Here is a 72089-nt window from a genome sequence, read left to right as displayed (position 1 = left end):
CCCCCCCACCCCCTTTGCTGCTCCTACCCCTACCCCGCCTCGCCTGGGTTTGTGAGCCACCATAAGAGGTGTTAGAGTAAAAGAACTCCCCTCCACTGCCCCTCCCCCTCCCCAGGTAAATAAGCCAGCATGACTGTAGCCTCGCGTGCTGATCTGTCAGGCTCCTAAACTTACAGCGTTATGCACCGGACCAGGCTGATGCCAGGCAGGTTCAGCCTACATCCAGGGATGCACTTTGTAGGTGAACCAATGTGAAACCGACCAGACTCCGCAAGTCTTTAGTGGAAACCAATCAGATTGCAGGGTTTTCCACAATCTCACACATTGGAACTTCCCTTTACAGATGCTCTGTAGCAATACAGACTTATTAAAAGCCAATTACCACCAATTAAAAGCAAGAGTGTTTTTTTTTTCCTTTGCAGAGATCAGCAACTACTAAACCTAGCTTGGCACACAGAATCTGTGAGAAGTGTAACACTTTTTTTTTAAAGGTAAGGAAACTTGCTGATGATTAAATATGGGTGGCAGTATAGCATTATGGTTAGAGAACTAGGCCTACAACTACATACTTGTATTTAATTTCTTCAGTAAATATACAGAAGTACATCTGCTCTGCATAACTGAACTATGTTCAATCAGCTAAATGCCAAAAAAGCAAATGTAAAATGAATACAGGCTTAAAGCTCATCATAGGATGTTCGGAGGCCAGAAAATGTAATCATTAATTCAATTAAGGTTTGTGAGTAAAGGAAAAAACATCATACTTAAATGTTCCTGTTAGTTAAATGTTACTAAAAAGAATGCAATAGGATCCAAGCCATAGCTTTTAAAGACCACAAACTGTGATTTGTGGCTATGAAGTATATGTGGGGGATGGGGGGGTGGGGGTGGGGTGGGGGATCAAGGCAAGAACAGGGTCAATGTGATACACTCATTACTTAACAATCTTGAAGGTTAGGGTGCCATGTTGTTCTTCTTTAAGAGTCCTTTTATACTTGATAAGCCTTTATAATTATCTAGGTCTTACTCTGCTCTGGATATTAGCATAGAGCGTCTCTGCGTTAGCCTTGTGGTGAAATCATACAGAGCGGAGTGCTTAAGAAACTTTATCACTCCTGTAATATTAGCCTCCATTGAAGAAATAATGAAACAGAAATGATGGTATCATATGAGTGCGAGAAAGGTTTTGCTTGGGTTTGCACGGAGATTACAGGCTTGGCAAAAATCAAAGCACCTTCATCCACAGTTACTGGCTCCAGATCCATCAACTCTAAAATCCCGACGTCACGGTCAAAGCCTCTTTCTAACCGCCGTCTGATATTTGGCACGGGCGCGAGATGAAACCCCGCCCAGGATTTCAGTGCACACACACGCGCCCCAGCCGTGCGGGCAGCACCCCAGACCACGCCTCAGCGGGCGTCATCGCTCTGAGAACTTTCTTAATTCTTATTTACTTTCTGATGCCCTGGGTCTTATTTACAGATTTTCCTGTACGTTTCTACCAGAGGTAAAGCGTTCCAAATGGCGGCTGCTTTTGAAACGCTCTCCTCCCCCAGCCCACGTTCACTTCCTGTGCGGCTGACCGTCCGCTAGCTCCCGGTGACGTGGCGGCTCCCTGAGTCAGCGCTACACGAGAGACCGCGCGGCGCACAGACGCGACGCTCGCTGTTCCCGTGCTTGCGTTCCGTGCGCCATGGGAACACAGAACACGCGCGCGCGCATCGAGGACAGACTGATCCCTGCTCTCTCCCTGAGCTGCATTCTTAAAACTTTAAGGTGTGACATCACAACGACATGTGATTAGAATGTTCTGAGCTGAACATTCTAACGCTGATGTAACAATCGCAACTGGTAATTAAAAGCAGTAAGAGTTCTAGAACGCTGGCTTAGAACTTAGAAAAAAAGCATTCCACTCTGAAAAAACAAAACCTACTCTCCAGAGGATTAATAAGGCTACAGGAGCAAAATAGGAAGGGAAAAGTCTTAAAAGGCGTTGAATATCGTTGAATCCGTACCCAATCTACTCGTATCCTGCGCCGTGCAACGTTATCGCCGCGGCCTGTTGTGTCCCCTGGCGGGGGACGCGTTCCTGGCCACCGCCACCGCGGCGAAGTGCGAACAATTATAGCAGAGGGCCCAGCAACAGGCGGAGTGATTGTTCCTTGGGTAAAGTGATTCTTTTGTTCCAGATGATTCATGTTAAGAGAGAGCGGTTGGGAGCTCGGCGGGAGGGAGCCGCCACTCCTCGCCCGCCTCAGGTCTCAGTAGGGAGGGATGCGGCCGCCGTCGTTTCCGAGGACGACCGAGGCCCGCTAATCATTACAATCACTTAGAGAGAGAGAGAGAGAGAGAGAGAGAGGAAGGGGGGGTGGAGAGAAAATGAAATCTGCTGATCACTAATAAAAAAGAGATGAGTTACATTTTAACTGATCCTCATCTTTCTTTTTTCGTCTAAATAGGTCAGAGCAGAAACTCTGTCAGAATCCCGGAGCTGGAGTTTCAAAAATCATTATGCAGAAGAGAGGACCGAGAATGCAGTGTCGCAATAATGCAGCGATGGTTAGCTCCATTCATAATCACACATTTCCTTTCCTTTTTTTGTGAGATTTAAATTCGTTATGAAGGCTGAATACAAAGTCAAAGACAAAAGTACAAAAACCAGGTTGTGTTAGTTTAAAATGTACATCTGCATCCACATCTATCTAGCTTATGATATAAATGGTTTCACACATTCATTCCAGTATCATTAAGGATTTTTGACTGCATGGAAAATCCCATCGCAGACTCCACTGTATTTATCTGGGACATAGCCTCTTCCTCCATGATGCAGCGAAGGGAACACACATCGACACGATTAAACAAGTCGCTTTAGGGGCTGCCAGTATACACCATACGACGATACTTAATATTAACTGCTTCTCCAGCAAAAAAAAAAATAAAAAAATAAAAAAAAGAGTTCAAATGAACTCTCAGATACAATTTCCTTGGCTCTCGGTAGCCTAAAGAGCAGCAAACATTCGTTGCATTTTTAAAAAGACACGCTCTAAACACTCGGAAGGAGATATTTCTGAAGCGGCTCGTCTCCGTGTGGAATTCCGTGCTCTCCGTGTCTTGTTTAGAGTGCATTAGCAGCCGGTGACATCACTTTGTCGGTCTATTTTTCTTGTTGTCGGTGGAATGTCCCGAGGCTATGACAGCCCGATTCGGCGGCAATCCCCTATTCATTTACTAATACACAGGGGCCCAATTTTCCATCAGCATAGCATGAAATCAAGAGAACGCCGCACAACAATACGAGCGTTCATACGAGGGGCGCTCCTCGTTTCATAACTGCCCGCGTTTCTAAATAAAAAAATTTAACCCTTGCGGTGGAAGTCAAGCGTCTGTTCGTGATTGCATCCGGGAGATCGTTTCTTGAAAGACACATCCCGGCATGAGCAATGTCAGAGACGTCTTTCAGTCAGTTAATCACACTTTCCTGCTTCATGCTCCATCATCCAAAACAGGCAATAAGGCCTATGTTTTAGGTACCCCTTTAGCAGACTAAACAGTAGTTTAGTCATTCTCCTTGCTTCTATGAAAGAGCAAAGAAAAACATTCTTAAATGTACATTTGAGAAGACACATAATTTGTTTATTTCTCATAAAACCGCTCCGAGGAGGCAGGACTGCATCCAAAGAAGTCCTGCACTTCCAGCCAGCAGCGAGCCTGACATACTCCCTTCAAACCACGCGAAACAGAGCTTTTCTGAAGTTGAACCTGCTTCAACAAACACTGTTGCTAAGCGCTGCTGTGGCAAAACTTGGGAAAAAGTTGTTTCCCTATTCAGTCTGAGCTGACTGGCAAAGTAACGCTGCGATATGCATGATGGGAACAAAGACCGCATAATAATCCCTAGCAGTAGTAAGATGATTTCTTTAATAATGACTCTCCATCAGTGCAACATCAACATTCTGAGAAATAACAGCACAATCTCAAAGAGAACAAAACTTCCATTATCTAATCTGTGTAAATGGCATTGCAGGCTATGTAGTTATAAAAAAGTACCCACAATTCCATGCCACATTTATAAGATTTCCAAAAAAAAAAAAACATCAACAAAAACATTTATTATTCTTTCACTTGTAGGTTATATTTATTGATGACTGGGCAAACCAGTAACGAGTGGCTTATTTGGAAAAAGGTGAGAGTAAATTGTGCTTGGTTGGGTCCCATTTGGAGCAGACACTGGTCCTCGGAGTACTCAAACCTGTCTTTTGCACAGTGACATGACTCACTGGTTTAAGAGCAAATCTAGAGCTGTATACTTGAGAAGTTTCCCCTGTGATGGCATTTCTGCAGGTTAGACACTGCAGCCACTAAAAGGCTCTCCGCTCACATTTGATGGGTGGTGACAGTTTGTGGACGATGCCGACAGGGTCTTGGAAACCTTCTTCAGAACCAGGAGAAATCAGCCATGTTTTGAAATCCAGACAGATTACACACACACACACACACACATACATGCTCATGCACACACACACACACATGCACATGCGCACATACATACACACCTGCGCATGCACACACATACACACACACACGCACACACACACGTGCGCGCATATTGTACACATGCACACACACGCACACACGCGCACACACACACACACACACACATACACACGCCTGTGATGGGGGAAGGACACACAGAACGCTCTTTGTGCCTTTGTTTAGGTCCTGGATGTGCAGGAGAAGCCGCAGATCTGGCTACCTGGATACCAGGTGTCAGGAGACAAGCAATCGGCAAAAACATCCGACATCGACACAATGGTTTCCAGCACCGACCCTGCTTTTCTCTCCTTTTTTCCTCACCGTTTTTTTTTTCTTTCTTTCTTTTTCGTTTCACTTGCAAACGCAGAGCTGTGGATTTCTGAAATAATAAGCGCTGCTCCTCTGAAGGACTGTAAAGCAGAGGAATTTGGACATGACTACAATGGCTTCATTATCCGCCAGCGTTTCAGGCAGGAAGCCATGCAGGCAAGCAGCCAGCCGGTCTCTGGAGCCCTGCCTTCAGCGGGGCTGTCTAGTTACACCGCCAGAGCACAGTCCGACAGAGGCAACCCACACAGACAGGCCTGAGAGCTGGGGTAAACACAGGAGGAGCAGGGAGATGACAGACACATGCACACGCACACACACGCACGCACGCACGCACACACACATGCAAGCAGCCACACACACGCACACGCACACACACCCACACACGAACACACTCACGCAACCATTCATCCACACACACACCCAAACACACACACATCTCTTTGCTCAGACGAGGAAATGTCACCAACGACAGAGGCCTTGGCGCTCTCCGTTCCTGAGATCGACATCAACAAAATGTCACCCTTAATGGTTATTAAGATTCCCTTCCTCTAAAGTACCGTGACTGGACACAGCATTTCCAACTATCAGCATGATCCTTTCTCTGTGGATTGTGGACCCCCTACACACAATATTGTCATAAATATACATTCACATATATATTAATATATATATATACATATATATATATACACACACACACACACATAGTGAATTTGAAATTACTGTTGTTCAGATCATTTATCACCCACCACTATCTTCAAATGGAGCAAAAAAAAAAAAAACACACTGCATACTGGACTGCATACACCTCTCTGGGCCCTAAACCTGACCACGAAAAGAAATGCAAATCTTAGTATCACTTTTAAAACAACGGTCTCTTTGACTCCTCATTGTGGAAAACAAAAAGATTAAAACAGGCACTGTTTTGTGCTGGGCGTTGCCTGGAAGCGGTAGGCCTGGTGGAGACATTCCTGAGCGCACCTCGGCTCCGCAGATCAAATCGCATTCCGAGCGGATTCCCGTCGCATCCCGGCACTACTAAATATGGATTGTAATTTCACATCTGAAAATCACAAGCTACCAAATCATATGCTATGTAAATATAATACATGGATTTTTTTTTCTCACATGCTACATGCAATCCCACAGAGTATTTGAATTTAAAGCAAGCGTGAAATATAAACCCTTCACACAGATTAAATTCTGAATCAAGTAGGCCATGTAAATGACGTGGCAGCGGGGAGGCGCAGCACAATTACCATACCGGGTCCCGTTAGCAAAATTAGAATACAGGCTCCTGTTAGCACAATTAGCATACAGGCTCCTGTTAGCGCAATTAGCATACAGGCTCCTGTTAGCGCAATTAGGTGAAGCAGATGGCTAGATTCAAAGAGTGAGAACGCAGGGGGAAAAATAGGAGTCGGACTCCCTTGTTAGAGCCTTCCAGGAAAGGATGTAGATGCACTTGTGTACGTAGGCAGCTGATGGATAAAGGCCTCACGCTGTCGACTGTACACTGTGTCTCTGTGTGTTTAAAACTCCCCACCTGCAGTAAGAGGACGCTAGTCTTTAACAAATGTTGACTGTTCAAACAAATCCTCCACACTGCTTAGGGAAAACATTAAGGGAATGAGGGGAAAATCATACTTCCTTCAGGGAAAGAGACTGTCGTGGACCCCTTCTGGGGATAAACGCACAATTGGGCAAATCTCTCAGGTCTACATTTCAAAGCAAGCCTTAGTTAACACCGGCACGGCACACTGAAAGAACACCTGGGTAGCAAACACAGAAGGATGCTGGAAGGTGAATTGGCACCACTTACATCGCAAGTCGATGAATGCTATGTCCTATGTCCACTGGTGTGGATGAACATGAATGGCCAACTTAATCCGAAGAAGACGATCAGTAAACACAAACACAACTGTGAGATGAACCCTTAAGCATCCATCCCAGTGGGTGTAGGAACAGAAAAACGAGGTGCTCCCGCATACATCCAGCGCTCTTTGACTTATTTCATGGCCTGCTGAAATGCATTCTTCTGGCAATATATCAATTACTCAGAAAGGTTGTGTCCAGGGCTGTTGGGAGGCTCATCCTGTTAAGGCACTGTTCTAATGCATGGATGAGCTCCATGGTCTGGTATCTGTTAAGGCACTGTTCAAGTGCATGGAAGAAAGCTGTGTCCTGGTCAAATCCATATCTAATTAATATGGCAGGTGTGTACGTCCCAAATAAGTTAAGTCAACTGTTCATAAAAGTACTGGCCTGTAAAAGTGTCTTAGTTTATTTTCTGTTGTACGTTTACATAACAGCACATGTGCTCTTGAGTCCTGGGGCCCTCGAGCACATAGCGTGACACATTGATCCGGACACAAGCGTGCACTAACAGCTGCTAATGTACCGCACCATGCTAACTGGGCACAAGCATTACTCCGGTCCAGCGATCTCACAGCCTCAGGCTGCAGGGTCTGCAGGTTTTCCTTTCAATCAACGACCGGTTCAGGCCACGGAAACGAGGCCTGCGAACGCTTTCGCCAATCAATGACTTAAGCGGAGCTGAAAGACACCGAAGCACCGGCAGAAGCTGCGGCTCGCTGAGATTCAGAATAAGAGAACCCTGTTGGAGACTCAAAGGGAGAACAGCCAGCACGCTGACGGTGGGACTACAGAGAAAACGGGCCCGCTCAGATGTGAGATCTGAAGGCCGCAATATGGCACCGGGTGAATGACAATGGTGGATCCAGCTACGATGGCGAACGGCACGTTTTCCTGAAAGGGTTCCTGCAGCCTCCTGACTGGGTGGAGGAGAAGAAGGGTGTGTGTGAACAGGGATGGGGGGGTTAGTGGGTTCAGGAGGTGGGGGGGGGTGGATTACAAGGGCCTTGATCTCACATCTGCTTATAGAGGTTTAGCCCAGGGCCCCAGGTTTCATAACCAATAACTCACCCTAGCCCGATGAGGAGCTGTCGGAGTGTGTGTGTGTGGGGGGTGGGGGGCAGCTGCGTACTGTACCTGCAGCAGCCAGGGGGCTGGGGGGGGGGCAACGGAGGCATGAAAAACACAGAAGCTGCTTTTCAAGAGGCCCGCCCCACCCCGAACACACGCGCACACACACAGCATCAACACCATTTACCCCGCCTGTCACTCTCCCCCTTCATCATACCAGTCTAAACAGACAGTCAGGACACGGAATGCTGCCGGGTGGAGGGGGTTGGGGGTGGGGGGGGACGCAAGCCTTTAAAAGGGAAGGAAAAAACCTGGCTTAAAATACCCACAACTTTCCGATCAAGGAAGACAGAGGTTAGGATACATCTTTAAATAAGTTATGATACTTCCCAAAAAACCCGGTTGTAAGTTTAACCATGAAAAAAATTTTTAATTGGGAACAATCAGCAACCCCGAAAATTAAAAGGCCCCGGGAATTTTCCCATGTTTCAAAAACTTGGGGTTAAATTTTTTTTCCCCAATTAAGGCCAAGGGTTTCTAATTTTTGCTTCCCCGGGGGAAAAAAAAAAACTTCCCTTTTTAAAAGTCCGTTTTTAAAAAGCATAAAAAAACAAGTAATTTTATTTAAAAAAAAAAGGAAAAAATTTTTGGGTTTTAAAAAAGGGGGGCCCAAGGTTAACTAAAAAAACCACAAGACCAAAACCAAAAAAACCCTTCCAGTAAACATCAATTTGCTTTAAAAAAAAAAAAAAAATTTTTTAAAAACTAAAACAAAAATTTAAAAGGGGGGAAAAAAAAAAAATTTGGACAAAAAATTAAATAAAAAGGGATATTCCATTTAAAGGCCGGGGCCACAATTTTTTTCCAAAAAAAACCGGGTTTTACCCCACCCCAGTTTTTTCCGGCCCCAGAGGGGATAAAAGTGGACCCCCCCATTTTACCCCCTTTCCCCTTTTTAAAAAAAACCCCCAATTCAACCAAAAAAAATTTTTTAAATTTTTAAAAAACCCCCGTTGAGCCCCCAACAAAATTAAAATTTAAAATTTAAATAAGGAATTACCCTTTTTTTAAAAAAACTTAAAAACTTGAATTAAAACAAATGTAAAAAAAGGGGGAATTAAAAAAAAATTTTTTGAAAAATTTATTTTATTTTTTTTAAAGTATATCCTATAAATTAAAAAATTTTTTGGCCTTAAAAAAAAATTCCTAAATTTTTAACCTTTTGGGAAATATCAAAAAATTAGATAAAAAGCAAACCCAACCCTTTACCTAAAAAAAAGCCCTAGACTTTTTAAATTTTTATTTAAAATTTAAAACTTAAGCTGGAATTTTTGAAATCAAAAATTTTTAAATTAAAAAAAAAATGCCCAAAAAATGAAAATATTTTTAGGGAAAAAATTTCCAATTGGTTTTTAAAAATTTCCTTTAAAATAAAAAAAAATGTCCAATTTTTTAAAAACCCAAAAACCCAATTAAACCCCAACTTATCTTTTTTTCCCCCCAACCTAATTGGGGCAAAAAAAATTTAAAAGGAACTTTTGAAATCAAGTGATTACTCATTTAAAAAGGGGGAAAAACAAGTAAACTTAATTCCATAGTACAAATGTAAAAAATATATTTGAGGTTAAAAAAAAAATGTTTTCCCTAAAAAAAATTTTATATATATTCCATACTTGTTATGTCAGGTCCTATACTATATATACAAAATTTTGATTTCTCCAAAATCAAAAAGAACCAATGTCCTAACCTTTCTTTAACCTGCTAACAAGGTAAACTTGTCCGACCTCAGACTTATCGTTTCATAACCCTAACCCTTTTGGGCCCTAAAACGAATTGAAGCCATAGGAACTTTGAAATCAAGTGATTACTCATTTAAAATTGTGGAAAACTAAGTCAAGACTGTGAATTCCATAGTAAATGCTAAAAATATATTTGAGGAATTAAAAAAAAATGTTTTCCCTGAAAAAATATGTATATATTCCATATCTTGTTAGTCATAATACCTATATATATATACAAATTTTTGACTCTCAAAATCAAAAAAGAACCAATGTCCTAACCTTTCTTTAACCTGCTGAACACAGCCAAACTTGCCGCGACCCTCAGACTTATCGTTTTCATCAACCCTAACCCTGTTGAGCCCTAAAACGTAATTAGCCATAGGAACTTTTGAAATAGTGATTACTCATTTAAATTGTGGAAAAACTAAGTCAAGACTGTGAATTCATAGTACAAATGCTAAAAATATATTTGAGGCCTTAAAAAAATGTTTCCTGAAAAAATATTATATTCCATATCTTGTTATGGTCATAGGTACTATACTAGTATATACAAATTTTTGACTTGTCCAAATCAAAAAAGAACCAATGTCCTAACCTTTCTTTAACTGCTGAACACAGCCAGAAACTTGGCGACCCTCAGACTTATCGTTTTCAACCCTAACCTAGTGGGCCCTAAAACGTAATTAGCCTTAGGAACTTTTGAAATCAATGATTACTCATTTAAATTTGGAAAAACTAAGTCAAGACTGTGAATTCCATAGTACAAATGCTAAAAAAATATATTTGGCTAAAAAAAAAATGTTTTCCCTGAAAAATATGTATATATTCCATATCTTGTTATGGTCATAGGTACTATATATAATACAAAATTTTTGACTGTCCAAAATCAAAAAGAACCAATGTCCTAACCTTCTTTAACCTGCTGAACACAGCCGTAAACTTGCCGCTGACCCTCAGACTTATCGTTTCTAACCCTAACCCTAAGTTGAGCCTAAAACGTAATTGAAGCCATAGAACTTTTGAAATCAAGGATTACTCATAAATGTGGAAAAACTAAGTCAAGACTTGAATTCCATAGTACAAATGCTAAAAAATATATTTGAGGCCTAAAAAAAAAAATGTTTTCCCTGAAAAATATGTATATATTCCATATCTTGTTATGGTCATAGGTACCTATACTAGTATATAAAATTTTGACTTGTCCAAAATCAAAAAAGAACCAATGTCCTAACCTTTCTTTAACCTGCTGAACACGACCGTAAACTTGCCCGACCCTCAGACTTATCGTTTTCATAACCTAACCCTAAGTTGAGCCCTAAAACGAATTGAACCATAGAACTTTTGAAAACAGTGATTACTCATTTAAAATTGTGGAAAACTAAGTCAAGACTTGAATTCCATAGTAAAATGCTAAAAATATATTTGAGGCCTTAAAAAAATGTTTTCCTGAAAAAATATGTATATATTCCATATCTTGTTATGATCATAAGTACTAACTAGTATATACAAAATTTTGACTTGTCCAAAATCAAAAAGAACCAATGTCCTAACCTTTCTTTAACCTTGCTGAACAGGGTAAACTTGCATCGCCTCAGACTTATGTTCAAACCAACCCTAATTGACCCTAAAACTAATTAAGCCAAGGAACTTTTGAAATAAGGATTACTCAAAATTTGGAAAAACTGCGACTGAAAATTAAGTCAAATGCTAAAAAAATTTGGGTAAAAAAAAAGTTTTCCCCTGAAAAAAATGTATAATTCCATTCTTGTTATGCATAGGATTCATTATATATACAAAATTTTTGACTGTCCAAAATCAAAAAGAACCAAGTCCCCTTTCTTTACCTGCTGAACACAGCCGAACTTGCCCACCCTCAATTTAACTTTTCAAAACCCCTAACCTGTGGCCCAAAACGAATTAAGCCTAGGCTTTAAAAAGTGATTACCATTTAAAATTTGAAAAACTAAGTCAAGACGGGAATTCCAAGTACAAATGCTAAAAAAAATATTTAAATTAAAAAAATTTTTTCCCCTGAAAAAAAGAATATTCCATTCTTGTTATGGTCTGGTTATTAGTAAACAAAATTTTTGCTTGTCCAAACAAAAGAACCAATGTCCAACCTTTTTTTTGCTCCTGGGCCTTTCCCTTCCAGCCATTTTGTTAAATCCGCGCACATGCCAAACTCTCCGTTCGTTCGTTCGTGAACAAAAAAAAAACAAAAAAAAAAAAAACACACACACCAAGAAACGGCAGCAGACGATGTCACTCAAGGATGCTATTAAAGTGCTGAACGGAATGGCGACTGGATGAGTTGATTGCATTAACATATCCAATTAATCGTGACTTCCCGTTTCAAACTGGAATTATTGCAAAACACCCAAATTCTGTAATTGTGCAAATAGCTCAATGAAACACTTACCACATAATAGTTTTTAATTGTAATAATATGCTTTTTTATATATATCGAAGATCTGGGGATTTTTGTTAAATTAATGCCGAGCTAATTTGAAAACACTTAGCAGCAGTCAAGTTCGTGGCTTAGTCTTCTATTTTTTTCTGCTAATTTTTTTTTCTCTCCAGCTACAACATATTTATCAAAGTGTATGAAAACGGGAGCTGAAGAGCCAAGCAGAGCAGGTAAAATGTCAGTGTTTTCCAATCCTCTCCCATAATCCCCCATAAAGAGAGGCAAAGCAGGTGGCATTTTCTGAGGATTGCATCGGCAATGGCCGATGGCTCAGGCCAATCAGGGCTGTGGAGGAACCATCACCCCCCCCACTTGCACTGGAAAGCAACTCAGAGGGCAGGACACCGAACCGTTTCACAAGCTCTACGACGCTAAGTAATTATAAGCCGTGTTTATACTGTAAACATTCTAGACTGATCCTTAGCAACAATTGCAATTGGCTTTGCGTCATCTGGGGCCTTCAATTTCAACAGGGTTGGGTTTGGGAGAGGGGGGGCAGTGCCTCTTATTCCTCCACTCTGCCCCCCCCTCCCCCACCCCAAAATCCTCTTTGTTTTCTCTGAGCTAGATGGGAGGGTTTCCGTATCTCTCTGAGTCATGAGGTTTTCCTAAAATGATGCAGACACCTCCTAATAAGTCAAACAACCCCCTCCAGACCAATCTAGGCTTGGTTCACTGCCAGGTAAAACAGGAGAAGCCCAAGACAGCCTTATTACATCACGCTAACAAAACAATGGTTGTCTGTTGCCGCAATTTGTCCACTGAGAGCAGTCACGAGTGAAAGTCCAGTAACAATATTGTCAGCGGTGTTATCAAGGGGTAATCAGTGTCTGGGCAGAGGACCAGTCATATGGACCTGTTCACTCAAGAAAACACATTAACAGCCCCTGGTTACATTGATGACTGGCACACAATCCCCTCAACATGCTGTGAATTTCACTAGGACTGCTTAAATAAATAAAAAAACACAGAAATAGATAAATTATGATTGACTCATACAGATTATGAAAAAAAAACAAAAGAAAAACAAATCCTGCTTGCAGACAAGACCTGTTTGGTAACTTGTTTTTATTGAACACACTTCTGCGTAGGGTATTGATTCTTTGTGAAAATGACATTGGATTGAATGCAAGTTAAAAAAAAGTAAAATAAATAAAGTCCAAGCATGAACACAAAGGTCTTGTAGGTCACAGGTTGGATAATTTCATATTTGAGTATAAACTGATGATCCGCTTGATTCTCCACAAGCCTATTTTGTAGGTTCAGTGGCTGCTTAGTTACCCAGTGTGACTTTTATAGGTAGTTCGTCCTATATGTGTAAACCAACAAAGTGCGGTCATACACAAATGCAGCTGTCAGAACTTCATTCACTTTGTTCAGGACGCCTTACTTCGACTGACGGCTAGAACAGCCAGAAAACTCCGGATCGCCAGCAAACAAACAACAATAACCGACAACGGCCGCCCAATCAAAGCGGGCCGGCGAGCCATTGTCCTCGAGATTCCGTTTGCCGTTAGTACAAACGGATCGATATCGGGCCTGATGGATGTTTGCATTTTCCCTTGTTCCGGAGTCAAAGGCTTTTCTCCTTCAGCCCTATGAAAAACACCGGTGAGCAGAAACAAAGACTTTCGTTAACAATGCTTTCCAGAGAGAGTCAGACGTTAGTGTTAGTGCTATTTACATACCAGGTTCTTGCTGGCAGGAATTAGCATAATGTTTTGTAGTGGAGTGCTCGAGGGAGCCGCATTGTAACATATTGGTGCTTAATGAAGTCTGAAAAAATTGATTTTCCACAGAGTAAATTAAGAAATGCATTATAGCTGTTAAAGCAATCTGGAGGGAAATCGGAGCCTTCCACCGCTAAACTATGCTTGGTAAGTAATAAATTACATGTTATACTTATTTGCCTTAATTCATGCTAATTTTGCCCAATTAATGTATCACAGGAATTCCAAAGCCTGTCACAGGAGAGCTAATTATTTATTGGATTTTTTTTTTTTTTTGCATGTATTCAACTCCCTGGGTATCCAGCAGCAAACAAACTTGATTGTCTTTAAGCTGAGGATCACGGTGCCCGTCATACAATACGCTCGGTGTTCCAGAAGCCTCCGTCCGCCCTTCCTCAGCAACGCGGATGACTCACTGTTTACCGGCCCGGCCCATTGGTCACTATCCTATAAGGCTCCCGCGACACAATTTTTTCCGACTGAATCACTACCTTTAGGCCCCTTCAGCCCTCGTCACATGACACCCATCGACCTGATGCGCGCTTCTCTCAGAAAGCTGGGTACTTCATTTTAGGGAAGGAAGGCGGGGGGGGGGGGAGGCTTTGGAGCAAAGCCAGTCAAAATGCTTCTAGTGAAAGGCGGATTAGACTTTATACCCTCTTGAAGAAGTTTGACTGCAGGAAGCACACATATATAGAGGAGTTTAAATACACATGACCGACCAACTAGATAAAACACAGAAATAAATAGCCGGAGAGCCGGGGCGAGACTTTAATGGACAGCTGAAGTAAGAGAAGAGTAATTCCCTGCAGCGGGTCTCTCAACAACAGCCTTATTTAACAGGGTAACGTTTTCCAGCGATCTTACGAACTTCCGCTGTCAATCGGACGAGCCAGAGCTGACCACAAAGTCTGCTTTTGTGTGAAATAAGCGCCAGGCGAAAGCTACACCTTGCTGGTAGACTAAATGGGGTCCCAAGAGCCGGTCAGCGTTCTCTGACAAAATCTGGCTACGCTGCTGGAAAATGTAACCTGCAGCAGACAAAAATACATATGCTTCTGCTACAATATAGGCTTTTACTCTACAATTATCATACGTACAAAAAAAACAACAAAAACTCAATTTCAGTTTTATCATAACAAACATTTCTGTTTCAGGGACGAAAAGTATTACGAAGACTTTGCTTTGTGAGAGGTGTCACCTGAAATTGTGCTAATATTGGTTTTTCTGCTTTTAAAAAAATATCCAAACAACACCTCATTCCATAGGAAAAGGAGCAAACCGGAATCCACTTCCCTTGGAGGAGGACTTTAGTTAAACTCCCAGCTGTAAGACCATTAGCTGCGTGCTCGTTTGTGATGATTGGTTTTCTCAAGAAATCAATTTGTTTTCTCCTCAGTGGCGACTTCCTCTTCAGAGGCGTGAGTATCCACTCTCCTCGCGGTTATATTAAAAAGCTTAACTGAAGATGGTTTTTCAAGTAAATTAGAGAAAACAAAATCTCCTGATTAGTCAATTAAGTGCCACATTAGCCTCGGAGTTAATTAAAAGATAGGGCACACACTTTAAGGGTTGCTAAGGCAGAATGTTTAAACAGCAGATTGTACAAATGGCGCTTATTAAAAACTTACTGCTAGTCACTTGACATCTAACATCTCCGCACCCAGAATTAGACAAACAGATTGTCAAACTGCCAGCCCCTGGGTTCCCACTATGCAAATCGTTGGGAACGAGAGCGGGGAAGTGAAACGTGTGAGAAAGCCTCCCTGACAGTATGCTAATACTTCAACAATCGCCGACCTGCAAACACAACCAAACACAACACAGCACGGGCGGAGGGGGGGGGGCGCAGACTCGTTTTTTGAGGACGGAATATTCCGGAAAAAACATTCTCCTGACGACGGGCCGCTCACGAAATGAAAGAGCGCAAGAGGAAATGAGCGCGATCCGGAGGCAGCCGTGCTATCGATCGAAGCGAGTCGCGTGCGTTCGAGCGCACTTTGGCTGTCACAAAACGCAGGACAGCGAATACTTTTCAGAAAAATACTGCAAAAAAAAAAACAGCTGATAATGAGGAACCACTTGAAGAAAAATACATATGAATAACAGGAAAGAATTTAATTAAAGCAAAAACATTTAACTTGCCCTGAAAACATACAGAACCAATGGCCTTTCACAAGACTAAAATTAAACTCAATTTAATTCAGGGGTTTGCAGACAGTGAAGGTTTCATCTGTTAAGAACAGCATGAAGCTCTGGGCAGTCTCATTGTGCATCCAGTCTGTTTGCTTTAGGAAATCCAAATTGAACTACCATCTACTAATTTGAGTGCAATCTGTATAATGTCAACAGTTTTTTTTTTTCTTAAGTGTATGTGTGTGTTCCTGGTCCACAGTAAAGTTGTATAGTGATCATAATGTATCTTACCTGTGACTTTATATGTGACCTGTTAGATTCACCATAAACACAGGTCTTCCATAATAGGAAGCTTGTTGGAGTGTATGAAAACACGGAATACCAAAAAGTGGAATCCATTTCAATAATTCACTTTTTCATGGCTGAAAAGAGCATTTCTGATACTGAGATTTGTCTATTGTCCATTAATTATTCCACTTTTGCACAAAGCTTTAATTCATGCCTCCGCAGAAAGCTCTCGCACTTCAGCGCGCATTGAATGCATTTTTTATTTGTCATCGGAGCAAAGGATAATTCTGACTTCTTTCATTCCTGACAGAATTATGCATCAGACGGCAGGCGTTTCTGAGAAAGGTAATACCGCGCCAGATTTGTGAGTCATTCTTAATGAATCCACAGACCCGGCGTTCTGACGAGGACAGGATTTCTGCCACCGCTTTCTGAGAGGCTGTGAAGAAGGTACACTTAAATATCACAGTTCATTGCTTGTATTGCCATTTACGAGTCACGTTCCCCCCAGAATAATACCACACTTGACAGCCCGTACAGAAATTCATCACGCTAAGCTGAATTTTTTCTGCCATGTGTTAATTTATTAACAACCAGTGTATGCTCTAATGTAGGACATTAGCATATGCATTTTAACCCCCAATCAGTGTCAGGACTATTCTCCTGGCTGAAGGTCCTTTGTGACCATTTTCTTTTGGGAGAGACGTGCGACAAAGGAAGTTAAATAAACAATAGGCGGTAGGTTGCAGGATACACAAAACAGTTAAAAATATAACCTGAAAAGAAGACATATGCCCATATTATTTTGAATCCTCAACCTCCACATTCCAAGTCTGTCTCTGTTTAGCAAGGGATGGACTAGCGAGTGCATCCTGCAATATGCAAACAGCCAGCCTCTGCTTAATTTTGCTGCAGTTTTGCAGCTAGTCTGTTCTGTAGATGCGCTGGAGGTCTGTGTGTGTTAGCTCAGCCTACCACAGTTGCCACTAGAGATTAGCATTTTTTACATATTATATCTTGAATCATGAAGTCATGGAGACAAAGGGTTTTCCATCCACATAAAACACTTTAGGCAATCCAAGGTACAGCAGATCCAGGTGTGGATTTGACCTTAATTTACATCCTGTTATAAATTTAAATCAATAACTGACAGGTGACAGGTGTGCTATTCACCTGGGTACTGGTAAAAAGCCACACCTGTCTGCTCAACCTTAAAACACTCTCGAGTGTCTATGTGTTTAGGAAAAAAAAAATCTTCTCCTGAAATAAAAATGACAGTTCATGAGCTGAAACACAGCAGTTGCATAACCGTTTCCCTTCTTGCGACAGGTAAGAGAAAAGTACACCCACGGCACGGCTTTGAGAATACCCAGCAGCCTCTGGGTGCCTCGAGACGACAGAACTATCAATATCAGCGCGACCTCACTCTGCAATATTTCATATCGCTGTTTGGCTTGCCTGGGCTGCACCTAAAATTGAAACATATATTATTAACATCTATTGGTTTACATATATTTCATCTTCGGCTGCGTGCCCCGCCATGTAAATACAGTACTACAGGGGCAATAAAACTGGCTCATATCATTGTTTTACTGTACAAGTTGAGAGTGAAACACCAGGAGAGCCACTGTATATACAATCAGTGATTAATATTTAAGCTTACAAGCCAACAAAAATGAAAAATTTTGATTCAAATACATTTTTTGAGAGTAGCAAACAAGGACACTGGCGCTTCCAACTTTTTTCTGTATGTACTGTAGTAAAAAAAGAAGCCTGTTTGATATTGTGATACGTATCTTTGAAAGAGAAAATCTTCAAAAAGCATAATGTTATCACATTAAAGCACTTGCGTCTGGATAATTATTTAGTTTTATGAAATATTATTACTTGTAACAAAAGATACTACAGGTCAAGCTTAAACCTACATATGTAGGCATCAATGCACTGTAACACCATGATAATAGTTAATCCAACACCTATCCTAGTGTGGACATATTCCTTTCTTTAAAAATGACATTAAACTTTATCTACTGTCTACAGTTCAATTTCCAATGCATTAACATTATTTAATAAACCTAACTTTCTCTTCGTATCAAATTAACTTGTCAAACACATTTAAATGGTCCTTAGTACAGTACATCTTCTTAAAACCTCCTGCCTCTCTCGCAATGTTAATACTACTTCATAACTTCACATTTGGGTGTTAAAATTCTTCCTTTTCTCAGGTCCACATCTTAAGTCACATAGTACTACAGGAGATTCAGTAACTATTTTACACCTTACAGGCCACACAGTACTACAGGAGAGACAGTGACTATTTTACACCTGATGGCTGGAGGGTAAACAGCGTAAGACAGGCAGCCGCGGAGAGCGGCGCCGGGACGCGATAGAGCTGTGCAGAGCGGGAGCGTCGCCGACGGTGACAGAAACCCGCCGCTCCCGCGAGGAAGAGCGCGCAGGTGGCAGGGAGGGGAGCGCACCTGCAACCGGCTCCGCTGCGTTACGCCCGAGCGTGTCGAGAGAGAGACAGAGAGAGAGAACTAAACAAAAAAACAACACAGCACTCAGCTCAACACAAACAAACAAACAAACAAACAGCAGGCTGACATGCCGCGCGGATCTGACGGGGGGAAGAATCCGACAGCGCCGCGTGAAGCCGCCGCCGCCGAGGGTAAAATAAACACATTTCGGTCGACGGCGGAAGTCGCGGAGAGAGGGAGAGAGAGAGAGAGAGAGTCTTACCTCCGCTCACTCTTTTTACAGCCAGCTGCAAACAACACCTGCGGGTTAGAAGAGCGTTCGCCACGGCGGTAATGAGAGAGAGGTGCCGCTTCGCCCACCTGCGGGTTCAGTAAACGAACCGAAAAAGACGAAAAAGGCCTTAGCCTCGTATAGCACGTGTTTTCGAAACCGATGTCAGTGTCAAATGCCCTTAAGTTGCCTTGGAGGGCAAGAAGCTGCAAGCCCCTGAAAAGGCCCTGGAATATCAAAGCACGGCAGACGGCAAGGCTGTCGACCGGTCAGGGTGACCTGAGGCCACCTGAATCATCAATTTGAATAATACAACAAAAAAAGACAGGTTTTCTTTTTTTTTTTTTTAATGCCAACAACCGGCACACCCGCAAATGGCAAATAATCGTGGTTACATCTAATTTATAGTTCAAGGACAACATACAAGTGAATAAACAGGCCATATTCACTGCACTTTTTCCCCCTCAATGTGCCTCTCCCACAGCCCAAAGCTTCTGAAAGAGGGGGAAAGGATGAAAACACACACCCCAAATCCACACCCCCCCCTCCACACAACCCCAGAGAGCGGGGAGACAGGGCCTGACACCGGTGCTCCGTTTACATGCCTGATGCTTGATATTTAAAAACACGACATGCCAAGAAATCATCGTTTCTCTGAAAAACGGATAAATACTAAAGCGTCTTGTTATGTCTCAATCCTCCCTCCCCCCCCCTCCCCCCTTTTTTTCTTTCTTAAGGCAGACGTTGTCAGGACGAGACTTCAAACCCGAGTGCCGGAACTGAACTTCTCTATAATGTAACGACAGGACCGAGCGCCTTGAAGGATGGCTCCGACGGCGGCTCCCTACCTCTGCATCATGCAAGCGGCGCCTCCAGGTAACAGGGAGATTAAACACAGCGACATGCTCGCGTAAAACCGTAAAGGGTTCGTGAGCAGGGGGGGGGGGTCTTTAAATATTTAAAGCGTTAGCACTGAACACGGTAGCACGTTGCTTAAAAAACACAAACCAGGGAATCATTTGGTTTTTAATCTGTGTGCATCATTTCTCTGGTTAATAAAGTTAGAACATAATACTTCTGAGAGATATAAAAGTACAAAAGGGGCGACTGCTTCAGCACATACGTGGAAGAAGGCATAGCTGAACAGCTGAATGCTGTATGATGCCCATACATTGGTCTTTTGTCGAAAAAATGTGTCAAGAAGTTAAAATGTATGAATGTATATGAGAGGGGTTTGTTTGTGAGTGAAAAAACATATTTGTGAGGCAATTATTTTGTGTGTAAAATCCAAAAGATGTTTGTGTATCTCATATTTGCGTAAGGTTCATATTTCGTATTTAAAGATGTATGAGACAATAATAACCCCATAAAAGAACTACAGGCAAATAAATATTAAGGAGTACATAATTTGGTCCTTGTGTCATATCCAATTAAATTCTCCGAGTAATGACCTCATTTGCATAGAACAGTAACCTGTACCCACACTTGGGACTTCTAATGGGGCCAGTACCTGTGTACAGTAATTGAGAGTGACATCGCACGGGCTACTTTCGAGCGTACCCCCAACGAGAGATCCCGTCGCATTATTTCTTACGTCTGATACCGACGGCCCCTCAAACTTTGATGTGATGGAGAAGAAAGGAAATGATTGCATTATGCATGGTCTGTCCAGGGCAGCCCCTCAGTTTAGAGAAGTATTATTTAATGAATCGCCGGAACACATCTAGCCCCTTGCTCTCCAAAATTTTCAATTTTCCGTGAAAAAAAGGCCTGCGTCGGACAGGCGTTTTCTGCCGACCGATGTTGACGGGTAATTGTCATTCAGAAAACAGCCACTCCGTGACCGAGTTTTCTTTCCCCAAGTGATCTCTGGGATTGCTCTGGAGTGAGAACCACCAATCTTAAACATGGATGCATTTCCGCAATGATGTATGATTGCAAAATTGTATAATTGCATATCGACTGATTGTCGGCACTTGATGTCTATGCATGTGAGATTATAAACGCACCTTAGATCCGTGAAACAATCAAGCAACAATGGAAGTGCCACTATAAATAAAATATCTTTTTATAAAATGTGAATATAAATGCTGCAGAGTGTATATATTTCTGTAGCTGAGGACAACTGTCAATCATTTGGGAAGAAGATGATCATCCAATCAGAGGTGTCTGTGGGTGGAGCCAGTGACTGGAGAAGATGGCAATCATCACTACCTCTAATGATTCATTTTCTGTATTTTTTTTTTGAAAAAAAGAACTGACTTACTCTCCCAGAACACACCGCATTTCTCCAGATGAGAAGCAGGAGAAAAAAGAAAAGAAAAAGGGAAACTAAAGAATCGCACCTTAAATCACAGTACGGTGAGTGCCAGCACAGGAATGAACAGAAGAGCATCAATTATAAAGAACAAAAGGCGGGTGACATTGTGAAAGGTCATCACACACTTACCTGGGGAGTTCACCCGCCGCCCCTGCACCACCCCCGCCCCGCACCCCCCACCCCCACCTCGCCCCCCGTGCGATAGCACCGCAGCCCCACACCATTGGGAACATTTATATGTCATTACTGAAATAAGATGGAAATTTCCAGAAGAGAACGCACCAAGGTAGAAAGTGTACGGAATGAATGGAAAGGGCTGGCGAGAGACCAGTGGGGGTGGAGAGCTGGCGGGACACTGATTGGGTTAATTGAAAGGTTAACAGGGGGGCAGGTCCCAGACAAAAGGTCAGAACTACAGCATGGCCCGGCAGGAGGCTTGTTTGCTTCTTAAGAACAGGTGCCCCCCCCTCAACTCCCTCCCCACCCCCTCCCTCAGCAGCAAGCGCCCGCTCCCACGCGCGGAAACGGCGTCTACGCCGGAGCGAGCGACTCCGACGGACTCCCGAGGAGCGGCGCGACTCGCTCCCGTTACAGGCCAGCCTTCACACAGCCTCGCGGAGACACCTTCCGAAATGTCAGAAACGGTGAGAGCGGCATCTCAAAATGATGGCACCCCCCACCCCCCTTCTTCTCAACACTGCCACGACCTCCACTGACACTCCGCTGGAAGACTTCCCGGTGACAGTGATGGAAAACTTCTGCAAAAACGTATTGACAAATCATTCTGCCGTTTTCTTACGCAACATTATTTATTTAAAAAATGCCAACTTACTTTTACCGGTAAAGAAAAACAAGATTTGTTCCACACAGTGTAGAATACCCCTAAAATAACCTGATGACACTTGTTGAAGTATAGTATACAGTATACAAGTGCGCGATAAAGTATTAATTACATTACAGTATAAAATCATTATCTCAGATAAAACTCTACACCAAGTCGCAAATATGATCTGCTTGAGATAAGCACTGTTGCATACTGAAACCTGGCATGGACGTTCCTCACCTCAGAATCTTAATGCAATTTTAAGAATTAAGGCTTTCCTAAGCAGCCTGTATTATAAAGAGGCCCCGGCCATTTTAAGGTCAACTGAAAAACAAACTTCAAATGGGTAAATTTGCAGGCTTAAAGAACATCAAACCCACACAGCGGCAGGGAACGGCTAGCTGGCTGAAATTATCACGACAGGGTGATTTGGCAGCTGAAGCATTTGGCTCCTGGGCAACTGGAACATGGTCTCAGCATCTGCAGATAAGACTCATGAGTATGAAAGGGTAGTACCGCGTATAACAGGTCTGCAGCCACGTGGGCAGGGACTGGGGAGTGCACAAAATTGATTTATCAAACATTAAAAATAAAAGAAGCGTACTCACAGCCTTGTCCAGAGAACATAGGGATAGGAATGGAGGACAGTTTTCAGGATGGAGTTTGAGTCCATGGTCCAAGTCATCCTCACATAAGGGATGAAGATGTATTGCATCACCCTCATGAGAGCAAAGCCAAACATCTCCTCAGCTTCCCTTTCGACGATGAACGAAGCCATTTACACTTTACAAGGTGGAAAAATAAATAAATAAAATATAGAGCCGAGACAAACATCTTCAGTTTTTTTATTTATTTTACTTTCAAAATAGTGTTTGGCTTTACAGTTTACAGAACACGATATTTAGGAAGCGACGAGCAAGACAGGAGCAAAAAAGACAGAAAAGGCCGGAACGGGCAGATCAAGTTATCGGTAAAGACGCAGTACGAAACAAACCGCTTCGGGAGATAAATAATACACCATTTGAACATGGACTTTCACATTCAGCACATTTCATTTTGCGCCCCTATGGAAGACACTCGATTTAGGACCGCACCTGAAAGCGCGCTAATAAAATGCATGTCATGAATGAATACCTCTTTTTGCATTAAATGCACTAATACACATTTTTTTGGTCCAGATATGATACTGCATTTTAAACATGTATACACAGCTGCAAACGGGATGATGATGCAATACTGCCTCAAAGACAAAAAAAAAGGACTTTTAGCTACTTTTAGCCACTTAATAATGAATAATTATGAGTTCCTTTGCAGTACAAACTGAACAACATTTGAAAATTCACATTTGGGGTAGATGGAAAGGGCTAAAAATTGTATGAAAATAAGTCTAGACCAGAGATGTCAAACTCCGAACATGGAGGGCCGCAGTGGCTGCTGGTTGTTGCGGTTCCCTTTCAATCAGAAGGGATTTCAATCAAAAACAAGGCCTTTGGTTTCTTCAGCAAATCAGATATTTGTATACATTTTTTGGTCCTGAAACATGCCAAACCAGCAGACACTGATTATTTGGAAACAGTGCATTTTGGCCATAATGTAATATGGGAGAGATTTTAGGCATTCCTGCCTGACCTGAAAAATTGAGATTTAAGGAAACCACTGCCATCACGCCATCAAGTGCAAGGGCAGCACAAATAAGAACCAACAAAACCGACCAATGGCAGATGAGTTTAGAGAGGTGTGGCGGAAAAAAGCACGTAGCGCATATGAATGCTAACGCTAACAGCATTTCAGTTGCACCGACTCGAGCATTTCGTTACGCACGCGGTATCCTTACGACCGCGCTGGGCATTAAAATGGACCCGGCGCATCTGGCACGGACGATACACGCATCACCCCAGCTCCTAATTCACTCAAGACGTCTCTCCCGAAATAACCGATTTATCAGAGAAAATTAATACGGAGACGACCGGGCTGAGGGTAGCCTACGCCGTCGAGTAAGACGTTCCCCTCTGCTTCCGTGATTTTCGCTCGGTCAGCTGGGACTCACTCACGTCCCATTCATTCCATTCATTCCGGAATATTCCGAAGCAGGTCTCCCAAGGCGTGGGTCTGCGATGATTTGGAGTGGGTAATTAATTGCTTTTCTGGTGCGATGACTGCAGTTTAGTGGGTAGAGCCGGAGAAATGATTACGCAAATAAGTCGAACGCGGAAGCGCAAAAGCTCAAGTGACCGTTCACACTGGGATTTCAAGCGCGTACCATGAGTAACTAACTAACGAGATGCAATTAACAAAACACTGACGAAACACAAAACGCGCACGGTTCGATAAACATTTTTAAAAGACTACTTAACACTGAAAAAGGTACAGATTCCCATACTTGTTCCAAAAGCCAGTATTTCCAATGTATCTCCAGTATATCAGTTTGTTGGTTATGGCAAATATCCAACACACATACATCACATATGTTCAGAATAGCACCTAGCACAGAAACATGGAGGCCTATAGAGATGCATAATCTTTGGCTTAAAAAGCTTTGTCAACCACAAAGCTCTGAAACCTGTTTAGTGCTCAACCATTTCTTATTTCCTAACTTAAGACTTTTTTGATCATTCCTTGACATTAGTCTTACTTAATACAAAAAACTGTGGAAAAAAGTACATACATGAGAAGGGTGATTGTGCAGCTGATTTCCCAACACTGTAGTTCTGAACAACTAAAATACTGATTTTTCTTGTTTTAATTGTAGAAACGCATAATTATTTCCCATTTTTATATACATAGCTTGTATAGATCAAGCCAAAAAAAATGACCTAAGATTTAGTAAGCTACAGTAGACATGGCTGAAACAAAAGCATTAAAAATCTAGTATGCTATTTATACAGTATATGTGCTTTTTAAAACTAACAGTCTGAGACTGAAAAAGATAAAACCCTGATTGGTCACACACACATGGTCATTGAAGTGCCAAAGATGTAGCCGACAGATGTATAGGAGGAATTACAGTGTAAGACGGTATCTCTTCTTGAAAAAAACAAAAAACAAAACTACATTTCTGACGGTTATTCTTTGGTATGTAATGTAATGTAAAGGCTCCACTTGTTCTTTAGTTTGTGTCATACACTTTTAAAGAAACCAAAAAAAAAATTAAAATAGAAGATTCCGGAAGAAAGCAGTGTTACAACAGAAACACTATGAAAGCCACTGATAAAGCATATTGGCCTATGAATTCTATCAGTTCTAAATGTACAGTTTATTTTCTACTTTATAAAAGCCGTTACTGTATCATATTTCGAAAAGGAAGAACCAAAGGACAGGTTAACATACGTCTCAGTGATACCATGGACCATTGGACAGCCCCATTTTCCATTTCATTCATAGGCGGATTATATTGTTATAACTGTGCTATACGAGCATTATTGGCATTCAACGTATAAAAATGTCTTTGTGGGATTCCAGCAGGGACGGTATATTTCCAGATATATATTTTTAGAACATAAATGTCACTGGGGCCCACTAGCATTTGGCTTTAGTGCTGAATATCTCTCACTTCATCGGCTGTGAAAGAGCGCGCGTGTGCGTCAGACATACCAGAGTCTTCCACCCCAGGTCGAGTCAGTCAGGGTCTGAACAGTCTGTACTTCCAGACTGATCTGGACCAAACCCCCGGGGGGGGCGGTGAGGTGGCGGGAGGCGGGGCCCAAATGTGCACAGTGGTGGGTGTGTCCTGGGGAGAGGGGGGGGGGGGCAGTGGGGGGCAGAGGTGGGGCCCAATGTGCACAGTGGTGGGTGTGTCCTGGGGAGGGGGGGGACTCCAGGGGGGGCCCAAAGGCATGCGCTGTGGTGATTGGGGGGGGGGGGGGATGCGGGTCTTCCCCCTATGTGGGGAAGCAGATCCCGCAGCACTCCATGCAGATCTCCAGGCAGTCGGAGGACTCGCAGCAGGCGTCCATGATGCCGCAGTCCATGTCGCAGGGGCAGTTGCAGTCGTCGCCCAGGTCGTCGCCGCAGCAACAGCAGCAGGCCTCCGGGCTGCAGACCCCGCAGGACGCCTGCGCCACCACCATGTTGCACAGGGTGAGGAACTCGCAGAACAGGCAGGCCAGGATGCAGTGCACGCAGCAGTCTGGTATGCGCCGCGCGTCGCATTGTCGCATTGTCGCATGTCACACGGCCGGGGACGGCAGAAAATAAAAAAATACAAAACACAAGAGCAACATTAATGTTAAGAACAAACAAAAAATATATTAAACTGGAACACTAATAAATGGCCACCCTGTCCGTCAATCAACAGCCTGTCACTAATGAGCAATGAGCCACCAATCAGCCTCCACATTACAAATTCCTGTGCCTTCCGACACATATCAGCACCTCCTTTACAAGGACTTCCCACGCAATGACTTCCAGCTTCCACTGCATATTTAATTATACTGCATTACTTTTCACATTTGCATTTATTTTTTTCCCACAGCCATTTACAAAACCATCACGGCAAACAAAAAAAAACATTAAGTGTAAATAAGCAGGACGTACACCAGAACAGACTAGCCAGCAACACTAAGCTGATGGGACTCAGCCGGCCCAGAAGAGAGCGAATTAAGACGTTAATTTCACAGCGCAAGTTGGGCTGCGAGTTCAACACACCCAGACTTCCTCCCCTCTGCCTCTCGTGGAAATTAGAGCGGGAGAAAATGGCTGCCGCTGCTGCAGTACTGTACCACGGGAGGGTAATCAGCTGTAGGCCTGTCACAGCCACCCACCCACACGCCTGGCAGAGCCAAGCCAGCGCGGATTAAATATATAAAATATTAAAAGACTGACTTTTACAAGCAGGGCTGCCAGACGGGCGTCTCTCATAACCGCTGAAGACACAGCTGTCACACTCCAAACAGACAGAGGGGAAACAGTGTGGAGCGGAGAGCGTTCTGACAGGGGGCCCCAACCTACACCTCCTTCCCAACGGTTTAGGATTCCAGTGGGGAGCTGGGGGCTAGGGGCTGAGGGGGGGAGGACTGGGAGATGGGGGGGGGGGGGGGTTGCAGCATTGAGGAATCAGTGGTCCAGAGCATTTCAAAGGAATGAATTCCACTTAGGGACTGATTAGTAGATTTTGTAATAATGGCGGCATTATCATGCGAACGCATAGACTGATCATGTACAGCTGATTAGCAATGTTCCAAATTTCTCCACCAAATTGCTGCACTAATGCTGACAATTTTCTCTCTTCTGATTAACATTTAACCTCTTTTTTTTCCCCCAGACGTTGGGCCTTGCGTGGCTTCTTGGCGCGACGGCAAATTACTGTTATTTCTCACCGTTTTGCAAAACCCCCTTTTTTCTTTACCGTGTTGCCACCGTCAAAATAGTTTCTTTCAATGTCGAATTTATGCCCTCAAAGACATACTTTTCATCAAGAAAGGTTATTTTTCTTAAATACGTTTTTGTTAAACACCTTAAGCCGTTTAAATTGAGTATTACGACCTGGAAACGTTCCGAAATGAAGTCAGCGCACCGTTTTTTCAGCAAACCGGCCGGTGTGCTGTGGCTCTCTGCGGCGTTCTGAGAAGTGAGAGGACGTGACTGAGAGGAGACGGGTGCACAGGGATGACGGGCTGTCACACGGTAAAGACCGATTCGGCGGCGGCGGCTTGTGCTGCCGTAGTAACGGCGCGGTTCTCCCCGTGTAGCCGCAGAGCCGCGAAAGCTCCGGGGGGGCGGCTGCCCCGCCCTCACACCTCAGGCCGGGAAGCGACCTTCAATCACCACCCAAAACTTTGATGCTCGGGAACGAGAGGCACGACTCCAACGCAAATGAAATGGGGGGGGGGGGGGCATTGCTAATAACGCTGCATTTGCATCGCTTTTATCAGGACTGTTGAACAGTCCAGTGCAGAACCACATCAGGAGGGAATATTTCATATAGGCCCGAAGACCACTGGACGCTCATATTTGATTAATCAAAGTGGTTCTTTTTTAGGCTGCACTGACCAGCAGCATACGGAAGGAAATAAAGATAATCACATGAAATGCGCTTCACACAGTACTCTGCTCCTGACGTGCGGAGATTATCGTCATTATAAACACTAAAAAAAGGAACGCATGAAGCCCTTAATATGGAAGCAAATGAACCTCAGAATCTGCTTATTTAGGCAACTGCACAAGGTACCGTTAAATCTGATCATTCTGTATCGAGTGCAAGTGCACATTGTACACGATACTGCGCAAATGCGCGTTTAAAAAAAAAAGAAAACGCAGCAGTGAATACTAACGATAATAACGCGCACAGAGAATTACAGCGCAGAAAAGTTTAATTAATTCGGATTTCTGAGGAAACTCTGAACGCCTTACGAGACCTGAACTCGGCTATATTTAATTTATGCAATGAAAATTATATAAATATATAACATTATGTACTTCAATAACTCAGTTATTCACTTGGATGTATAATTTAGCAGCTGTGATTAGTCTGAATCTGGGGGAAAAGGCAGCGGCTAGGTTATGTACACAGCGGAGACGGGCGGATCTATAACGGGAAAATTTATTGCCGAGCGGACCCGCCACAGTAACGGCGTCCAGCGGCGGGCGACGGCGGAGCGCCCGGCTCGAGGAAAGGCCGAAATCAGCTCGGGGGAAACCGCGGGTATCGTGTGGGAAAGAGGAGGGTCAACATCAGAAGGATGGTAGAGCGGCGCATAGCGAGCGGGAGCGAGTGGCGGGAGAAGGCTCAGGTGGAGCGGGGCGGTTAGGATGACCGCCAGGACAACAAAGGCCCCTGTGGCGGGAATGGGTCAGAGGGCCGGAGCTACTCTCTGGAAATAAAGCAGTGGGGTGCCATGATAGAGCTCAGCTAGACTTCAGCCAGGAGAAATGCGGGAAATAGGGGTTATGAGGACAGAGGAGGAAAGCATTCATGTGACATGTTGTGCGTGCTTGTGTGTGTGTCTGCATGCAGTTGTGGAGAGGGGATTCTGTTTTCCGGTCCAATACCCCAAAGTGATGGGAAAATATATGTACACTCAGCAAGCGAAAAATTCAGGTAAGAATGATTTGTTATGATGTCTCTTGGCAAGTGCTTGCTTCTGCCTTGCCTAATCCTTGAACAGACACACAGCATAAGCCTAAACTTCATCAAAGATATAATGGAATTATACATTTTGGACAAAGTCACATCAGCATACACGGACAGAGTTCTTCAAAAAATTTATAGGACCTCAATCTGGGATACGTCTAAAATTATTTGAATTGCTTTTTTGTTTTTTTTGTTGTTTTTTTTTTAAAGTGCAATAATTCATGAAAATCTACATGTTTCTGGCCTTTACATCGGGTCCAGAATATGACTCCCCAAGCTTTCACACAGGCCCCTAGGAGTCACACATAACAGGGGTGGGAGTTTTGGTTTTTTATTTGTAAACCATTGCGATGCTTAATGTGTTCACTTACAGGGTCATTGGCCTGGGCCGCATTCCCTCTCTCTCTCTCCCCCTCTCCCTCTCTCTCTCTCTGGTTCTGAGCGCTAGCTATTGTGGCAGAGGTCGACGCACTCGAGACAGAACTCCAGACACTCGGCGGGCTCGCAGCAGGGCTCGCAGAGCTCGGGGTCGCAGTGGGCGGGGCAGCGGGCGGGGCAGCGCAGGTCCTCGCCGGGGGTGTCCTGGAGCTCCGCCCAGCAGCGGGAGCAGCAGCCGTCGCAGGCCGCGGCGTGCAGGCAGGCGGAGCACGACTCCAGCAGCCCCGCCGACAAATCAGCGCAGCGACACGACAGACAGGCCAGAATTAGAGAGGCGCAGCGCTCTGACGGACAAGACAGGAGGAGAGAGGGGACAGAGAGGAGGTGCCACCGATCGTCAGCTGACGCAGCGAGGGAGAAAAAGGACAGGAAGGAGCATTCCACATCAACAGGGAAACCCAAAGTGTTGCCACCAACATGGCAACCCAAAGTTTCCTCATCATGGCAACCATAAGAGAAATTTGAACATGGAAACCCCAGGGGAGTTATAACAACATGCCAACCCTATGTTTCCTCAAAATTGGCAACCATAATAAGAATTTGAACATGGAAACCATAGGGGAGTCATACTAACATGGCAACCCTAAGTTCCCTCAGCACGACCATCTTAACAGGAACTGTGAACATGGCAACCCAAAATTCTTAGTTGCAATTCACAGGAAACAACATTAAGATTTAGCAGCAGCCGGCAGGTAGAATGGGCGGAAGCTTCCGGACCCGTACACAACACGCATTCACGCCAAGGCCTTCCCAAACATGCAGTATAAATTATTTTGTAAGTATAAGCCATTCATTTTTAAAAAAAAGAAGAGTTAGGACACACGGGGTGAGTGATGGGTACGCAGTGTTAGCGCTATTATGGATTCCTCGCGCAGGCAAACTCATGAGTCAGAAGCCGAGAGATAAATCCCCCTTGGACGCAGTACATCTAGAGCTTTATATTACACTAACACTCCCCCTCCCCTGACACACAGATTAATGCTAATCCCTGTAAACATTAAACACAACAGCAGCTTTGGTGCTTTCTAAGGGGAACTAAATATAAATAAGCCGCTCGTTCACTAACATGCGTACAAGAGCCCATAAATAACTGACATACTGTAAACTCCACAGTAATAACAGTCATAAGCACTTCAGCTATGGCCTTTTTCATCGGATTTAGTTCCTTTGCAGTCCTTCTTGTTAATTGTATATCAAACGCTTCTCAATATTTAGAGTGTAATACCTGGAGTCGGCCTTTCAAAAGGTTTCTCCAAATCTATAAAAACAGCGATATCCAAAATCTTTTGATTTTCTCCAAAAAGTTTCAACATGTCCTATTAATGCACCACACATGACCCTTGGAAATACATGTCTGCATACGCGCATGTTCTGATGTGTATGCATGCATGCATGTATGCATGTATGTATGTAGGCATGCATACATATACATACACGCACACACAACACACAAACACACACACACACACGGACACACAAAAAAAACAAACCATTTTTATTATAATTACGATATTATTTTTAAATAGAATAAAATGTCCCTCTCTCTCTCTCTCTCTCTGATGGAAATTAATGAGGCCGAGAGAGCAGAAGCGGGGGGATGTTAGCGGCGGCGGCGCGGCGCGGGGCGGGGCGGCGGCGGAGCCGGAATGGAGGTGCGGAAGTGTGATTCGCGGCGGCGGGCGGGAGCCGGCAGTAATGACGGGACGCTGTTAGCGGCGACTGGCGCGCGCGGGGGGAGCCGGACGCCGCCGCCCAGCGGGGCCCCCGCTCCGCTCGGGCCTCATTAAAAGGTCACACCTCCGGCGACCATCAATCTCCTCGGGACGGCCGGGCCCCTCGCTCGCTCTCCACACACATCTCATTATTACCGGGGCCCTCAGCTCCGCCCCCCCTGCCCACCTCCCCCCCCTCCCCACCCCAAAAGCTCTCAAACGAGGGGGGTGGGGGGAAGGGGGGAGGTACAAGGTGTCTTCAGAAGCAAGTTCATCTTGATTAGATCATATTATACACAAACTCAAGAGCAGGGCTCGGGGCCCGCTCAAAGGTCTGAGATGGTGTGAGAGAAACCAGATGCTCAAAGCCACTTAAAAAAAATAATAAATTTTAAAAAATTAAAAAATAACATCCGAAAACAGAAAAGATTTATTACTTAAGCGTTTGGACCAAGTTAATTTAGAGCAGCAACTCCTCCTTCCCCCCACCCCCCCAAACCCCACCCCCGACTGTTTTTTCTCATCTCCGCACCCAGGCGGTCTTTATAACTCACACATCATATCATATCCATATTGCGCAAAGTGCCCTTAATGCACGGAAGGCATTCATCACTGACAGGGCGTGGGCCGGGGGAAGTGTGAACGCCAGCACTGCACTCTAAAAAGTGTACCTGTGTGCATTATGAGAACAAAGAGCCCTGGAATTTAAGAGCCTGACACTTTGATATCCGGAAATTGAGTTGGGTGAGGGGGAGGGGGGGGCGATGGGAGGGGAGTTCAGGTTCCCCCAGCTGAGCGATTCCCGTACGGGACAGTGTTTTTAGTGCAGCGGTGGCATGAGGAGGCCTAAAAGGGGGCGAGGCCTACCTTCGGGGGAGGAGCCAGGTTTGTGGGAGGAGCCGGAGCTGGTCTTGCTCTTCCTGCTGCTGTCGCTGTGCACCGACAGGCTGGACTGCAGCTTGCGCTGGACCTTGTGGGAAACCGTAGACGGGTGCCTCCTCGGCTCCAGCCCGGCGCCATTGCTCAGGCCCACGCGGCGGCCATTTTGGCTCTGGCCCGCATCTCCGTCGCCAGGCTCCACGGAGGCGGTTGGCTGAGGAAGCCGCTGAGGTTGAGCTGAAAAAAAGAGAAAGATATTTTTTAAATGCCACCGCTTCCTCCTTCCTGAAAGAATGCTCTTTCGGAACACAGCACGTCAGATTCGCACTGAAATTTTTCGTTTTCTTGCGTACTACTCAGTTGAACCTTAAATAAATTAAGATTTATGCTTCACAATTGCTTCTGTATTATTCCTGTGACTGCAGGTTTGAGAATCGTAAAACGCTCTGTTTATTTATAAGTAACAGTAGCAGGATACCAACTTCCAGCCGCCTCCCAAAGCTGCATTTCCTCAGCCTGTGATTGTGAGCGTGCTCAGCAGGGGGAAGAACAACAGGCCATCTGCATAACGACTCCGACCAACAGACACGGCAACCCGTCACCGAACGCATTAACCCGCGATGAAGACCCTCCCCGGCAGCGTCCCCGTGATCCGCGGGACGCCCGTTTCACGGCCGGCGGCGTCGCCGATTAATGGCGGCCCCGGCGCTATCCCCTCCGCTAGCGGATCGAGCGCCGCCGCGCCGCGGAGCGCTAACAGAACGCGTTTCCCTAAACGCAGCGATCAGGCGGCGCTCCTCTCTCTCTCTCCTGGCGTTTAGCCGCCGCGCCGCGGCTGAGCAGCACCCAGGTGAATTGGGAGAGGGGGGGAGGGGGGTTGGGGGGGGCGCGGGTGGAGTGGAGGAGGAGGGGGGGCCCGCAGGCTCGATCCCCGGCTCCCCTTTCATTGAGCCCCCCGGTCCCTTATTCTAACCGTCTCTACACATGTGACAGCTGTGAAAAGTCAAGCGCGGCCCATCTGATAAAGCCGAGCGCTGGCATTTTCAGAAGTGGAGCCGGGTGCAAATTCAGCTCTGCTGGGAGTTCGGCATTATGTTCCATCTGCATTATAAAGGGAGAAGACCCCCGTATGACTTATGAGTTCTCCTGAATTATTCATTTTTTGTCTGTATATTCAAGATCTCTTGCTTTTCTCCCCCCCCCCTATTCTTCCTTTTCTTTTTTCTTCTCCCCACCTTTTTTTAATTTTTTTTTCTCTTTTTTTACAAACTCCGCATTTTGTAACCGCGACGACAATATTCGCAGCCAAACTTCGTGACAGCGTATGAAAGTGCCATTTTGTAAAATACCTGAGCTTTCTCGAAATCAGATGTGCCGAGTTTCATATTTTGACTGCGCGCCAACAGACGCAATTATTGTTAACAAGAGGGGAAAACCCGGCGCAGGCTCACCCAGGAGGCCACGGGCAGGAATGTAAAACAACGCAATTAAACGCGGCCGCTGCCCACCCTTGCGTCCTGGGCGCGTTTGAACCTCGCGCGTTTATAAACAAAGACGCCTGGGGAACCGCACGGCCCCTCGCTTCCACCGAACAGCCAGGAAGAGGATACTCTCACTGCGCGGACATTTCACCAAAACACCGCTCGCAAGCCTCCCATCAACGATTCATTCCACTGTTCTCAGGTAACACTGCGAGTGATTAAATGGGGTCTTAAACCGCGTGATGTGAAATTTCCTCCAAGAAATAATAATGAGGTCAAGGGCAGTTTTATTTTCAAGCCGTAGTTCTGATGTTAGCAAAATATTTGGTTCTGTCGCCGGCTTCCATTTTTATTTCTGGGTTTCCGTCACTAGTAAATAAAGTTTAGCGAGCGTTAAGTCTGCCATCATGAAGGCCACAATGGCACCAGCACGTATAAACGCTGCGCCAAGGTGACTGAGAACCCGTCGCTTAAGTGCAAAATGGCCGCACACAAGCGGAACACTTCGCACATTCATTTAAATGTGAACAGAGACACAAACCACAATTATCTCTGCGCTCCACCTGCGCTAATCTTTGAGCTCCAACGCAGCACTACAGAGCATTCCGGAAGCCTTGCGCTCAGTTAACAGAGGGCCTGGACATTGCACAAAAGGAACTGGAGGCAACAGCAAGTGGAATATTGATCCACCTTTCTGTTCGGATCTGAATGCCCTTCAAAGGAAGAAGCCTCTGGAACAATGGCAGACCGGATACAGACAGATCGGATACAAATTAACGCTGGTTAGCATTCAGCAAAGCACAAAATGTTTATCGCACTGTTAACTGTATCAGCGTGACACACACACACACACACAAACACACACACTGCTTTTATCACATGGGCAATGCTCTTAAGAGCAGAGCAGAGTAGCTGTTCTAGCCAAAACAGCTTTCTGTTGGAGAACACATGGAGAAAACGTGATATTTTGCCTGATTTAAAGTCAAGAAGGAAGGCAGTGTTCAAGAATTCCCTCTCTTTATCTCTTACTATTTGAGTGTAAATACAGAAATATACCAGCCAAAGAATCAAGATACACAAAAATCTCTCTCTTCAAAAAGAAAAAAGTGAGAGTATAACAGGATAGATATAATACCAATGACCAGCTATTACTATACTCTACAGCTGGCGAATGTGTGTACATCAAAGGTACATCCTTCACTCCACTCAATTTATATCCTTATTATAAGTTAATGGGTGCGATATGGATGGCAATGTGTTTCAGGAGTAATCTGACTTCACTTCCCATAATGCTTTGTGGTGCATTTAAAATATGAGCCAGTGTACTATAATGTGCTTGTAATTCAGTGGCTGTGGATTCAAATCCCAGGTTGTGCAACTGTTGTAACCTTGGGCACTTAGCCTGAATCACTTCAGTAAATATGCAGCTTTATAACTGTACTGTATGCAATATAACACACTGCAAGCTAAAGAATGCCTTGTGAACCACAGAACACCAGTTAGGTTTTTGCACTCAGGCCACTTTTGTCGGCCTCTTCACACTGCGATCAGTGAAAACACAATTCACTCAGTCAGTCTGGTAGAATTGCTCATGCGTTCTAATTGATCGAGTAGTGTTAAATAGCACCAAAATACTTTCTAGCATATTCTAGCACTACCGGCTAATTTTTGCCTCTAGAGAACCCAGGGAATACAGATAATCTTAGACACAGTATAAAATAAATGACTCAAATCCGCTCTTGCAGTAAGGGATTATTTTTATACGATGACCACAGACCCTTCCGTAAATGACGAGCCAACACTTTCCGGCAGCAGAATTATCCTTCCTGTTCAAAGAAGTCAGGCTTTCGATTTATGGAATATAAACAGTCATTACAAAACCACAACATAAACCCAGCGCAAGAGAAACGTCTGGCTCAGGTTCAGGGCATTTCAGACAGTCAGAAAATGTTGGTTTGAGTGCAGGCCAGAGAAACCAAGCGTCCAGGAACAGGTGACTAATTCACTTGAGTAGGAGGAGGTCATGTTCAGACCAGGACTGCGTTCCTTCTACAGAGCAGTCTCTGGGACAGGTGGTCAGCTTCCCTCTCCGTGGGCCTGGCTGCCCCAAAAGAGACGAGCCTAAACACGTCTAAAAGCAGTGCACATTTTTATCTTTCAAGTCAATGCTGTCTTTGGCCACTCATAAAATCAATCATGGTACAGTACACACAGATAAGTCCAGTACTGGAGTTACAGTTACATTTATCAGGAAGGCCAGCCAATGTGCTTTTTTGTTAAAAATATATATTCACACACATCTTGTGTACACACATTATATACAAGTTTGTGTGTGTGTGTGCACATTTCTGAAACACAGAGTATAAATAATTATTAGCGATTAAAACTCAAAGGTGCAGGTCCTAGTAACACATAGTACAAGTACACACACACACACCTCACGCTAAAACAGAGCATCGGGGGGGCGGGGGGTATATGTAAAAACCATCTTTACCAGGACTCTCTCCCCCCCCCCCCCCTTATTTTCAATACAGGAACAACTGTTGAGGGCGTACTGTACATTGGGAAGCTAAATTATTCATGGCGCCGTTGGCTCGGAAACGCGCCGCGGAGCGGGGAACCGCGCCGAATGGGATTGGCCCGTCGGTTCGGTCCCCAGAACGCTGCCTGACAGGAGCGGGGCGTCCTGGGAGCGTTTTTAAAGGCCAGTGTGTGATGGATTCGCCAAGAACACACAAATATAATTGCCATTTGTCACGAGCCTTTCGGTGAATACCCCCCACAGTGGGATGCGTGCGTGCGTGTGTGTGTGTGTGTGTGTGTGAAACGTACGGCGGGATAGCGGGCGATTTCCAAAGCCCAGCGCCGCTGTGTACAGAAGCGTGTGTAAGCAGTTCCGCTCTTCGCCTCTCATCGCAAAAAAAGTCACGCAAAAAAAAAAAAAAAAAAATGGAATTCAGAGTGTGTACAAAAAAAGGAAAAAAAAAATCAGGACATCCGTAGTGGTTTTGAAATAATGGGTATCGTGGTCTGCTACATCGTTCTCACATGAAAAACTTGATTTTTCCCCCGTTTCAAAATCAATAAAGATTCTTTATGCAGAGGGCGACGAGGATTGAAGAGGCAAAGCATAAAATGCTGAAATAAAAAAAAAGGAATTTATTATTCAGGTCTTCGTGCGGCATGTCAGAAGGTAAGGCAAGATGAGGAGGAACGTGTCTCTAGGCCTGAACTTTAAAAAAAAAAGTGAGTGAGTGTGCAACTGTCTGCAAAATCCCCAGGTTCCTATCTGACAAAGCCAGAGCATGCCTTCATTGAAATTTCACACTACATTATTTCTGCTCAAAAGACTAATTCAGCTAGGGTATCTGCCAAAATTATTTTCAGGAAGTAGCAGGAAATCTGTGTGCGTGTCACGGGGTGTGCGCGTGTGTGTGTGTGTGTGTGTGTGTGTGTGTGTGGTGACACGGTTGTGTGCACATGTGCCTGCCATACAGCCAAAGGCTAATATACTACATATGTACAAGGCCCTCAAAAAGGGATAGGACAGAGAAATAATGGGAAGCTTCAACACAAAAACACGGAATTATTTCTCCTGAAACAAACACATACGGAAAGAGGACATTGCTCCAGTGCCATTTGTTGCAGAGGTGCACGCGTTAAACTTCATGTCACATCTAACAGAAGGAAAAACGCGTTTAAAAAGAAGCAGTTTTAGGCCGTTTTTCTGCCATTGCTGTCAATCATCAACAGCTGGCATAAGCATCGGCATAAGTCCCCCAATCCGAGATGGCAGAAAAAGCGCATTTTCCGTTGTGCTGTATGGTGCGGTTGGCTTGTGGTTTCCACGATGGGGCTCGAAAGGGGTTAGAGCTTGTTGGGCTGTTTCAGGCCGGACTGTAAAAACTTCTGGCTTTAACAGATTCAGGCCTCGTTACTAGCACAATGCAGACCTTCACTTACGTACAGTACAAGCAGGCTAAACATCAGCATTCCATTTCTTTCTCCCCAAACTCAGTTTAGCCAAAGAGTTTAATTCATTACTGAACTTGACAGACTGTATGAAAAAGTGCTTTTTAAAAAAATAATAAGTATTGCTTTTAACTGTCAGTTAGTCAAAGTTAAGCACCGATGTTCGTGGGAATACGTGAGACAGGCTCAGTGTTTTAACTCAACATGCTTTGCCAAGAGCGTGCTGCAGCGGTTTACAGTTCTGACCTAATTTTAGGTAGAGGGGGTCACAGAGGGGGCTGGCTTGGTCACTGAAAGACTTTGTTCCCCTGCTGGTGAACTCAAACTCTTTTGCCGTCTCGGCAGTTCATTTTGGGTTATTGTCTTGCCGCGCCAGTAAAACTCCCATCCAATGAGGCTGGAACAAATCGGCAAATGTTGATTTATTATGAATATATTATTGCATAATATTTACATAATCAATAAAGACAGTTCCGGATGGTGAATTACTTTCGCCAGACCTCAGATAAAGTTCAGCTCTCTGGAGAACGTCCAGCCCCTCCTCCCAACGTCAGTCCATAAAGCTGTGTTCATTAGCTCAGGCTTATTTACGTAGCTATGAACAGAATCTAACCGGGCTCCAGTCTGTGGGCAGCGGCGTAGCCTTACCTGTGCAGGTATTCGGCTTTCTCACTCTGCTGACTCATGATTCCTTTACTCGCTGCATTCTGAGGCCCGAAAGCCATCCCATTGGCTGCTGTTCTCAGGCTCACAGCTCTGATAGTTTCTCCTTTATCAACCAGAAAGCTACGAACGTTGTAAACGGCCAACTAGACTGCGATTGATTTTCAACGGCGCCAGAGGCTTCTTTTGTCAACAACGTTCACGACTGATGGTTTTACAATGACTGACGTCTGTGCAACGATTCTGATTGAACAACTGTTTTCTTACACGGTTTCTATGCAACTTAACTGGGTTAGCATATAGATTTTTTTGACTGACGCTAAACACTAATGCTAAAGGAAGACATACACACCAGCATAGATGAAAATAAAGTATATTTTATCATTAGAAATGAGCTTTTTATAAAACAGTTAATACATAAAATCCTAATTTTGAAGTCCTAGCTCCTAATATTTCCAGAGGTCCCAGGACAATGCAGTGAGAACGAAAATTACTGCGCAAGAGATCTCCTAGAGGTCCTTAAGAACGCCAGCAATGTCCTGCAGAACTTCCTGTCCCGTGAGAGATGTCCCTCAGTGGGAAAAGGGTGTTAAGGACACACCCCGCCCAGCCGTCCCAAGCTCAACACGCTGGCGATAAAGACACCGTCATTCTCCGATTTGCATTCCTCCGTTCACTTTCCTTGTTTCGTTTTTTTTACACCGAAAGCTTTTTTTTCGGAACGGGCGCGGGCAAACGGGCAAATGCCGCCGCGACAAAGCAGCGATCAATTTAGCGGCTCGGTCTCAGGTTCCCTCTCCTTCGGTTCTGCGATTCACAAAGTAAACACCTCTTTAACGCTTCTCCCCTCTCCACCCCGTCCGTTTCAAATGCTAATTTGTAAATGCGCAATAATCTGCACTGGGAGAATACCCAGCATCCCTCAAACAGCTCGGGGTTCCATTTCTCCTCCCAACAAACACCCGCGCGGCGGCGGCAAGTTTCTACTCAAAGGGACATTTCTATTCTTTATTTATTTTTTTTTATTATATACAAACCTGTATCTCAATATCAGTATTTCTAGTGACAAAACCAAGGGAATTACATTAGAAAACAAAAATGCAAAGGAGGGGCCTATTTGCAATCCCCCCCCCCCCCTTGTGCGAATCAAAACCCATTTACCGTTTGACCTTCCCACTCCAAAACAAAGACTGCCTCCAGTGAACGGAAAAACAAGCCTGAAATGAGCAGTCAGCTTCTAATTGGAGGGCACTGCCCTCTGTGCCCTGCGTGTTGATGATGCATACCTGGCACGGCACGCTTCTATAACAAACACATCTTTTTTTTTTTTTCTCCTTTTTTTCCATGAAGCAGTGCCGAGGAAAAACAGCAGCAGGCCGTGGTTCACAACCGTAATTCAACGCAATTACCGCCCTAATTCAGGGGAAATCTTCCCCCGGAAAATCAATCAGCTTTTATTAGTGCGGGCCTCTTAAATGAGTACTGACGGCCTGCCTCTACCTACAGACACACCTACGAGCAGCGAGACCGCATGCAGTAAAATGAAATGAATATTCTCAATGTGCAGGAAATAACACTCCTGATGCGCAGCAGTTTGGAGGCAGTCTAGGTTATAGTCCCGCAGACCTGTCCGCTCGAGTCGCGCCAAGCAGCCTTGCATTTGGCTGGAATCTGAAATCCCGCTCTCGGTTTCCACCCCCCCCCCCCCCCCGTGCGAGGAGTCAGTATTACTCAGCTGTTTTTTGCGGTGCGGCGATCTTTTAATTCCCTCTGACAATCAGTCCAAATTTGGCTCTTCGGAAGCAAAGCGCCGGCGAGATCAGGCATCGGGGAAGAGCGTTAATATTCAGAGCGACACTCCCCCCCCCTCCCCCTTCTCTGGATAAGAGTGACAAAGATTATAGGACGTCTGGGATTCACTAATTTCAAATTTGGTAATTTGGCTTCTGATAGAGTGGAGAACGTAACCCCTCCGCGACCTTGTTCAGCTTAATTACTTCTTACAGTGAAAACGGCAACTGGCAACACACATCTCCATTCCCCTGACCTGGGCTCTCATTTAGGATGGGAGGTGGAGGGTACCATCAATTATCCTTTTGATTTTGAAATGAAACATTTGAGTGATTAATATGTCTAACTGTTATATAAATCATTAGAACATCCAATGAGATTGTCATTTCCTTTAAGTGAATCACACTGAGGGGAAGAGAAAAAAAAATCATTCACATTGGAGCACTTGCCATTTTGTGAGAGGGGGAAAAAAAGAAGGAAAATGTTTTATAACACGCCCTGAAATAACCTGAAAGGTGATAAACTTGAGATGTTGGTGCCCTCTGGTTCCTCTGTTTGCGCGCGTATGGATGTAATTTACAAATGTATAAGAGTAGGCTGAAGGGACCTACGGTAACATTTCCCACTGAGGTCACGCTGTATCTCCGCCCCTAACAGACGCAAATTTACACTGTGGACAGGAAGAAAAAAAGAACAAAACAATCGAAAGTCTCTGCAAAAAAGTTAATGTGAATATCGCTTTCTTTCTCTCTCACTCTCACTCTCACTCCCACACACACGCACACGCACACAAACACACATTCACATGCACACACACTTTGCTTTGCACAGCCACTCAGGTTTTCTAGAAAGATCCGCTAAGATGACTCAGCCCAGGCCTGCATGCACTGGCAGACAGCAGGCTCTGAGTGAGCACTGCCCTCCCTGACAGCCGAAAACAAGAAGTGAGGAAGAGAACAGGGGGGGGGGGGAGAGCGCCTTTTCGGTTTCAGTTACAACGGTGACTAACAGATTCCGCTGCTTTCAAAAATCAGCCCTGATGTACAGGCTTCCAGAGGAACCCGGCCCGTTCAAAGCTCGATGGCACACAGAGCCATGGCAGGACATTACAAACCCCCGCCCCCCCCCGCCCCCCCCGCCGCCCGTCAAAGCAAACGGGCGGCAAACGGCGATCAAAAACAATAAAATAGCGAAGACCTCCCGCTGCACACACCCGCAGCTCACTGACGGAGACGAAATAAAAAATACAAAAAAACAATCAGAGAAAAAAAAAAGAAGGTATTTGGCAACATTACCTGCCCGACATTAACCTCAGCATTTACTGGAGCTAATGTAACAGCTGAGAGACAGCGACGTGGGTCAGCGACGTTTGACCCCCCCGGGTGCCAATCACAGCCGTAAGCCGGGGGCTCAAGCCGAGGGAACACTCCCTGAGCTCTCCCCCAGCGGAGATTTCACAGACGACTCCATCGATTTTACCCCCCCCCCCCACCCCACCACCACCCCTCCACCCCACCCCTCCTCCTCTCCGTTACACAGGGCCTAGCTGTGCGGTGGCTGAGTGAGAACCAGGCTTTGCACCGAGCCCCCCACGCCCCCCCCCCCCCCCCGGCACCCTCCCTCAGTCATCCTCGGCTGCTCAGAGAGGCCCGACAGAATGACCTACCAGGAGAGCGCTGAACCTGCAAAGCGGGGCAGGCCAGAAGGGCAGCATCGCCCCAGATCTCCGTAATGGGGAGGGCTTTAACCTCAATGTCACAGTCCAAACCCCTGTTAGGAGCACGAGGGGAGACAGAAAAAAAAGCAATCCACACCCAGCCCCCACCTACTCCCCTAACCTTTCATCTGAAGTTTTTTGCTTCTTCCAGGTCGGACTGAGAGCGCTGAGTGCAGCTGCACTGGGTCCGTTAGGGTTTCGTTTTGAAGGCTCTAAAGAAGTCTGCTCCCGACCCAAGAGCAAAACAAACATCGGTAAATCACAAGCACAGGTGAACCTACACGCTCCTCATTCCGCGAAACAACAAGGTGAGAAGCGAGAAAGACGTAACACAACATGCCTCCGTGCCTCCCATCCCTGGACCATTATCCAAGAGGTTTCATTACCGTCAGCAGTGAAAGGTAAAATTGAAGCCTTCCCTAATAACCTCACCATGACAACAATAAAACAACATCTCCCACGCGGGTTTCCTGACAATTATTAAAATTCGAAGGCGGCTTGGAACTTCCTGCGTGAAGCCTATCTGTAACAACAGAATGAGGAAATAATTAGAAGTGAGGTAGGATTACACTGGCCATTTTAATCAACCTCTCCAGTGGCATTTCACCCTATTTATGCAGTTTACAATTCCACAGCCCACTGCTAAGTAATCACTTGAGAATTACTTCTCCTGTTTTAATGGCCACTTAGTTTTACCACATGATTTCGGTGGAGGCAGGGGTCTAAAGATTAAGATCAAGATTAAGTTCCGGCATAACAACAATCAAGCTCAATTCTGTCACACCAGAAATTAGCATCAAAATTTAATCAGAAAGACGGCAGCACTCGAACCAGTCTAAACTGCATTCCTTCCTGCGATGCCTTCTCTTTCCCTCTCTTTTATTTCCGCGCGGCCGAAAAGAAAAAAAAATAATAAAAGAAAGAAGGGAAAAGCGAGTTTAAAACGATCGGCGGGATTCAGCCCAGACGCGTTGTTAAACGCGTTTAATGGATCTGAGTATAAAACTCCGGATTACAGGTTAACCAAAGATCAGAGACAAAGACGGAGAGAGAGAGAGCTCTTAAAGCGGCACTCGAGCGTGGGCGCGCGAGCGTTGCAGCCGTCGTTAGCGCCGCTCGTCGACGGGCTAACAGGTATCGCGCGAACGACTCCGGTCCGCAGAGAAAACGGGCGAAAGCGCTCTCTGCGGAGCCATCAGCCGATCGTTACAACACAAGCACCCGTAAATCTCCACGGCGACGTGCCGCCGACGCCATTCCGGTTAGAGAAACGAGCGCCGCGCAATAACCTCCTCCGAAAACCCGCCGCGTCGCCGAGCTCGGAACGCCACCGCGCGCGCTCCCTCGCGAAAGGTCATTTCCCCGCCGAGCGAACAACCTTGAGGTTTCAAAATTAAAGGCGCAATCTCCGACAGACAGTCGGCCGCACAAGGGGCCCGGTTAATATCTTCTGCAAAGCGCGGGGTGACATTACTTGACCTTAATGCTTCACTTTCCGTATTTCCCAAGATAAAAATACCTGTTCTTCAACAGTGTCTTCTTTATCCAGAAGAGCACTCAAAAGTCTTCAACAATTCAATGAATAATGTGGCGATAAAACAGCGAAACCGGCATTAGGTCACGACAATTTACTTTCTGCACCAGCTGGGCTCCAAAGTCTCTTTTGATAACGATATTTCTGTATGAAAACCAAAGTCAATTCAGAGCTTTTTTCGCTCCTTTAACTCCGAGAGTGAGACTAATTAAAAGAGTCCCTTTCTTTTTCTGAAGAAGGACTGGGCTGCTCTGAGAACAAATGTTTGGGGAGTATTTTAGTCCTGCGAAGGTTCAAAAAGCAGGATGACTTCTGCACAATTTTCTCCATTTTTGTTTTGTGGCTCACACAGGCAAGCTCCCAACCCAAAAGCAAAACCAACATTCGTAATACACAAAGCACTGGTGAACCAACATGTGCCTCATTCTGACAAACAACGAGGTGAGATATGACAAAGACATACTGTAGCACAACATCCCTTCATGCCTCCCCATCCTGGACCATTATCCAAGACATTTCACTACTACAAACAGAGAAAGGTAGAATTGAAGCTTTCCTTAATAACCTCACCATGACAACAACAAAACAACTTTCCTCACATGGGTTCCAAACCATTATTAAAATTCTAAGGTGGCTTGGAACTTCGCTGTGTGTGAAACCTTTCTATCACAACAGAATGAGGAAATAATTAGCGGTGAGGAAGGAATACACTGGCCATTTTAAACAACCTCTATTTATACTCTCTATTTTTATATTCCACATGTTTTTCCAAAATATGGGGCAACTTCTGCACATTTTTGTCAAAGACCTTCATCAGAACGTAAAAACACTAAGTTGCACAAAACATACAGTATAGGCTACAGCCTGTCCTCCTTATAAGTGGAGGGTCGCTCATTAGCGATAGCACCTGAGGTAAATCAGCTTCACATTAAGAACACTTCATCTAATTTCATAGCGGTTCACATTTCTACAATAGGCAAACATACGTCCACGTTTCAATATAACTTCACATTTGAGGCCTGTGAAGGGAAAATGCTGGAGACTTTCCTCAGACGTTTCTCTCCTAAGCCAATAAACACACACAGCATGCTGCTTGGGCACTGTGGGGTGTAGTTTAGACCACACAAGCTGACTCCGCTGATGTAACTTAGTTGCAGGCAAACAACTAGGAAAAACACAAAAGCGGCCACAAGCGACTTAGTGAGCATGCAGAAAAAACTACCGATATTGAACAATCACCAGCATATTGCATTCAGTCATAAAGCAAATGGACTGTGTTGGCGCACCTGTTAGATTTCACAGAGATAAGAAGGTGAGTTTGAGGTTATTTCACCACAAATTCTATAGTTTCACAAGGTTTGCTCGATATGGATCAGAAGAAGCTGTTCATTTATGACTGGAAAGAAGACATGAAATTTGAACGATTCATTCTTTCACCAAATGAAGGACTCAGAGCGCTTAAATAAACAGAAGGCGGAGGTAATGTTCACCATCACGTCTGAGATCTGCTCAGGGAGATAGAATGAGCTGTGCAACTGACAGGTTTCCTCCAACAACGTACTCTAGACGGCGGTGGTACACCACGACATGCAAAGGAACCTGACAAACTCCCGATGTTATACCAAATTCAAGATTTAGGTATTTCCCCGATTACCAGAGCTCCACATCTAAACATATATGCCTGGATAAGACGATTCTTCAGTGGAAAGAAAGACAAATGCCACTGTTGGCTGTGGGAGAACTACGTGAGGGCAAGCAGCTGTGGTTAGCAAACCCCATAAACTTACTTACAGGAGCAGAGTGCAGGTAACATTTAGGAGCTGAAACTTCCATTTCACTCTGCTTCAGCCGTGGAAGTACCTACTACTTCCTTACATACAATTAATTGTGATAACAGACCATGGGAATAGGGTGTGTGTGCTCTAAAGACAATCCTTCTAAACACGTGGTAGATATTTCACTGGTGGATGGCAAAGGGCGGTAACCGTGTTGCGTTTCCTTCCTCAACACTGGGATGGAAGTCCTTGTGAGCAACAAACATGAAAACAATCATGTCAACCAAAGATGGTTCTCTCCGGGATATCTAGATTTGGTTTATTTTGTGGGACCAGCCGTGCACGGTTGCAGAAGTCACTGCTGCTTATCAAAGCAGAACACGTCCTCCCCGTGATCACATCCTCCTGACTCACTGAAATCACATCTCCATGTCACATCCAAAGGGACCTACAGTCACATCTTCACACCTCAGCAGCAGATTCCTAGCCTCGTCCTCATGACACAACGAGACACCACTATTATAATCACCGATATCAAAATTGTATATGATACCGACAATAATTTCCCTGTCATGTCCAATAGCCGATAATTTATGTCAATTAATTTGGTGTGTATAGGCAATATGTTCAAACCATAATCTAGAGTTTGACATGCTGTAAAGAAGATATCAAAACATCATAAGGAGAAAGTCTTTTTTGTAATAAAGCAGAATTTACAGAGATTACCACCCACCCTAAATAGGTCTGATCGTTTAATTTTCATCTTAAACTCATGACTGAGACTTACTAAAGACCAGCAGACCTGCCCACATGGCTAATATAACCACTCCAGGAACAGAAAACTGTTTAAACTTCGTGAATAATCTGATGCTGCAGTGTTTGGATCGAACGTGTAGCTCATTTATATGGCCTACTGCCAGGTGGATGACTGCTCAATGCAATACTGGATTCCATGCATGAGACAGAAGAATGGTTCTGAACTTGCATAGAAATTTGCATTGCACACTGCACATTTTTGCCTGATGCATGAGCACACACTGTGAGGTAGCTGCACTGCTGTTGCCGGAAGGAATTTAAGCACCAAGTAAAGGCACTTTGAAAAGTTCAAAAGCCCAATTAGCACAGCTGAGAGAAGCAAATTGTGTCCGGAAAACTGAATCTTTAGAACATATTTATTCTTTTTTTTTTTTTTTTACCCCTCCATTAAAACCCTGTGAATCCACACAGGCGAGTCCCTGTCCATTTGCTTAAACCCAGGGACGTTCTGGAAAAGACCAGGGCCTCACATCAGAAACAATGGAGGCTTGTGGGGGGTTCACATTCCCAGACCCCATTTAACCCAGTCTGCAACCCGCCATCCATCTGTGTGCACAACGTCTGCAAAATGTCCGACACCCTCACTGCCAGAAACAGACCCCCGTCCATTTCTGGACACCATTTATCAGAATCGTTGATATATCAATCCAAAAAAAAAAAAACATTCTGACGTATGCAAAGCTGCACGATCCTATGAAGTGTCTTACGGTGACAGGGAAGCTTTCCTCAATTTATTTCTCAATACGAAACCTGAAATATGACAATATGGTGAAACTTAGAGTTGGACATTTTAATCTGTGTGTTGCAACAAGGCAACAGGTCTTTAAATATTCAAATAATCAGATCTGAACCAAGAGCTGAAACACTCCAGGCATACAAGCCAAATCCTATGACACACATACACATAGGCCTATATACTCACAATAACTACAAATAAACAAAGTAAAATTGATTCACACGCACATCCACAACAATGCCATGAATCCGACTAATGCCCGCTTCCAAATAAAGGCCCGGGTGTCATTGCGCTTCGCGCATTCTCGCTATGCAGAGGCGTCCGGCTCGCCTCGACCCCGTCGGCCGCGGGCCCGGGCGTAATTGGCGCGGCCGAAATTCCCAGCCCGACACGCAGACCGTCCCACGGTCGCATTTTTCTCCCGTGGCCGTCCCCTGCCGGCCGCCGCGAGCCGCGCCCCGTCGAGACACTCACTTCTAACGAGCTCGCCGTTGGTGGAATTTCCCCCCGGCGCGGTGCCCCGCCCCTCAGACGGCGACTCGGGGGGGCTCCTCGCCACTTCCTCCTCGGGGGCCGCTGAATCACTGCGATTGTCACATGCATCTGGAGAGGAAGGAACACACACACACACGCGCACACACACAGACATGCACACGTGATACAGAACACACACACGCGCACACATAGACATGCACATGTGATACAGAACACACGCGCACGCACACGTGACACATACACACACGGGATACACACACGTGACACATACGTACACAGGTGATACACAAACACGTGACACACACACACACACACACACACACAAAAATCAACATCAAAATCCAGAACAAAAGCAGCACAAGAAGAGGCAACATACTGTACATTCAAGTGGAAAAACAGGAGATACAACTGAGCAGAAGACTGGTCTCACATTTCAAACTGTCAAGTCCAGCCATTAACATCCTCTATCGCCCCTTCCTGCTCTTTTGCAAACTGAACAAACAAATGCCCGTGTCAGGCGATCGCATTAAGGATGCATGCACAACTAACTGGTCAACTAATACACCTAGAGTAGAATAAACACAATCCGCAACCTTTTCCTGGCTCGTTGCTCATGTGGAAGTTTGCATTCTGTAGTCAATGTGTTACAGTTTTTAAAAAAATCTTTCCTACCATGAATACACAGTGAACCATTCTTAGTACACAAGTTTGAGTTTGCTCTGCTATTAAATACCAAGTTTCTTTATTTATCTTTACAAAAGCAGCCATTTCAAGTGTACACTCCCTCTGTTAAATTGCACACAGATGTCCTGTGGAATTTTCCTAAAATAAATGGATGCAGACTAGATGCAGGAGATTAATTTTACTGGGCCTCACCTCAAGAAAAACGTCAAGCCAGCATAGTTTGTTTATTTTATTTATTTATTAATTTATTTATGCATTTAATTGCAGAACAGTTGCACAACAGTGTACGTGTACAAGATCTGGCCAAGGCCAGATTTCTGGATTCTGTTTTCTTGATTCTGCTTCCTGGGCACACATTACCTGCCAATGCTTTTACAGCTCTATAGCACGGCATTTCTGCAAATTAAAAAAGCGTGTAGCTAATGCTAGCCCATAAACGCATGCAATGCAATAGGACAACAGCTGCACAAACTTGATGAATGCCAAATTCAACATGGTTGTGAGAAAGAATATCAGCGTGAATCACTCAAGCGAGGGTTCTTTCCATTATGGCGGAAGTTCTACTCAGGTTACACTGTGCACAGCCAGGAAGAGAGACACACCACAGCTCTGCAGCACAAGGAGCGGAGACATCCACCGTTCGCAAAGCTCAAGGAGAACAGACATGAGACTAAGGAAGGCCCTGGTCTGAAACGACTGTAAATTTCCACGCATGAGGATCCCACGGTTCCAGTTTACGCGCGGAAGGAACGCAGGGACAAGGCAAAACCTGGGTGACCATTCTGCTGTCAAACTCAGTGATGTGCACATGGCACAGTGCTGTTCATGCCATTTATAGACCAAGCAGTGTTCTCGAAAGACTTGTTTGGGTTCCTTAAGCTAACAAAACCGCACTTCAACACTGCCGGTTCGATCCTTTCTAAAGAATTTTGAATATGCAGTCTGACTCACTACTAGGTCAAGAGTATAAGCCTGGTACACTGGGACAGACTAAGAGGCATTCTTCTTTCAAGCACAGTATGACCAATGACTCTATACTTCACCACAAATGTCTAATTTCCTCCCAACACTGATACTGTTTGTATCTTCCTCCTGTGTTGGTAACTCCACTGAAAGCAACAAAAAAAGGCATCAAGTAATAACACTGATAAGGTACCTTTCTCTGGACTACACACACGCAGAGAGAGAGAGGTCTGAGTCTAGCCTGGAGTTGCTGTATAGCGATCCCTATCATCCACGCGACTCCAAAAATCAATACGCATTTAGAGTCCTACAGTAGTGTGTGATGCATCGCGGTATTTAACCGTAGCTATTGAAAATAAATGGGTCTGTTCTCGAGACATTCACAGTCCCTTGAGAGGGAAAATCTGCAGTCCATGGTGAACCTCAGAATGTTCTGGAAACCATATTCTCCAGCACCTCTAATGATTGCTTACTTTGTCCTACTTTAGGTTTTTTGACAGTGCAGTAATAGCACTCAGTATAAATAGGATGGCAGTGGCTCGATGCCTGATTAAAAAATGGGGGACAAGCTTATTTTACATATGATAATCTTAAAAGCAACTAGAAAGTTAATTAAGAGCCATAATTGGCTGTGGTTGCTGCTAATAGCTGCCAAGGCGTTCCTTCAATTTTTATTTAGAAATGATGAAAACGTTATTATGCCTAATGTTGGCTTGAATACTGATGCTCGGTAAAAACCAAAAGAGCATAATTTGGAGGAACCTGCACATACATTTATAGGTTTCTATTATGCAGAAAACGAGAAGAAGAAAATGATTGCATAAAAAATTACAGGCCAGTTTAATAATACAATGTTCTGCATGCCGGCAGTCTGACAAATGCTATGAAGCAGCGTGCTCCCATGAAACGAATTCAAAATAGCACAACACATACTGTACAGTACTTTCAGAACAATCCCTGAATTAGAAATAAAATAATGCTTTCACCAAAACAGAATATTTTAAGGAAGGGCCAAGATTTTGGGGAAGAAAAACTCATCGTGAGTAATCATACCCTGAAACCATAGGCTATTTATTTAATTCCCTTGTCAGTTTCACTCTGTTATATTTCATATGTACTCCTGACACTGTAAGCAAAACAAAACATGTTGTTTAAACAAAAAATACATAATAGCTACAATATGTCTTGCTTTGGTTTCACATACATGGAAAATGTTAATATTTATGAGTTAATGCTCACAGATTTTTACTCAAATAAGATTGAACAGCAAAAAACAAACAACAACAACAAAACAAAAAAAACACTGAGATACAAGGACAAACAAATACTTAGGCCTGAAGTATCCAACTGGCCAAACTGCAGATTTGATAAGCAAGTGGTTCCATGCATACATTTATTTAAATTCGAATTCGTAATACCATTTCTTCTAGAAGGTATTCAACATCATTCGTATACATCTAAACCGCCTGTTGGAGTATGTGAGAATCGCCAAAGAAAGAAAAATAAACAGTTTATAAACAACTTACCAGTCGGTACAAAACAAATACATTGTCAAGGTGCCGTGCCTTACCGTGAAAGTCTGAAAGGAGTAGGCTTCTCTCCGGTGGAGTTCCCCTGGCAGGCCCGGCAGGCCCTTCCGGAGGCAAGACCGTCTTCTGGGACATGGGCCGCTTCTCTTCAGTCGCCTCTCGTGATACGCGATAGAGGGGGAAAAAGCTCGCGCAAGGATCACCCTGCGACACTGACAAACAGGAACTCGACACTTCAGTGAAACAGTAGACCGTTAACAAAGTAGGCTATCAAAAACCGTTAACTACACCGTTTTTACTGCGTATAATGACGTCAAACTTGGCAAATTACATAATGTTGCTAAAAGTTTGTGTAATGTATTGTTTTGTTTTATTGTTAGTAAAATAACGGACATGCCAAACAGGTTGTCAGTATTCCACAGTGAATATAATTAAACGTCTTCGATAACACGTAATCCTAAAGTTTTGCAAACATTCAAAAAGAAATTTACCTTTCAAACATCGCTGGAGCTCTCTGGTAGGTCAAGTTTGAGTCATTTCCATCTCTTTTGCTCAGTGAAGCTCCATTATGGCTGCGTTGATTAGCTCTAATACTTCTGTGGGATCAAATCACTCTTGATTATTGATTTCTTTCCTCAGAAATCCTTCATTCTGGGGATTATCCCGCTGTCGTCGCGAATCTTTCAATATCCCTCCCTTCTCTCCATTCTCCCGTTCGCCCGTTCACCAGCAAAGTTTGTCTGCTCCTGAAACATTTTTCATCATTTCCGGATTCCGAAAAGACTCGCACAACCACTACCAGCTGCAGCTGAACGATGCCTTCAGGGTCCTGCTGGCTGCCATCGAAAAGAACCGTGCGGGATGTTCCTTCACAAAAGCGACACACTCCCACCGCACAAAATGATCTGATATGGAGACTTTTTTTTTCTACTGTCAAGTTCAAACAGCTGGCAGAAGACAGCTAGACTTTATAGCATGATTACCAGGATTACTCTGCGAGCTGTATAAAACATGACAAAATAACCCAGCATTTCAAAGACGTAGCTATCAGAACTCGTTGATGCGTTATTTCTCCAAAGCTCCGAAAAGTCTATTTTTACAGTAGGCTACAGTCCGTTCATTCGAGAAAAAAAAGCTTGATCTGCGTTAAATTTGTACCTGAAATTTACTCGCATACCCTACATGCCAACGACGGTGTGTGTTTTCACTTTAAAGGGGGGTCAGTAAGGATGTAGGCTTAACAAATTGTGTTGCACGATTTATATATCACAGTTTTTCCTTTATTTTTAATTTTTTTTAAAGTTATTATTTTACCTATGTATTACTGTTTTTTATGACTGAAATAAAAGGTGAAAAAAGAATGAATCGTATGAAATATACCCCAACTCATTGATTGTGTGAACCCCATCTTCTGCCTTTTAATACAGAAATCACACCAAGTCTATGGGGTAATGATTTACAATGAATCTGTGTCATTGTTGAGCTCGCATAGCCTACACACAATCCATCTTATGGATGCCCTCGGCCCTGTAGAGAAGGTTCACTGTTCTCCATTTGTAAGTGTTGACTCCATTACGGAACTGATCTGCAATCAGACCAGTCTTCAGCAGTCCTCAACCAATAATTACATGGAAAGAGATAGCCTCAGCACCTTATAATAGCCTAACCCAGCTGCCGAATAAGGAGAGGTCTAGGAGCCACGTCTTGGAAACTTTATTAAGACAGAAGCATAGTCTAGGGTGTGTGTGTGTGTGTGTGCGTGTAAAATAACCAGTGGAGATAAAGTTAAGTTTTATGATTACAGTTTTTAATTTACCACAGCTGGGACATATTTTTGAAAAAGCGATAAGCTTTTAATATGAAAGTGCACTCAATACACCTTTCCATGTCATTTTTTTCTCTTTCTGACTGAGCATGAGCATTGGAATCAAAACTAAAGGTTAAGCAAATCGAAATGCTGTCAGTTTTAAAGATAAAAAAAACATCTTCCCATTTTTGTATGATCAACCACTCAAATTTTGGTTAAATTAGCGAATCCATTCTGAATTAGGCAAAGCATGGATTTTAAAATTGTGTGCGTGTTGGGGGTTCAGTTTTTAAGATGGAAATTACTGAAGATTCCAGTTGCGTGATCCCTTGAAACATATGTCTGCTTTCCCGTGATCTTGTAAAACGCAGGCCTCTTGTGTAAAACCTGCATGCCATCTTGTAGGTTTTACACAATAATAGCAGAATTGTAATCAGGAACTGCGCCCACCATTCATGTTTAAAAAAGCAGTCCCTTATCCCACAAAAGACATCATTAGACCAGAAAAATGTTTCTCATGGCTGAAAGTATTTCACAGCTGTGTGTCCCTATCTGGACTAGCTGGGCTATATCTAATCTACTAATGAAACATGCTCTGTGCTCTGTAATGTTTTCCCCCGTATCGCCTAGCGACACCAGTGACCGCGTTGTCCTGGTGAAAACAGCCAGGGGCGGAGTTTACCGTTGCCCTGTGGGAGAGAGCAGGAGCGCACGTGATGCCGTCATGTCCTTCGGCCGAAGACGCGGGAAGGCCACCGCTGGCTTCGTCCGCCGATCTGGCGGCGGGCCTGATAACTGCGGTGCAGTGCATGATGGGTAGCCCTCTCCCTCTGGCTGACTGGCGTATGTGCGGTGGGATCCGCAGAGCAAGGTGTGCACATCCGTCACTGAAATCTCAGGGTTCCGAGCGTATACTGTATGTGAAGAAAGAACTGCGGTCCATACTCATCTGTCACTGTAACAGCTCAGGGATCAGAGTGTGTTGTATGTGCAGTGCACATATATCCGTCAATGTAAGACCGCAGGGCTCAGAATGCATACTGTATTTCAGTCGGGAACTAACATACGAGCCTCAACAACCACAATAATCCATCTGTTTGAAAAGGGTTTGGTTACAATGGACGTATATATAAATATTGCAGATGTAATTCACTATTCATTATTATGTTTGAACTGCGGGGTTGATCTTTGTCGACCACGTGCTGTCAAAATGGCAGCCGTTGCCTCTGTGGAGGATCGTCCCGAATGCGTACGCGCGCTGGGTGCGTTTTCGTTTTGTGTCGGAATGAAATATTCACATTTCCCATCACACGGGTCACAAAAGCCAGTCTGCGAAGCAACGGAATGAGAAACCTGTAATTAGTCCTAATGAGCTTATTCTTCTGCGCGGTGACTAGAATGGAAATGAGAACCTTATACCTTCTTTTTACATTTCAACATTAATGGCCGGCTAAGGAGAGGTGTCACTTTGAACTAGCTTAACTGCATATATCCGTTGCTGACCGAATCTTCAAAGGCTTTTCCTCAAAGTTTTACCAGCCAGATAAAAAGAACCTTAATAAGTCAAACTTTGATGCGTCGAAAACTTTGGTTCCAAGGCGTCCCTGCATCTGAACGAACCAGTTAATGACTGACAGTCGCCGTGGTTACTTTTGCATGCTTTTCCTGGTTACAAAATATACAATCAACACTTTCATCCATTCACTAATGGCACTCAACTCCATAATATCACATAGTAAATGTGTTTATTTTAAAAATAAAACAAGAAAGAAACATTCCTCACCGCTATTACTATTATCATAAGAAGTATGCTAGATTATTAAAATAAAAAACAACTCTTCCCTCCATATGCGGGCAAGGAGGTGAATAATTTGTCGCATGGATGGCTTTGCACATCTGGACTTGGAAATGCTGAAAAAGGCTCATAATCAGGAACAAATGTTCATATGATCTGCTCTCACGATTTCATAAATATGCATTTTTTTTTTGTTTGAAGGAAGGGGGCTACGCTTCAAGTGAAAAATTTGACAGAAAATGAATGGCAGTTAAGAAAAATGACAGCAAAGATTAATTTCCCGCAAAAGATTCCAGAGCAAAGTTCAGAAAGTGAGGGACGTCGAACATGCTTTTTTTGTGTGCAAACCCCACTTTTCCCCCTGCTTTTCGACAGAAAGTGAGCGCTCCACTTCACACTTCCACAAACTGTCCCAGCTGCTTAAATATCACCCCCCCCCCCTCCCAAGCTGGCCTAGTATGTGGTAGCAGCCATGCACCAAGCGGAACAAGCTGAAGTGAGATTCAGGAATATGTCCTGTTGGGCCTGGCCTACTCTGAGGTTAGTGAAGGATTTGTGGAGCCCTGCCACATTGTTTCAACCTTGCGATTAAAACTTGGCACTACGAGTGCCTGCGTTGTGGTTTTTAGTCAATAGCTGCAGAACAAAAAAGAAGTATGTCAGTTAAAAATGATGAACAGGAACACACTAACCAGGAATTAAAGAGATGACATACTATAAAAGACCCATACTGTCGCTAAACTATAAGGGAACACTTTGATGTGTTTTCCAAAGAGCAAAAAAACCAAAAAAAAAAAAAAAACCGTGGTGCATTTGTAAAGAGCTGTTCTGGGTGCATAGCACTAACATGAGGAGTGCTATCAAGGCACTTAATGTGGAATGCTTAAAAACATTCATGGCTGGTATGCAACATGTGAACAATGAACAGTGGAGGTGTGAAAACATCCAGAATGAAAGGTGTTCAGAACCTTGACTGAAATTTTTAAGAATTCTAATTCTTTATTGGTAGGAATTGCTACTGACATGACAGCAGAGTGAGTAAAATAGGCACTGTCTCTCCTGTAGTACTGTGTGGCTTGTAGTGCATAAAATAGACTCTGACTCTCCTGTACTACTGTATGTGGCCTGTAGTATGTGAAGTAGCCACTAGCTCTGCTGTAGTATTGTGTGGCCTGTAGGTGTAAAGTAATCATAGGCTTGCAGGATAGTTCATTGGATGAGTGCACACGCTTCAGTGATTCTTGCGTGGATGCTGGCAGCATAGCACTAACATAAGGAGTGCCATCGGCGATTCTGAATTCGGTTGCGCGAATGAGGATGAAAATCATCGCGTAAAGAAACACAGAAAGCATCTCTGGGGTGCAGTGTGCGACTTCCTGTGACAGCACAAACCGGCCCTTCTGCTCGCCGGCTGTGATGTCACCGTCTCTGTTTTCACAGATGTTTTCCCAGACGCGCGCACGGAATCAGCATGTCAAATGTCACCATGGCGATGGAAACATGTGACGACATGCCAAACACTGTGCATTTGATTCTGGGTGGGATTTACAAAAAAAAATGGGCACATCAAAACAACATGCCTGTTTGCTCTTGATCTTGTGCTAATTGCTCCAGTGTTTGCTGTGATAATGTCTGATAATGGCATAAATATTGTGAGATTTTCATGGAGACTGAAATGATATCCATCACTATGTCGTCCTCCTTATTGATTATGTTGTGATTAATTTAGACTCTGCAGGAATGATTGTTTCAGCGTTGGCATTCACGAGACTAGAAAACGTGTCCTTATGTTAAAACCTGAATGCCATTTTTTTATGTTTGTGTGTAATTTAATTTTGCTAATTGCTGGCACAACGATGTTTAAATCAACTGGATGATGAAAAAGACCTTGATTATCGGATTTTATTGGGCCTGCACTTTCTAATAGCTTAAATGCGGTATTTATTTATACAAATGCACAGGGATGGGCTAAACATAAAGCAAATGTGCATTGTTATAAAATACTAAACGGCTTTGAAAAATGTGTACATACTGTATGCACATATACATAATTCAAAAGGTGTGTTTTAATACAAAAATCTGAATGGACAACGAGCTGTATGTTTATGCATTTTAGCATGTTACTTTATTGTACCTGATAAAGCGATTATTGTTTTGACAAATGAGGGACCTCAAAAAATCACCTTCCAGCTAATATATAATGTCGAAATGACCTAAAGGAGAACAAGTCCTATCATTTGAACAGTAGCCTAGCAAGGCACATTGAGTAATGCAGTTCAGTCTCAGGCTCATGAAACACTGTTTGTTTGCATTCAGAAAGGAGAATGATGTTTCATGACTGCACTTTATCAATTTCAAGAAGCTCGGACTCCAGGCGTAGCAATAAAGATGAAGGATCGGTGCGTTTTTATACCCAAATGTCAGGGACAGAAGGCATTCAGGGTGATCTGAAATTACAGCAGCATTTTCTGTTTGACATTTGTAAAAACACAAAACAATGTTATTCAAATAAATATTTCAATTACACATATTTGAAATAATGCCCACCTAGCTCCGGTCATGTAGTGTCTGGCTGTAAGACATTTGAAATTTATACTGGAGATTTTATATTTTATTCAGTTCCATATAGTGTATAGGTGCATGGTCTTTTGGGAGGGCTTAATGTCAGTGTCATGCTGGAGCAACACCCAGCTGTAAGATTGCTATGGGTATAAATTTCTTATTTTGGAGAAGAATGACACCAGGTACCCTCCCTATCCCACCCTCTACATGACATGGACACACCCCCTAGAGCCCTGTTAGCATGTCCCCTCCGAGCTTAGACACACACACACATACACACATGAACACCACACACAGACACGCAAACACACACACACACACACAAACACACACACAAACGCTCGTGCAGAAATGCCCATGCATTATTGAAACCATACCGAATAACACTGAGCATTTTTTGCCCATTTTGATTAATTTAATGCCTGACTAAGTCAGAGATTAGGCTTTGACATAGGTTACAATTAAATATTAAAACCATGAAGTGCAAGAATGTTTAATTTTTAAAATATGAGTTTTAATTTACCTCACACGGAGCCCAGCACTGCTCACCTGCAGGGAGGCAATCCCCACCGGCTCGCCCAACGCAGAGAGGCCTGCTTAGGCCTGAACACACAGCTAAAATAAACTTATGCAATTTATTGAATAGCGGTCAAATATTTATCCAGTTGATGAAGCAGACTCTGTATGCGGCGCGGACAATAATTAAAGATAAACCCCGGCTAAAAGTGGGTCTTCCCTTCATTTCTGAAACGATGCATCCAGGCAGGGGTGTCAGATTTGATTGCGCGTCGGTCCTTCCCGAAGCGGTGCATTCTGGGAGTCCAGAAAATCTCAGCAGACGCTGGTCACGGGGACTGCAAGTGCTGCCTGGTTTTGTTTCCGAAGCTCAGCTTTAGATTGAAACTAATATTGATTTGCGGTGGCAAGTGTCAAAGGATATCTATTAGTAATGTCCGTGGTGCACTATAATATGTTTGTTCATTTCAGCGACAACCAAATTCCTGACAATGTGCAAGGGTAAAAAGAAAATGTAATAATTGATCAAATTACTTTTTCAGTTAAGAGCTCAGAAGCTTGATTGAAAGCACAACCCCGCCACCCCCACCCCCCCTCCCAGTCAGTCCATTTGCATTAGAATATCTTGTGAAAGGTGAAATAAAACATTTCTCTTTAATTATTTCTTCAGAATCAGACGTATGGCTCCCCTGACAGCGACAGGGCTTGACGGCGAGCCTCCCTCAGTTCTGTAAGCGCTCGGAACAGGGATCAATCCTGGTTTGTTCTCCGTGGTCTCAAAGCAATAAACCTGAGCTCCAGCGGCCAGGGCTGGAGACACCGTGTCCATCCTTCTCAAGTGACAGACACACTCGGTTTTATAACGTTAAAACATAGCTGCTTAGAAATAACCGGAAATAAAACCGCGCGTTCTACACTTGCCTCTTAAATTCTTCTTTTAGTCACAAATCCAGACTGCCTGAATGCAGAGCAAAGATAGCATTCAGACTTCATTGTCCCACTATGTATAACAGTCACTTACATGTACTGTATATGTACAGGCAGTGGCAAAAAAGATACGCTTGGATAAATGAGTGATCCAAAAAAAACATCTAGTGGCCTGAAACAGGTGGAAACTCTTGGGTGAATGAGGTCCAACCAAACTGGCATTTCATACTGGTGTTTCCACATGGTGCATTTTGGTTGGGATTTTCGACTAGTTTTGCCAGAAGTGTTGAGAAAACCACAGGGCTTGATTGAAATGTGACACGGAACCAGGATCCAGGTATTAACAGAGAATGATTACAGAATAGACTGAGAATAAGAGGAAAACAGACTGGAGTCAAATATTCTTCCAAATAATTTTGCCTTTTAGAGGGCAAAACATTTGAAATCATTCTTGCAGATCCCAAAGAAGTTTCCACTAAACTTGTAAATAACCAAAATGAACAATTATATGCAGAATAATTTTGTCCAGAATATTGGTGAAAAATATGATGAAATGTTGGAACAGGTAGACAAAAGGCTACAGTAAGCTGTTCCCTTCCCAGCTTGTTTTTAATTATTTTAGTTTTCCACTGGATTTAGTTTATTGCAGAAGGAATAAAATTTGAATCGACAGCAAAAAATACACCCAATAAATATTTGCCTTTGCCGGTGAGATTCTATTCAGAATGCCTTATTTGGCGATCACAGATCGCTGTCTGTGCCCTCTGTCTTAAGCTGTACCAGATGAATAAGTCCCAAGCCCTTTAAAATGAAACAAGCAGCTGGAAACAGTACGGAAATCAATAAGGAAGTGACAGCGTCTGTGGTCTTTCCTTGGGCTTTTGCCCTGCATACAGAGTGATAAGTAAGTATGGGCGTTTGCTTCTTTTAGCTTTTGGAAACGTTTAAACTGAGCGCTCGCTGTAAATCACGTCGGCTGCGTTTGGTCGCGAGCGCGCGACTACAGTACGTGCGTCTCCACTTCGCGGGGAGTGGTACGGATTTATCAGTCAAACATGCTCATTTAAATGTCAAATATAAGCCAAGGACATTCAAGGATTAATGCTATGCTCATGAGATGCATATGAAAACAAGTCGAGATTGAAAGACAAGTTTTTTTCTAATTATGTAAATCATAAATTCTTCAAATGTCAGTATTACTGGCCTGGATTTGAATTGGCTAATGTTGACTACATAATAAATCACCTATCAACCAGCCAAACCAAGAAAATCATCGGAAAAGATATGCTGTATATTTAAATGGGCTATACACTGTACTCAGTTTGTAAGCTGCTGTGGATAAGAGCATCTGAACAATTGTGGTAATAATAATGATAATGATAATAATAATAATAAGGAGAATAGTCAATCTCATTATAATCATAATAAAAACCAATATAACATCTTATGTTTATGACAATTTTAGTCATAATCATGAATACAATAATGTTTAACTGAAAGGCAGGGAAGGATTTTTTTTTTTTTTTAATGTGTGAAAAAGAAAAAAAAAACCTCTGGGATAAACCCAACTGGCTTCAGAGTGGAACTGAAAGGGCCTCATAAAAATCTCTGTGGAAAGCAAGCGAGCTGCAAGGAAATGTCTTCAGGAACCGAACCAACTGCCGCAATTAAAGCGCCACAGCCAGCTCAAATTCGGAACAGCTTTTGGGCGGGGCCCCTGCGTCCGTCCTGCTGACCCTGGAAACCAGGCCCCAACAAAAGCCACGGTGACTGCATGACCCATTTTCTTATAATCAAAATATGATCTTTGTTTAAAAAAATAAATTAAAAAATGACACGTAGTAATATGAATTACTGAAAACAAGCAATCGATCACGTATGTGACAGATCCTGTAACCTTGGGACATGCTGTCACAAGCCCTCTTAAATGCTTTTATCAATCAATCAAATCAAGTTGAACAGAAATGACCCTTACATGTGTAAGCACCATGGCTCAGAAATCTCATTTGAGATAGTCAAAATGTCTTGGTTGTCAAATTTAATTCCAGTAATGTTTTTGTTGTTGTTGTTGTTGTTTTTGTTTCAAATCCCTCAGCTATGCTAATTTCTTGAATTGGTTTTCCCAGCACACTCATTAATGAAATAGGAGCTAGCTGGTCCTTTATTTATTTCTTTACTTTTCTTCTTTGGCTGTAATAAAGGTGCGTTTATAAGGAATTGCAGCTGGCTGTTTGTCTCACTGGTGACTCAGTCTAATCACATCAGGAGACTGGACGTGGCCAAGGCAAACAAACAGAGCGAAGTAATTCCACAGATGTTTAATTTCAGAGGAAAACCCCTGTATGGGTTTCCTAGGCGATGCTACAATCGTCCCAATACAATCAGCAGTCGAAAATATAGAACATATCATTTCTGCAATATTTTAATGTAAACAAAATGTTAGTAAAATGGAAAAAAAATATTTTCCCATTTTTCCCATAGACATCCTGGGACTCCTTGGAACCCCATTGGTCCCCAGGCACTAGTTTTGGACCTCTGGTCAAAAACAAAAATAAGTACACAGTTTTCTATTTAAGGACATGTCCTGTCTTGGTTATGGACTTGGTCCATTTACGTCAGCAAGCGAACTTATCTCCAGACACAACACCGTGACTCTTCACATGAGAGAATGCGTGGGGAAACTGTCTGGCGGAACAGTACGCCTAGCTATTAACATTAGTCCATTTGCATGCCATTATGAAGCTGGGGGCCTCTCCCTGTGGGTTATTTCCTTATAAATATATTTAAATAAATAAATGTCATGAATAAATGAGCCGATATGGCCCTCGGTCCCTGCCTTTAAAAGCGCTGGCGCTGTCTGGCGTTCGGCGGCCGCGCTCCCTCTCGTGATAATGGGGCTCGGGCGCAACACAACAGGCCCATTTTAAATGGGGTCTTTCGCGTCCGACGCGTTTCTGTGCGTCCGTGTCTCTCAGAGGGGAAAAATACAGAAAGGGGGGGAAAAAAAGACCTCCAGGATATTTTTCTCCTACTTTTTTTTTTTGCACGGTTCAGTGAAAAGAACATTTCGCAGAGGCGTAGGCTGGTTTCGGGTTGCTCGGGGCAATAGCGTAGCCCCACCGTGGGGAACAGGGCAGCAGCTGATCCGCGCGTGCACCCCGAGTGTGAGCTGTGTGGCCTGTGCTCGAGGCCTGTTCCCTGCGCCCTGCACCCTGCACCCAGTGCCCTGCATCCAAGACACGAGCCCTGTATCTGAGACATGCAGAGGGAGCTACTCAGACCGAACATTCAGCCCGCAAACCAGCACATTCTGGGGTATTCAAAGCTGCTCTTTTCATCTGCAGGTTACAATAAATGCTAGTTTTTAACAGTAAACAGGATGGTAGCATCCAGAAGACTGATGCAAACGGAATTGTTGGGGACAGTTCTGTTTCAGTTCCGCCAATTCAGGAAACAAATTGTTCAATTGTTCATTGAATTGATTAACTGAGAAATCTTCAGAACATTATGGGCATTTTTCAGCTCACGCATTGAATTGTAATGAATTTCTGGAATTGACTGAATTGAAATTGAATTGTTGCTCCGGTTCTTCACAAAAAATAGCGTGCAGTTAACCACATCTAATTAAAATGTTTCTCAAAAATTGCATTGCTATAATATAACAGCGAGATAATGTGGTATGACATGTATGAAGATATATTTAGGAAACTCATCAAAAAAAATTTAGGAAATATAAACAGTAGCACATCTATTTATGTGTGCAAGTATAGCACTTTCAAAGTATAATAATTACAATTTGAATATGCAATTTTATAATGGTTTGCAAGAAGAAAAAAAATACTTTTTCTGCTCAGGTATTCTATGCAATATGGCACACTATAATCTATTAACCACATTTCAAGTCAGTGGGCACAAAAGTATACATTTTCACATTAATTCATGCATAATTGCAGTAATATCCCCACCGGCCTTCAATCACAGACGAGCAGGTGGTGTTTTCACCATCACGCTTCCATTTTATGAATCACCATAATGGCACTATTGTGAGCTGGATCATACAGTAATACCAGTGATCACGGTAACCCTTAAAAGCCCCGGTAACCAACGTTCAACAGAATGGAATTAGCCCCTATCGCCATGGAGAAATTTATGCCAACTTTTAGGCTTTAGTGTTGCAAAGAGGGAGAGGAAGACAAAAAAACCCCCCTCAAAAACCAGCTACGAAAAACTATAGATATAATTCTTCCCTAATGACTTCTCTGATGTGTGAGACCACTTCAGCTGTAGTGTGCACATTTGTACCCTTTTCTGCCGTCTGGCTTTTTCATATTCATAAAAATCGCTGTTATTATCATAACAAAGGCAAGAGTTCAGCGAAGGCTCCAAACACAGTGGTGCATTTGTCATCGTTAAAGCTGCAATGGCTCTGGCAAGAGAGAGCGGCGGCCAGTCGTGATATTCCTGTAAAATACAGGCAAATCTATATTTTTATTTGAAAGTTTTGTCAAGGTTCTTAAAACACAGGGTGTTTGTTCAAGCTGAAAAATCTTGAATCTCAACATTTCAAAATTGGACTGTGCCCACTCTATACGTACATGCACACCAATTAAACAAACAAAAAAGTGCTCTTAAATATTTTTAAACAGGCTGATTAATGATAAAATCTAATGGTATTATTTCAAAAGATGGGGAAGAAAGCAGTAAGCACAATAAATGTGGTTGTGGTGAATGTGCACAGTTCTGTCCAACTGCCTCTGCATACATTGGAACCCTTCCACCATGTGACTTTCTCCTGCTTCATGATTGGTACTGGATAAGGGACGTCTTAGGAAAACAAAGTCGCTGCTGAAAGTGGTATTGATAGGCCAACAGGGGGCAGTCTTCACTTTCAGAAGAAGCTGTGGACCTACGCCCATGTGCAGTGATGGGGACACTGTGGTGTGGGGGAAAACTTTCAAGTGACTAGATAAACCTGAGGGGGCCTGAGTCCATGTGATCACTATTGATGCCATGGTACATTCTTCAAGGAGTTTCTCAGTGTCTTGGGAAAACTCCTAACCCACTCCACTCAATCTGGGAACTATCTATCATACTTCACCATAACTGGTTTACTAACTCCCTCCCTCTTGACTTCAAGCTGATATCCAATGAGTGTTCTAGCATAAAATGGCCACCATGCATCACTCAAATGGGTGCCCTACATTGGTGGTGGTATTTGTAAGTTGTCACTCCCCCTCCTCATTAAAGCTCTTAAATCATGATCATAAAACCCTATCATCTCTAATACAATACATTTTTACATTAATAAATTAACCTTTAAACACACTTACTGTGTATCGTTTTCCTAGCCTGGTTTTGTTTGGGAGAGAAGGGGTTTCCGATGACACAGTGCAGGTGGTTGTTGGCAGACAGCAACCCCAGCTCTAGCCCCGCCTCCTGCACACGCTCAGTCTGCCCAATGCTACTTTGTATCCAACTCACTTGTTGCCCTCAGAGTGTCGTTAGATTCCATCTAGCCAATTAACAGGGGGATAATCTAAACAGATTTCAATTGATAAATCTTTAATGATTTGAGGGATTTTATACAAATGCACACTTGACGGTGCTAATTTAAAGCAAATATGAAGCTTGATTAAAAATTCCCCTGGCTAGGGGAAGATAAATGTTTGAATAATTTATCAGATTTAATTGACATGGCTCTGATGTTGTAAACAGAGATGTTTTGATGTTGGTAATGTATTTTGACATAATGAATTTTTGGGTGAGATCCAAGACTGACAGGGCTGCGAGTGTGACAGTTTAGGTAGTGGGAGCTGGTGGATTGTGGGGTGCGACGTGGAGCGTGGGGAGTGGGGGATTGGGGGGGGGGGGTTCCAGAGCCGACCGCTGGCATAAACATTCTATGCAGTCATTTAAGGCTACAACCATTTTTTTTCCTTTTTTCTTGGAGTGCTTTGGGGCCATGACATCATTCTTTTTTAGGGCCACCAAAACCCTACAGCAAGTTCTCATTCACAGGTATGGGGGGGGGGGGAGGTGGGGGGGTCTCCCTAATTATCATTCACAGGTATGGTATTCTATAATGAACTTTCTCTGCGCTGTATTTGTCTATCATTTCAGAGAAAAGGTTCCTGGGCATGATGGCCCATTAAAAAAAGGTCAGCAAGCAGGATACAGTCAAACAAAGATGAACTGCTTCACTCCTGACACTCCAACCCTGACTCTAAAGGACATAAGCACACAGTGGGAGAGCAAGAGAGAGAGAGAGAGTGTGAGAAAGCGAGAGAGATAAAAACCTGCGCCCGCACCGGCCCTTTTCAGACAAGACTGGACACTCTTGCACTACGCTCTGCTCCTCGGTAGTGCACTGACAAGCTCTAGACTTCTCAACCGTGATGCTCACGAGACAGGCCTCAGCATAGGGGGACTCGCCCTGCCAGCGCTCGAACCCTGACGTGCACGCGTGCACACGCGCGGTTTTTGGGGTGGGAGGCAGCCGGGAGGTGCGGGGCGCGAATTTAAGTGTCTCAGAGACGCACTCACGCTGGCGTGAAGATCGCCACTCCGCCGGTTGGCTGGGTTTGGGCAACCTCGCCTGTTATCGCCCGCAGAAGATCTGCTCGCCTGAGAACGAACAGAAAATGAACGCGATGATATTTATGACAACATAAATAGATAAATATATGAATAAATAAATAAGGGCATTGAGCTATGGGGCTCCATTGTTTGCATAATTAATAAAGAAGACTACATATCTGTATAAAAAGACTATGTCATATTATGTTTACTTACTGTATTTTGTTCTGTTCATAAAGCACAATCTACACTGTTCCTTTAAAATACATATTTCAACATAAATTATTTACTTTACAATTAACATTTCCCTGGAAAAAATCTGGATAGAATTACGAGGCGATATTGGCTTTTGATCAGTAAGTGAATACAACCATGAAGTCTTCCATTGACTGCATTTTCAGAGATACTGTTATTTCCATGGAACTATTTTCATACGCTTGAGAGGGGCAGGGAAACACAGCAGTGTACACGGAGAATGTTCTGAGCGAACAAACTCAGCACTGGCTGAGAATTACGGGCCAAAAATGCAAAACACAGTTAGGCCTGGAGGTCTCACAATCCCTAAATATAACAACAGGGGGCTTTGCGCGGTTTTAAATGCTATGCAGGAAACATTCAGCATGACAGACAGGCAGAAAGAGAGAGAGAGAGAGAGAGGCGGGAGAGAAAAAGTGAAAGAGAGAGATTCCTCGGTTGTTGATCGCAACAACAGCAGACCGTGTTCGACGCGCGGCACACGCAGGTTTACACGCCCGGCCGTGTATCGCCCTCGCACATCAAAGGGAACACGCCCTTTAAATGAAGCCGTAAAGCCGCGCCGCGCTTTATTAGCCCTCAATCAATAAACATGCAGCTCGGCGAGGTAATCAGGAAATGCTCCAATTGGCTGACAATGTATCAAAGCCACCGCTCGGAGGCAACAGCAAACTCTTAACAAGCAGTTTATTACCGGTAGCTGTTACTGACATTAGTCAAAACCAAGAGAGATAAAATGGAATAAGAAATGCAATCCTGGAAGGGCCTTCGGCATCCAGTTTCCCCTCTCCCTTTTGAAAACCACACGCCTCCCTTTGATATGATAACAAATATAAATTGTTCAAAAACATCAAATACAAGGAAAACTCCAAAAAAAAAAAAAAAAAAACTCCAGACTTGTCGTCGGAGCTAATCTACCCGAGAGTGGCACGTCCCGAATCGGAGGGTAGCTGGAAATCTGGGTACTGAGGGGGCCTCATTTTATGTGCATGAGCCCTGTGTTATTCTGAGCGGTAAGAAGGAACAGCCATTGTTTTCCCCATACCACCGGGTCCCCTGGTGCCTTGGTTTGTGTTTTCTCGCAAGTTCAGGATTTCTGAGGTAACTTTTTATCCTGTTTTTTTATTTTTATTTTTTTTTGTTGCAGCCCGCTCTTATACTCCCTGGTACTCTATGCCCCTGGGTCCAGGTTAGACAGCTGGATTAAAGTCCACCCAGCTCTCATCCCCGACTTGTTTGTTCGGTTCTGGATTAAACAGTATGAGGGTATTCTAAGGGGGGCGGGGGGTGTTGGGGGTTGGGGATGGAGGGAAAGGGGATGGAGGTGGAGGGCGAGGGGGGTGGGGGCCGTGTGCGGGTGAAGGATGCTGTTTAAAAAAAAAAAAAAAAAATCTCATCCAAATTATTTTCAAGGAGGAGCTATCCCCACAGGCAGATATGAAATGCAAATGACAGATCAAAGGTGTTCTGACCAGAAAAGAAAAACATCAGTGCGAATTTCAGCCAGCCTTCAGATACTGCTCCCGATCGCTGGTAACCGCTGGTAACAAGGAGGAATCCTGGGCTCCCTCTGCCCCCCCCCTTCACACTCCTCTCCTGATCATCCCTCCCTCTCCTCTTACCCTCCCTACCTCTCCTCCCTCACTCTTCTCCTTCCCCAGCTATCCTCCTACTTCCATCCCTTCCTCAACAGTTCTTCTGTTCTCCTATTTTTTCAGTTTTCCTTTCCTCCTACTCTTTTCCTCCTGTCTGTTCTGCCATTTCTCCTCTCTTCCTGCTCCCCTCCTCTCCTTTCCTCCCGTTCCCCTTTCTTCCCTTTCTTCTCCTCCTCTTCTCATCTACTCCTTTTCTCCTTGTGTTCCTCCTTTCCATTTCTCCTCTCCTTTTCTACTCTCTTTTTTGTCTCTCCTCCTGCTATTGTCCTCCCATCCTTCGCTCTTCTCCTCTCACTTCATTTTCCAGAACAGTGGGTGGGGTCTCATTTTTACCTGTCGGTGAGGTAAAGGTGCTCACAGCTGTAGTCTGGCCTCAAAGGCCTGTTAACCCAGGTGAACAGTTTACCATCAGAGCGAACCTGTCAATCATCCCCGTTTTTATTAATGCAGGCACGTTTGTGTTAAAAAAAAACAATAATTTCACATTGTTGCATCATATCATGAACCGGTGCGCTTAACAAACTGTCATTTTTAGGTTGCTAATAACTTCTGCTCGACAAAATGGATCATTTCCGAATGATTTCAAATGACTCACTGTGCTACCCAGTAAGTGGAACAGACCAAAGGTGCAGTACGGTGCTGTTTCTTTTCTTGCTCTCTTTTTAAAAGTTAAGAGTTAAAGACAGATCCCCTCGTCTCAGGGAAGAGGTGAATAGGTGCATATTCAGCCATCACTTCCTGTTTAACGGATCACAGGGGCCTGTGCATGAGGAGCAGGTGTGATTCTGCCGGGGCCTCTCACTGTAATAGAATGCCCCATGCTTTCAGGTGCCTGTCGGTGGTGGAAGTCATGCGACCTTCATAAGATTCCGTTCTCCCACAAACAGAATTATATATTTTCACAGCACACCAGAACAGCAATATCTCCGGTTATCATCTCACTGTGATTCACCTAGTTTTTTTTTTTTTTTTTTTTTGTAATAGGAATTCAATTAATTGAAAGTCAATTTTTAAAAGCAGTATATGTATTTTTATTTTGCATTTGATATTAATTCATTTTATATTTACAATAAGGATATACTTCAAAAAAGCAAACCAGGGCATTTTTGTGATTACAGTACACCGTCTACAAATTCCATAAGTTGAAAAAATGTTACAAAAATTATAATGAAAAAAAAACCTGTGCATGCCTTCAGACATCAAAGCCAGAGAGTTCATTTCTCACAATGACATTTTCTTTAATCTCTAAAGATTTTAGTAAGAGACCTGCCCTTTCCAAGTCTACAGTCATTATCCAAAAAGAATGCTAACAATCCAGAGCAGGAAGCAATATGAGTTTCACAAAGAGGTTTGTGCATCTGGATTAAAGAATGAGATGTTCTTCCTCAGAAATATGAACCTAAATAATTTTTTTTAGCTGGTCAGCAGAACCAGAAATAATTGTCTTCATCCCGCCAGTAGCCAGTATATCTTCCCCAGGTCGAAGGTATTTTCTTTTTTAATATAAATTCTTAATCCCTTTCTTTTTCTTCTCCCATCCCTTTCTCTCTCCCCTCTCCCGCGATCCCACCTTTCCTCGTCTCCTTGTTGCCAATCATTTGAACTTCAGCGCTCCGTGTCACCTGCTCAGTAATCTGATTACTCCATGCAGGAATTAGTATGTATATTTAATGCTTTTTTCAATCTCGATGAAAACAATCTTAAGGAACGGGGGGAAGGACTGCCCGTGCCAGCAACGCACTAATAAATGACAGCTGATTTATGTATCTGTATTCTTTTATTTATAAAAATAGCAAGTGGACTGATTTCTGATATTAATAATACAAGTGGATCCACTTTGATTAGACTTCTGTGGAGAGCTCCACATATTCCGCATTACAATTAAACCCTGTGATGTGGAATGGGAGTGACATGCTAATGAAGCAAGCCAGTGAGCCTGAACCGAGACTGTCCAACATCATTACAGGATATCTTAGATGAGCAGTAATTATACGAGGAACACTGAAATGTCATTAAAAAATCTTCAGTAAGTGATTTAACCTACTATTTCTCCTTAATGCTGGGTTTTTAGAGGGCTAACCGAAGAGAAAGTTCTCCTTTAGAAGTTACGGGTGTGGGGGGGGGAAAAAAGAGCTTTTCAAAAATGTCTAGATTTAAGGCAGAGATACAATCAAGTGTCCTAATTTAATTTGGTACGTCAGAATTCAACGCTTGTACGTAATTGAAATCTCTTTTTTAATAAACTCCGATGAATTGGCAATTAGGTCTTGATCGGATTCCCATGAAATGGATGAATCCTGATAGCAGGACTCCTTCTTTTATTTCATTTCAGCCACTTACACACATCAACTTAGGTTTTACAAAAAAAAAATTAAAAATCATTTTGTGTATGGTGCACGTGAGATTGTAAATTTAAGATTTAATCTTGTTTTGTGATTATTTTCTTGTAGTCTTGTGGTCAATGAGAGCAACATTATATTAAAAAGGGTTTTTGTAAACAGCTTAAAGAAAAATTAGAGGTAAAATGGCTCATTACAATGAACAAAAAATCAATTTCCATCATTACCATATTAATACGGGACTGTGTAGAAGAGGTGAGCCATGGACTGTGGGCACAAATTCAGGAAGATCAGCAGTTTCAAATCACACTGTGCTGGTGCTTCCTTTTTTACTGTGCAGAAATATGAACTTGCATTTTGTACTGAGCATGTTTAGTTACACACAATACATCCATGCAAGTCTTGATTATTATCCCCAATGCAAAGTAACAATATCTATAACATTTTTGTATTTTATTTTTTCTAAATGCTCTTATAATCATTTGTTTACACCAAACAAGTCACAAATAATGATCATATGTCAAAACATAAATTATATGTAAATAAAATGTAAATAAAAGCTGCTTAATTAATTTTGTCTGCAAAGTCCTTCCTCTACAATGTGTAACAAATAAACACAATTGATCACCAGTGGATGGGTCTGCCCTGATTTTATTATATTTACTATTATTTAAGTGTGAATTTAGGAAATAAAACAGAAATGCCATGTTTTCACCTGTAACTGTACAGCATACATGTCCAGACTAGCAAAAAATAATATTGATATTTAACATTAAGTGCAGTTAACGAGACACAGCACGCGGCAGAAACGACAAGCGGCCAGAACAGGCGCGCGAGACGAGGCTAATGCTACACATTGCTCGGAAGAAAGAGGAACGTGGGCTCTGAGCTCAAACGTGCCTCTTGGCTATGCAATTATTTCTCAGTGCGTCCAATATCAACTCGAGAGCAATGCAAATTATTTAAGACGCACTTTTCAGGAGTCGCAATTACTGCATAATAATGATGATCTCAATTAGCGACGCTATCGCCGCGGAGCATTTAGTAGCCAATTTCACAGCCCAGGGGTGAAGTAATTTTGGAGAACAGACACCCCTTGTCAGGCAAGGAGGAACATAATTTTGACTAATAAACAATAAGAATGTGATTTTTTTATGTGATTCCAAAAATATGTGCAAATGGAGGCATTCAGTGATTTTGCTATTAAATAAAATGGCTGATTGGATTTCCAGCTGAGTCCATATGGCCCTGATGATATAGTAAATGTGCAATTCTGTTACCAGACCAAAAAATGATTTCATTTTCAAAAATCCAGATGTTTTCATATTTCAGCCTCAATAAGGTAAATATGTCACCACACGTCCTTCCCATGCGTAAAAAAAAAAATCTATTGTTAGACATGTTGTTAATGTGTTATCCAAATGTAAATGAGCATTTACATTTTTGATGTGAGAGGCAAAAAAACACACAGTGGCCATGATCACTGGCCTAATTTCCTCTGTACACAGGAAACACACAGGGACAGAGTGTGTGTTCTGCACAGATAGCGTCTTGTGTTTCCAAGCAGAATGTGTGTTCTACGCACAGTGTGGGTTTCTATGTAAAGTGTGGGTTCAACACAGAATGTGTATTCTATGCAGTGTATGCTCTACACAATGTGTGTTTTATGCAGAAGTGTGTGTTCTACGCAGTGTGTTTTACGCAGAAATGTATGTTCTAAGTAGAGTGTATGTTTCATGCAGTGTGTGTGTCTAGGCAGAGTGTGTTTTACGCAGAAGCGTGTGCTCTACACAATTTGTGTTTCTACACAGTGTGTGTGTGTTCTAAGCAGTGTGTTTTACACAGACGTGTGTTCTGCTCTTTACTGCTCTGCATCCTTGTGTCACACCTGAAACTTGGAGGCACAGAGTGCACAGAGCAGCAGTTTGAATTTCATAAGGCTGAATATCATTGTACACATATAAATACAATATTTTGCACATTTTATATATATTTTATCAGCCATTACTGTGAATAATCACTGCTGTTCAGTGAGTACATATGGTCACATTTCTTTGTCACACAAATACTTAACATTTCTGCTTCAGTGATATTTGAATTGAAACTCACTTATTTCTACATTATCCCACAGACTGATGTTTTTTCCATTTATCAACCGAACTAAATAAATAAAAACATCACACTGTTTTCTCATCACTGCGCAGTAAATGAAAAGCAGTGACCGTGGCTTACGGATAACGCTAACCGGCGGCGCGCTGTTATTCCATTGGCTTTGAAGGCGGCTCAGCGCTCGCTGTGATGTTTGTGAGTTCTCTGCTGTTGTGCAGGACACAGGTTCACGCTGAGGCGCGTGTCTGCCTCCTCACTTGAGCGCACAAACATTTGCAGTACAGAACAAGGGCGTGACAGGCGTGCGTGTCAGACGATCTACACGGCTCGGGGCAGGGCAAAAAAACATCAGGCCGTGCAGAATGTCTGATATCTGGCTGAGCTTCATGTTTATGAAACCAAGCATCATGTCTGTTATCAAACTGAGCATCATGTCTGAGATTAGGATGAGCATCATGTCTGATATCAAACCGAGCATCATGTTTGATATCAAACCCAGCATCATGTGATATCATATTGAGCATCATGTCTGATATCAAACCGAGCATCCATGTTTGACACCAAACCCAGGATCATGTGATATCATATTGCGCATCATGTCTGATATCAAACCCAGCATCATGTCTGATATCAGAATAAGAATCATGTCTGATATCAAACTGAGCATCATGTCCGATGTCAGAATAGGAATCATGTCTGATATCATATTGAGCATCATGTCTGATATCAGGATGAGCATCATATGTGATATCAAACCGAGCATCATGTCTGAGATTAGGATGAGTATATCTGTCAAAGGGTAATGCCAAACGTATCACTATTGCTTGAGTAGGAATGCTAATGTTTTTGAGAGGGACAGAGAGAGAGAGAGAGAAAGAGATAGAGAGACAGAGAGAGAGAGAGAAAGAGATAGAGAGACACAGAGAGAGAGAGAAAGAGATAGAGAGACAGAGAATAGTTGGACCAACTGATATTTCTGCACAGAACAACAGGCAAGATAATAAAGTGGATTTTGTTGGCTCGGTGAAAACTCCTTTTACTTTACTCACTCAGGAGCAAACACAAATAGCTGATCTAAACCTGATAACTAAGCTCAAGACTCTCCTTTTTGCAAGTATTTTGTTTGAATAGCATATCTACATGAAGTACTGTTGAAGGCTTTCTCCCCCATTTAAATTCTATGCCTTTC

General features: G+C 43.5%; 1 protein-coding gene and 1 long non-coding RNA gene across 4 annotated transcripts; one reads left to right on the top strand and one right to left on the bottom strand.

The window, feature by feature from the left end:
- Nucleotides 1–22940: 22940 nt before the first annotated feature.
- On the bottom strand, nt 22941–51005 carry mdfic (MyoD family inhibitor domain containing). Of its 3 annotated transcripts, none has more exons than XM_064344835.1 (5): nt 50851–51003; nt 50401–50571; nt 47163–47291; nt 32192–32440; nt 22941–26157 (listed from the first exon to the last, which is right to left on the bottom strand). In XM_064344835.1, exons 2-5 carry the CDS (start codon nt 50492–50494, stop codon nt 25721–25723), a joined length of 909 nt encoding a protein of 302 aa, XP_064200905.1. In that variant the 5' UTR covers nt 50495–50571; nt 50851–51003; the 3' UTR covers nt 22941–25720. The 3 variants fall into 3 exon arrangements, with proteins under 3 accessions (XP_064200905.1, XP_064200907.1, XP_064200906.1); XM_064344837.1 differs by having other exon boundaries at nt 25899–26231; nt 50851–51005; XM_064344836.1 differs by lacking the exon at nt 22941–26157 and adding an exon at nt 26238–29896.
- Nucleotides 50571–51720, top strand: LOC135259909 (uncharacterized). The gene is made up of 2 exons (XR_010331426.1): nt 50571–50876; nt 50999–51720. It is a non-coding gene; the product is annotated as an uncharacterized LOC135259909 (long non-coding RNA).
- Nucleotides 51721–72089: the final 20369 nt, after the last annotated feature.

The sequence above is a fragment of the Anguilla rostrata genome, chromosome 7, assembly GCF_018555375.3.
Source record: "Anguilla rostrata isolate EN2019 chromosome 7, ASM1855537v3, whole genome shotgun sequence".
Classification (NCBI taxonomy): Eukaryota; Metazoa; Chordata; class Actinopteri; order Anguilliformes; family Anguillidae; genus Anguilla; species Anguilla rostrata.
The sequence above is the reverse complement of the archived record's forward strand: the minus strand, read 5'-3'. Positions and strand labels throughout refer to the sequence as shown.

What these genes read in the sequence shown, in the direction of transcription:
- mdfic (XM_064344835.1), bottom strand. Translation starts at nt 50,494, where the DNA reads ATGTCCCAGAAGACGGTCTTGCCTCCGGAAGGGCCTGCCGGGCCTGCC. An exon ending in ACTCCTTTCAGACTTTCACG is followed by an intron (nt 47,292 to 50,400) that starts GTAAGGCACGGC and finishes CTTCCTCTCCAG; the next exon opens with ATGCATGTGACAATCGCAGT. An exon ending in CAACGGCGAGCTCGTTAGAA is followed by an intron (nt 32,441 to 47,162) that starts GTGAGTGTCTCG and finishes TCTTTTTTTCAG; the next exon opens with CTCAACCTCAGCGGCTTCCT.